Source organism: Mesocricetus auratus, unplaced genomic scaffold (assembly GCF_017639785.1).
Source record: "Mesocricetus auratus isolate SY011 unplaced genomic scaffold, BCM_Maur_2.0 Super-Scaffold_100007, whole genome shotgun sequence".
NCBI lineage: Eukaryota > Metazoa > Chordata > Mammalia > Rodentia > Cricetidae > Mesocricetus > Mesocricetus auratus.
In genome coordinates this window covers 11601241-11673329 of record NW_024429191.1, presented here as the reverse complement: position 1 = coordinate 11673329, position 72089 = coordinate 11601241, and the positions used below count along the sequence as shown (strand labels likewise).

Below are 72089 nucleotides of genomic sequence, written 5' to 3'. Positions count from 1 at the left end.
TAGACAGTGATGGTTCCTGAGCAGAGCTCAGTTTCTTGGAGACCGTTGCCTCAATAGTCTAAAAGCACAAGTGTCTATTCATAGTATCTTCATTTCTTCCAAGAAGGTTATACTTTCTCCCTGCTTCCCTGCTTATTTCTCTACTTTTCTTTCTTATTTTTATTTTTAATGTTTAAGCACAGAGAATCTGAGAAACAGACACCAGGTCATTAGGCCCTGTCATCTTTCCTGATAGCAACAAAGTACTTACTTCCTCACAACTCAGCGCTTTTGATCCCTCCAAGGCCAGAAGGGTCCCACTTGGTATATTCTCTGTCTGTCTCTCTCTCTCTCTCTCTCATATCTTCTTCCCTTTTTTTCTTTCCATCTCCCTCTTCTTACACCTCTCCACACACACACACACACACACACACACACGTTTGTTAGTGGCAAATGTATATTTGTTATAGCTACAGACCATATGTATACATACATATATATGTTTGTTTGTTAGTGGCAAATGTTTGTTTATTATAGCTACAGATAGCAGAGCCATTGTCAGCCAGCCTTGCTTACAGACAGAAGGACATATATTTCTGTTTTCCCTGGAAGCTTAGAACACAAGGGAACGAGAGGCCCCAGCCAAGTTTCACTCAGAACTGCACAACCTGGGAACGTCCTTCCCTCTCTGGGTTGTAGGGTCCTCTCCCTCTCTTCTAGACTCTGTACCAATTCAGAAGACACACAAATCCCTGGAGTGGCATGAAGTGAGTCTATTATGGCTTATTGAAGACAGTGAGAATGTGGGCTATGGAAGCAGACATCTCCCCACCCTCTGTAAACCCCTTTAGCCCTCCGAGGCAGCTGGCCGAGGTGCCTGTCCTGCAGTGTCAGTGACCATGTTACATGACTAGGCTTTGACTCTGATTTCTGTACTGATGCCCCTGGCTTCTGAAGGGGCGCAGACCACCCACTTCTATTCCTGGAGCACACCCCAGGGGCCCCACTGCTACCATCCCACTCATTTCCTAAGTGCAGAAGTTGATTCACTGTCACAAGTGGATCTGAAGCAACCCCAAATGGCCACACTATAAAGGTTTGGTCCACAGCCTGTGATCCTTCTGAAACATGGCGGCACCTTTGAGAGACAGAGCTCCTTCCTCATCTCTCTGCCTCCCATGCTGCTCCATGCCTCTAGGACTCTAGTGACAGGACTGAACACCTGCACCCAAAGAAACCTTTCTCCTATTAATTATCTCAGGGATTTGTTCTAGTTTGCTTTTTGTTGCTGTGTGCCCCAAAGCAAGTTGAGAGAAGAAAGGTTTATTCTATTTACACTTACACATCACAGTCCATCGCTGAGGGAAGCCGAGGCAGGCTCTGAAGCAGAGACCATGGAAGAAGGATGTGTATTGGCTTGCTCTCTCTGCCTTGCTCGTCTTCCTAGGGATGGCATCGCCCACAGTGGGCTGACACCGCCTGCACCAACTAATGATCAAGAAAATGCCCCACAGATATGCTCACAGGCCAATCTGATGGAGGCAGTTCCTCAATTGAGTTTTCCTCTTCCAGGGAACTCTAGTTTGTGTCAAGCTGACAAAAATAACCAGTACAGGCATTTTGTTACATGGAGAGCTGACTAACACAATGGCTGACTGGCTGACTTGGTCATGAGCAGGTTTTGGTCTCCTGAGGAATGCTGCTGGCATCCCCCAGACCTCTCTGTACAACCCTATGTGCGTGCCTAGGTGGGGCACAAATGCTGCCCCTATAGCATTGTTGCCCTTAACGTCAGTGTGCACCTCCAGCTTCCCGTGCCTCAGTCAGCTATTCTAGGTAGTGAGAATCACATCCTTGTGTTTACTGTGAGGGCCTGAGCTCTGGTGCTTTTCAGACTTCTCTAACCTGGGTACCATTCGGCTAGACACGAACACTTCTGCATTCTCCTGACGCTTCCACTTTCCCATATCCAGATAGCGAGTGCTGGCCACACTCTCGGCAGTCAAGGACGTTGTGCCCAGCGTCGGCACAATTTGCTTTATGAAACGAGGGAGATATTTTTGTTGTACAAAAATATAACTCTTACTAATATGTCAGCTCAGTTGTTCCCAACTGTATACATTCCTGTCTTGCTGCCTTTCCCATCAGCCACACCCTCTTAAGAGTGACCCACAGTCGTGAGGGTGAGAGGAGGCAGAGCTGGGTGTGACAGACGTTCACCAGGCAATGGGACCCGCCTCCTGGCAGAGATGAAGTGCACCTGCAGGTACTGTGTTCATGGCCAAGTGATGGCCGGCTTCAAGTAACATCTCTTTGGGTACCCTCACAGGGACTGCTGAGGCCCCCAAATAGTCTTTTACAGTTGCCATCTTTTTCACAGTGTTATCTTTTTTTGTTTGATAGAGTTTAAATTTTACATCAATTTTAGGCTTAGAGAAAAGCTGCAGAGAATTTCCAATCTGAGATGTTTCTTACCTTAGGATGGGGCTGTCTCAATAAACTCATCGTATTCACTATTTTTCTAATTGTGATGACAAATTACACAAAGGGAGAGAGGGTTTATTTTGGTTCACACTTCCAAGGCAAAGGCCACAGTGGCTGAGATGCTGTTCTCACTCAGTCCAGGACCCCAGCACATGAGTTGATGGTACCACTCACACCTAGAAAGGGTCTTCCCAGTCTAGAAACTCTTTTACAGACATGCCCAAGAAGTGTGTCTCCTAGGTGACTCTAGATTCTGTCAAGTTGACGATCAGTACTGACCATCGCAGCATTGTTGGCTGATGCCATGGTTCGATGATCATGGAGTGCCTGTCTTTTCCTTTCAGGATCATGGAGAATCAGACCAGATAGAGTTAGCCCGGGGAAAGAGCCAAATCCAATAATCAAAGTACAGTTTCTATGGAATATGGACCACTTCATACCATTGTGAAGTTAGGCCGGGGCATTGTGAATATCGCCTTGACTCTGTTTCCCCTTACAACCTCACACTGGTGAAACACTTACTTGACAGAGAACACACACAGATGTATTGTTGTTCATTGGAATACACAGTTTCTGTTGGGTTTACCCCTGGTGTTCTCTCTTTGAAGGGTTTGGGAAGAATGTTATTCCCAGCTCTGTCCCAGGGCACACAGAAAAGGTGCGCTGCCCTGCACCTCCCCTGAACTCAGCCCTGAGACGGCCTGTCAGGACTTGGTGTGTGGCTTTCTGAGTCTTCTGACTTTTGGAGTCACTTCTAGATCTTTTGGTCCAGTAAACGAGTAAGCAGTTAAACAGAGGCAGGCTCCTTGAAGAAACAGATTTCCCTTCCATCTGCCCCAGTTACCCTGAATTTAATCTGTCAGCAAGCCTGCTTCCAGGACAAACCTCACTGACATTTATTTTATTTTATTGCCAGAACCCTGCAACCTTGAAGCCAACCATTGACCTGGCTTATCCTGATGCCTTTGTATATCTCATCTCCTCCAAGACCTGAGGGAGAGGACCCTCCAGATCCCTTGGGGCCTCTTGGGTAGGGGCAGGATGCCAGTGGTCCCATTTGCCCAGAAGGCAGGGTAATCACGTGAACATGTCCCATTTTATTTGCTACCCGACTGTGCCAGCCCAGGTACCCTGCAACTGAAGCAGATTGGGTATCCTTGACTAGTTATGTTCTCTTGCCCATATTTTCATCTTCTCGACTTTCAAATTTGCTGCCTGCCAGCTGTCTGACCTGGATTCACTGAGAACACCTCAGGCCTTTGCTGGGTCCCTGAGGTGGTATATTTCAGGGCCAGGTAAGGAGAGGATGTGCAGCTGAAGACTAGGCCAAGCCATGCAGTATTTTCTGATGTCAAATCTCTACCTGTGACCTCCTTTTGGACCCCACCCCTGGCCCTTGAGCTTGCAGGGTGAGATCACCTGCTTTCCTGGGGTCTCCCCAGCACCAGCTGAGTAGATGGAGGGCTGCAGGATTTGCACTCAGCCAACAGCAGGGCTGCTCTTCTGAGGCAGGAAGACCGGCCTCATACCCAGACTCCTCTGCTGGTCTCCAACTCTTGGGGATACAATGAATCAGGTTTCTGGGTTAAAAATATCAGGTTAAAAACTTTATTTCTGTGAATGCTGGGAAAACCTAAGCCTTGTTGGAGAAGGAAGAGTCATGCCATCATGAATTCCCAGAAGGAACACAGGGCCTGACTGACTCGAAACCTGGGTGGTTTGTCCTGATCCCATCACCACTTCTGTTTTCCCCTAAGCTCCTGGGGCCACACAGCAGTCCTCTGCACCATCCCGAAGCTAACCCCTCCTCCAGGCACAATGCCTTAGCTACGCTGCTGTCACAACGTCCCGCAGGTTGGATTGTGCTGTGGAATGATGGGGGATGTCCTTATGTATATATGTTTCTCTTATTGGTTGATAAATAAAACACTGTCCATCCAATAGAGGCAGGAAGGTTGGCAGGACTAGGAGACAAGGAGAATTCCTGGAAAGGTAGGCAGGGGGAGACCATAGGTGATGCCAAGTAGAGACCAGATGGATAGGACACGCCAGGTGTTCTCTGGTAAGATAAGGTCATGTAGAAATGCAAAGATTAGTAGTTATGGGTTAATAATTAAGACAGCTAGCCAATAAGAAGCCCTAGCTATTGGCCAAAAGTTCTATAACTAATGTATGTCTCTGTGTGCTTATTTGGGGCTCGAGGGTGGGGGACCTGGTAGGACAAACTTCCAGCAACAGTGCAGCCTTCCAGCCTAAGCAAACTCTAAGTACCTTCCCAGTACTTACTTCTAAGTACAGCCTAGAAGGCCTTGGGGTTTTTGCATATAAATTCAGCCTTCAAACGTCAGAAATGAGCCAATCATATGCCCTCGGGCCCCCCCACCAGTCTTCCAGGAGCCTACAGGGGCTTGTTGGTTGGGTTTTAGCTTCTTAACCTGTTAGATGAGGTGATTGCCCACACAGTCCCTGGTCCCCTTAAGGATGAGATGCTGAGGTGACAATGGAGAGGTTCCAGTGGGTAGTTTTTGCCCACCTGAATCCAGAATCAGTGTCTCCTATGGGTCTAGTGGCTGAGATACAGCCATCCTTCTCCCAAGAGTTGAAGGATTTGGAGTGTGAGAACAACACTCTTACACCCTAGTTAGTATTTTTCTCTCATTTATTGATGCCTGTGCTCACAAGGTGTGGCATGTGGGCTATAGAGTCTGAGACAGCATGGGCAGAGTGGTCATGGGCCTCTGTGCTAGGCTTTCTCTCCCTGAATGCTCAGTAGCAGCATCAGGTTGAGTGGCACCAGATGGGCTTGCTTGGGACAGAAGTGTAGAGCCACCAACAGGAGAGGGGACACATCACCTGGTGCTCATCCATCCACAGGGACCCACTGTGTACTTGTGAGCATGAAGGAGTTAAAGCCACATCTACGGCCTTGGTGAGGAAGGAACCTAACACATGGTGCAGGAACAGAGGTGTGCTCTTGGAAAACTTAGAAATGAACAACTCAAGCGTGATCATATTGAGGAATACATTCACACTGGTAAACACAGCAAATCACAGGAAGGCGATAAAATGAAGTGAAGTTTGTGGTGTGGTGTGTGAATGAAGGCCCCCTTAAAGGATCCACACCATGTACTCCACCTTTTACAAGCCTGAGTAACTCATTAGAACTCCAATGGCCACGGAGAGGTTGGAATGCTGCCAGTCTAGAGACCATTAATATTTATTTGCATCTGTCTTCAACCCCCCTTGATAGCCATTCCTTGCCCACCTCTGGGTCTGACCCTTGTGACTAACAGAAACTAAAACCTTTTGGAATGCACTAAACTCCACAAAAACCCAAGCTTCCACCATCCGAGAGCCAAGTGTCCTCAGGCACCCTCTGGGGCCCACAGCTAAGATAGCCCAGCTTGGCTGTAACCCGCCCACCCGATGTTTCCACTAATATATTTGAAGAGTGTGATGACTTATGACTTTCTTTGTCATGTTCCATAAAGTGTTCATAACATTGCTGCCTCGCTGGAACATGGGATTTGGGGAAATCTGAAACCATGTTTCTCATGTTTGGCTCTGGAATAAACGGATTCCCTTTGATGTGGGAACTTGGTCTCAGGTCAGAGCTTGGTGGGTAGGATGAAGCGGGGACTGGTGGCTGCAGAGGGGATCCCCTTGGCCTCCTTGATTGGCCAGTTCTGCTTTTTCCCTGGATGTTGAGTGAAGCCAACAGCCTTATCATGTTTTGTATCATAACCCAAATCGTATGTGTTCTGTGTGAAATCTTACATAACCAAAGCTCTTAAAAAAGAACATGGGCTTGTCTTTGTTATCAGACAAGACTGTTATGCTTTTGGTTTTCTTTATATTGATTAAGACCACTGGACTTAGAGTCCAAAGCAAGCAGCTCTCACCACATTATGCCAGCCTGGGTTCTTGTAGTCGAGTCTCCCATCTCTAGCACAGCCTCCCCAAATGTCATTAGGTCCTTCATCTGCTCAGCACTATCTGCTTCCTGAAGCCCTCAGGCTGTGTTCTTTTATGCTTGGTGGTGGTTTCCTGTCCTGCCTGGCAAGAGAGGTTCCAGAGCCTGAGACCTACATCTTTTCCTTCTGCCCGACACAGCCAGTAAGTACCTCAGGAACAAATGAGTCCCTTCAACCATCTGTCTCAGAGATACAAGCCAACAAAGACAAGGCTCGAGCTCCACACCCTGTGACCTTTCCTGTCCCTGGCTGACACTTTAGAGTTCATTTTGGTGACACCTCTTCCAGGAAGCCTTCCTTGACACTCACATTTTCTTCCCACAGCCTCCCTGTTAATCTCAGTCAAAGGACCTTAGGCTCTGTAAAATGCTTGCTGAGTCTCCCTAAATGTCATGTCTCTGCTAGACACAGCTTTCCAAAGGCAGACACCAGGTCTTGGCGCACAGGTTCAAGTTCTGTGACATACAGATGGCAGTCCTCCCAAAGCAGGATTCTGTCTGTGTAATTCAAATGGCACGTGACCAGTATGAAAGGACATCCTACTACTTAGAAGCTGAGTTTGGGCAAGATGCTTTCTTCCTCTCAAACTAGGGATATTAATGGTGTTACTCTCACAGAGGCTCTCTGAAAGCTGGGGGAAGGTGCATGGGCCAGTCAAATGTCTGTCACATGGCCTCAGCTGCTTGCACATGAATCTACGCCTGACCCCAAAGGCCTCGGATAAATTCCTAGTGGGTCTTGAGGTTGTCTGCCTAAGCTCAGAGTCCCCCTCGTCCTCGTGGGTGGTCCATGGGAAAGGGTTAACTGATCTTTGCTCCTTCTCTTTGGCCAGAAGTTGGTGACCTCTGGGGGTCACCTCTGACTGCTGGGTCAGCAGAGGCATTGTGTATGGGCTGTTGGTAGCTGGACAGCTCTACCAAGGCTTCAGGGCCCAGCTGGACAGTGCAGCCAAGGTTACGGTCCCCTTTGCCTGAATGGCTCTTTCTTCAAATAGAGTCAGCCCCTTTGGTAGCCATGGGCAGCTGAGTCAGCCAGCTGTCTGAGGACTCTCAGGTCCTTTGGAGCCCTAAGATGTGAGATGGGCCAGCATGAAGAAGGGAGGATCATGCAGAGCTGGGCTTCCACGGTACCCCCCCCCACTGTGGCATTATGCCTGGGCAGCTGGCCTCACCTCTCTAAGTGCCTCTGTGAGTGTAGAAGCCACCTGGGAGCGTGCTAGGAGCAGAGACGATGTGTGTTGCTCTGCTGACAAAGCTGTACCACTCAGCAGTCACAAACTATTTTATATGGAACATAGGAGAAAAATTCTGACTTGGGGCATGGTTACTACAGTGCTTGCCCAGCATGCGTGAGGCCAGCTTCAATTCCTGTGCAGAAAAAACAAAAACCATCATAAAAGACAGAAATACAGGATTGCAGTATACAACTGTGGGGCTGATGCTGGGTGTGGCCCTTCTGTGGAACAACCCGAGGCCAAGGCCAACATGACTCCTTGCATGTGGGTGTTTGTGCATGGCAGGTCTAACTCTGTGTCCTACGTAACTTGAAATCTAGAGCATCAGGGAAGAGAAAAGACTACCACAAGACACACACACACACACACACATACATACATATATATGTATATATATATATATGAGCATGTCTGTACATGATGAAAAAGAAACATTTGGGATGCCAGGTCAGGGGTCCAATGGCTCTTGTATTGGCCAAGGTCTCCAGGGCACAATGGCCGTGCTCTGCAGCTGCTCATTGGTGCCCCATCCCCCTTCCTCCAGCTCCGCTGCTCTTGTCTGCTGGCCAGACCCTGCCCTTCACAGCAGGACCAAAACCCCCATGCTAAACTTTCCTACTGCGGCTGATTTCTCTCACGCTGCACTTGTCACAGCTGACAGACGCTTTCTGTTCATTTGCAATAATCAATTTACAAGTGTCCCTGCCAGACTGAGGGTCAGCTGCATAGAGGTCAGAGGTCCCATGTGATTTTGTTGTCCATTTTTCTCCAACATCCACTAGGCATGTGGCAATGTAGATACTTGACCAGATGTCTGATGAAAGAGTGGATGGGTGGGTGTGTGGCTAGGTGAAAGGTAGGTGGATGGAAGATGGGCAGACAGATAGATGGCTGGGTAGAAGAAAAATGGGTGGTTGAATGAGTGGAAGATGGATGGGTGGATGGTAAGTGGATGAATGGAAGGATGAGTGGGTAGATTGATAGATGGGTAGATGGATGTATGGGTAGGGGGATGGATGGATGGAAGGCAGATAGACAGAAGGTGGGAGGCAGATGGATGGAGGACAGATGGATGGATATTACTGATTTATCCTCAAGGAGCAAACTGTCCATTTGAGACACAAGATCTGTTTAGACCTAGAGACAATCAACTGTGGGGACACCAGACCTTGAGCAGAAACCCACTTCCCCTTCGGCCTGGGAGCAGGCATCTATGTAATGTTTACTGAAAACAATTCAGTGCTTTAAAGCTTGATAGGGCTCAGATAAGGGCTGGCTCACTGAAATACCATGCCTTTCACACCTCCTACGGCTAGATGCCTCTTCCTGTCCCTGCCCCCTGTGGTGTCTCCCCGATTCTGGGGCCGGAGATTAAACCACCAGCCAGGAGGGTGAGAAGTGGAAAGAATGGTATGTAAATGGATGGCAAAAGTCCTTAAAAAAGGGAAGCTCCTTTTTCTTGGAGAGACTTCTCCAGAGATTTCGCCAGAGACTTCTCCTGAGAGCTCTCCTAAGCGGACTGGGGTCTCCTCCTAAGCTGACTTGGGAAGATAAAGTTTTCTTAAAGCAACCGACCGGTCTCTGTGTCATCTATCCCGACCACCTCGCTACATTCTCGGATGCAGGCCGCACAGCAGGTGCGACAATTGGAGGATCCCACCGAGATCGTGAAAGCGAGGTAAGTGAGCGGGTTCGTCTCTTTTTCTGGCCAGGGACAGATTGGGGAAAAAAGAAAAGAAGCCATGGGGAATAGTTCTGGGAAGCTTAAATTACAGTATCAAGTTAAAAAGTTACTTGAAGGACATGGGACTACAGTAAAGTCTAAAACCTTAGAAGGCTTTCTAAAGTCGATCGAACGAGCCAGTCCATGGTTCATTACCGGAGGGAGCTTAAATATCCCAGATTGGGAGGAGGTTCGCCGTGATCTTCATCAACTTTTACGAAAAGAGGGACCTGAGTCCCTGCCCCCATCTACATTCTCCTTATGGAGATTAGTGAAGGGCGCACTTTTGACAGATAAGGCTAGCCACCGCCAGGTAGTCCAGACCACAAAAGAGGCTTTTTCAGAGTTACAAGAGATTGAGACTCAAGCCTCCCTGAGTTCTGAGGCAGAGAGTGACAGTGAATCATCTAGAGAAACCCTGACTGAAACTAGAGGCTCCATTGTTAGTGAGGATGAGGAGGAGCCTCTTAGCAACAACAAAAGAGTTAATAGAAATCTCGGGGCGCGACCCAAAAGGAGGGACTTCAGTCAGAATCGGGTATATCCTACTCTGTCAGACCTAAAAAATGAAAATAGCTCAGACCCAGACTCTGACGAGTCAGAGTCTGAGAAGGAACGGTTACTTGCTGAGGTCTCGGCCCTTAAAAAGGCACTAAAAAGGACTCGAATTAAAAAAAGACAGGACAGGGAGAGAAACCCTTCCCCATACTCTGAAAAAAGGGACTCTTCCTATGAGATAACTCAGTCCTTCTCGGACCTGGAGGGAAGACCCAGAGGAGGGGTCCAATGCTGCCCGGTGGTGGCCCCAGTAATGGAAGTTCCAGATCCGAACAATTCTGGACAGGTCATTCGGCGTCATAACCCTTTAAATTTTAAGGATATAAGACAACTTAAAGAGGCAACTTTAAATTATGGAGCACAGGCTCCCTTTACACTTTCCTTAATGGAATCTTTTGCATCTCTTAATTTGACACCTGGCGATTGGCAGCAGCTTTGCAGAGCAGCTCTGTCGGGGGAGATTATTTGATTTGGAGAGGTGAGTTTCAGGAAAGATGCAGCCAGACAGCCCAAAGAAATGCACAGGCCGGACAGCCCCAGAGAAATGTGGAGATGCTTACCGGGAGTGGTCAATATGCCACCATTCAGCAACAAATGCAATATGACATCGCAGTCTATGCCCAAGTGGCAGCAGCGGCCCAAGGGGCTTGGAAAGCATTGCCTTCCAAGGAAGGAGGGGATCATCTGTCCAAAGTCCTTCAAGGACCCTCTGAACCTTTTCAAGACTTCGTAGACCGTCTCAGTCAGGTAGCAGAAAGAATATTTGGGGGCATTGGGCCTGCGATGCCGGTCATCAAGCAGATGGCATTTGAAAATGCAAATAAGTATTGTAAGGAAGCCCTTCGCCCATATCGCAATAAAAGTCTAAATGACTATATCCGGATTTGTAGGGACATTGATGGGAACTTCATCCAGGGCCAAGTGTTAGCTGCTGCCATTCGGCCCCAAGTGGGGAAAGAAAGACCTACTCTGGGAGGGAGAAAAACATGTTTCAGCTGCAGTAGGGAGGGACACTTCCGTAGAGAGTGCCCTCAAAATAGTACTGCGGGTCTCAAGCGACCTGGTTTATGCTCCCGTTGCCAAAGGGGATATCATTGGGCCAAAGACTGCTACTCTAAAACTGACCGGGAGGGAAATTTCCTTCCTGCTAATAATAATCAGGGAAACGGGAGGAGGGCCCCGCCCCAGGGCCCCAAAACCAATGTGTACGGGGCAATGACCCCTGCTCTGGGCAGTGGCAGGATTCATTTTCTCCCCCAGAGCAACCCCTTCATATCTCAGACCTCCTTAGAGCCACCTCGGGGAGTGCAGGATTGGACCTCTGCCCGGGCAATCCTAACACCGGAAATGGGGATCCAGGCCCTTCCTACTGGGGTGCATGGGCCATTGCCCCCAGGCACGGTCGGACTACTCTTGGGACGGTCCAGTACTATTCTTCGAGGCATCCAGGTACACCCTGGTGTTATAGACCAGGATAGTGAGGGGGAGATTAAAATAATGACATCAGTGGGCAATGGGGTTGTCTCCATCCCAGCAGGAGAGCGGATTGCTCAGTTACTCCTCCTCCCTACAACTCCTTGCAAGGCTCCAAAAAATTAAAAGAAAAACTAAGAGATTTAAAAGACTGGCCAACAAGTAAGGCTATAAGTATGTATTAAAAAGGGGGTACCAAGCTAGGGGTACCAGATTAAATGTTTAGGACCTTGCCTGACAAAGGTCAGGAAAAAAAGGGAACCTAAGAGATCACCCTCAGTTGAAGGGTGGATTGGATTAAATGTATAGGCCCTCACCTATTAAAGGTCAGAAAAGAAAGGGAACCTAAGATGAAAAGTTGCCCTCAGTTGGAGGGTGGATTGGAGGGTCATCCTCAATGGAAAGATAGATTAAAGATGGGTAAATTAAATAAACTGGTAACAGTTAATAAATGAGGTATTAGTATTCAGTAAAGAAAAAGACAAAGGTATATAAAATAAAAATGTTTGGTTACATTTATATAGGGTAGGTTATTGAATTTTGTGAGTCATCTCTAAAAACTTTTGGCAAAAGCCTGGCCTTTCCACTTTGCATCTACAGAATTACAAGGAGTGGGTATGGCTGTAGCCCCTGAGTGTAGCTCAAAACTTCTCTAATGAAGAAATGACGAGGGACATACAGGACTTTTTCAACCTTTAGTTTTAATTAAAAGATTGACTGGAGTTGTTCTGTTAAAGAAGTTTCAGTTCAACAAACTAATCATAACCTAGGCAAGGAGAGATATGTATGCATGGTCTGTGTGTATGGACGTGGCCAAGTCAGTATGTATGAAGTGTGAAATGTAAATGCGTGAATGTTGACAAAAGCAACTGTTCTAATTGCCTTGGATATGATTAAAGGGATACTTAAATCCCTTCAAACAGTTAAAAACTACCTAAATCGATTTAGATATAGCCAAAAGAAACATCCAGTCAGTCGGTTAATATTTTAACAAAAAAATTCAAGTTAAGCCCTCAGAGCCAGTCAGAGAGAAAAAGAGAGAAAGAGAGGTTTTTTTCAGGGAACTGTCCTGCCGCTTTGGCAGGCCCCCACCCCCAAAGGTGTCTGTGTAGATGCAAATTAGGCCTTGTCAGTTCAGATGCAAACGAGGCCTTGTCAGCTAGTGAGAGCTACAGGTTAGAAAAAAAAAAAAGGACTATTTGGGACATAGTATAGTTTACAATCCTTAAATGATTCTCAAAGGTACTTAATGGTTATGTCCCTTTTAAAGGACATCTACTAATACTTTAAATAGTGATCCCAATTCACCTAGATAGTTGACTAAGGAGGGTAGACAAATCCTTCTACTGTTATGGTCCAAGTTCAACAGTTCAAACAAAATTTAAAAATAAGAGGGAGTAATGTCCCCAGTCTCCACATGATTCATTAAAATATCCACTCCTCATTTAAATATTTATAAAATATAAATGCCAGTGAGGAATCTGCTTCAGACAGATTCTGACATAATGAAAGTTAAATAACTATTACTCAGGCCAAATGGAAACATCCATACACTAGACAGTAGAGAAGACCCTAATTTGGGGTCGAGGGCATGTTTGTGTTTTCTTACAGGAAAAGAATAAAGCTTCAGTAGCGGTCACAACATCTGGTGAGATGCATGGAGCAGAAAAAACTGGACCTGAGACCGTGGGAGCCTGCTCAAGCCAGTTCGAGATCTCCTAAATCAGTGTTCCTGACCCTTGATGTCATCAAATCTACAGCCCGAGGAAGAAATAAAACAGTCAGTTCAGAGATTTCCAGTGTCTCATCAGGCTTGCTACATCAACCTCCTGGACCCGTGAGTTTTCATCCCAAAGCCAACAAAACTGGAAGATTAGCAGCTAGCCTTTGATATACCTTAAAACAACAGAATTCATTTTGCCAGCTTTTCCCTTTGGGGGAAAAAAGACCCATTTAAAACATTTGGACATTGGTATGGACTGTGATGAATGGCAAAAGCCTTTTTTCAGTATTTGAACAGGACATGGTCACTTGAAATATCAGACTCGGTAGTTCCCGTTTCTGGAATCACAGTGTGTTTTTCTGGAGAAATGTGGTTTGTCCTGGTGCGACAAAAAGACTTTGACTCGGGTTGCATGTTCGGCTAATACTACTGACATTAAATCGACAGACTACATCACCACAGGAACAAATTGGTACTCTGTAAATAGTGCAACAAGCCTCTTGTTCATATTTTTTATAATGCTACGTGTAACATCAATGATTGTACCTAATGTATCTGTGCAAGTGCACTCTCTAATGCTTTCCTAAGTAGATCTTAAAATGATTGTAAACTTTATCACTGTTTTGACCTTCAAATTGTAACTATAAATCACCCTTGTAGCAAAGAAAGGCTGGTGGTAGAATGCTAAGGCCCAGATCGGGGGGGATGGGCAGGTGACAGAGAGGCGCTATGTCAGTGGGGGTCCTAGGAATGGTAACAGTGGCAGTAGGCGTTCTGGCTTCATGCTGAGTTCAAAGTGCCTTAGCCCATGGCAATCCCGATAGCCATAAAGCCTTATTACAAATGATTTTAAAGTTGGGGTGCTCTTATGACGGGCAACTTGTGGGGAAGACCCACTCCCACCTAACAGGGGTTCAAGGTCCCCCAAAGACGGGCCAGGGATGGTGACCCTACTTGACCTAAGACAGGAGTGCCTCATTTAAAAATAAAAAGGGGTGAATTGTGGGGACACCAGACCTTGAGCAGAAACCCACTTCCCCTTCGGCCTGGGAGCAGGCATCTATGTAATGTTTACTGAAAACAATTCAGTGCTTTAAAGCTTGATAGGGCTCAGATAAGGGCTGGCTCACTGAAATACCATGCCTTTCACACCTCCTACGGCTAGATGCCTCTTCCTGTCCCTGCCCCCTGTGGTGTCTCCCCGATTCTGGGGCCGGAGATTAAACCACCAGCCAGGAGGGTGAGAAGTGGAAAGAATGGTATGTAAATGGATGGCAAAAGTCCTTAAAAAAGGGAAGCTCCTTTTTCTTGGAGAGACTTCTCCAGAGATTTCGCCAGAGACTTCTCCTGAGAGCTCTCCTAAGCGGACTGGGGTCTCCTCCTAAGCTGACTTGGGAAGCATAAAGTTTTCTTAAAGCAACCGACCGGTCTCTGTGTCATCTATCCCGACCACCTCGCTACATTCTCAGATGCAGGCCACACAGCAGGTGCGACAATCAATGATATAACTCAAAAGGTTTTGTGTAAGAGGGTCCTGTTCTAAGTGTTGGGAGACCTACTTCCATGATGGAAGGAAGGGGTTATAGCTGGTAGTAATGGATGGAAGCCTAGGACTGTCTCCACAGGTTATGGTTATGTGGCACCCGCCAGGAATCAGGTACTGCATTGTCTAAAGACTGGAGAACACCTCTGTCTACTGGTAGTGTCCCTACCCACGGGGAATAGCTCTGCCCACTGGTCACTCAGAGTGTGGAGGGGGAGGTAGGAGTGGACCCCACACCCAGTCTTGGGTGAGGGTGGGGTTCTTTCCCTGGTAGAGAAACGAAGTGGAAACAAAGCAGGCATCCTCATGGCTCCATAGCCCCCAGAGCTGTGATTCCTCTGACGGGGACAGATCTTGGACTTAACAGCAGATGGGGAACTCTGCCCTCTCCTCCCACCAATAACTCAGTTAGTGCTTATTGTCTCCCAGATACAAAAAGAAAGGACAACCACTCAAGCCTGTAGGAGCATCGGAGAAGGGGACAGCCAGATCAGGGGCTTAGGCTTGGGCTAGGGTAAGCATGTCTGATTCAAGGGGCAAAGAGGCAACCAATGGTAAGTGCTACAGAAAAGAGAGGACCCAGCTACAGCTGCAGGCACAGATTTCTGTTTCTAAATGCATGCAGGGAAATTTTAGAGAGAAAATATCTGCTGAGAGGATTCTGAGTGTAATGGAGCATGGTTACTCAGCTCTAGGTAACACGGAAGGAAGGACCTGCCCATGCATGTGTCCTAACTCTCTAGAGGCAGAATCAGACTGTATGCTCCCAGGACAGGGCAGGTCATACAGGCGAGGGAACGGCTCCAGTGTGTGCAAAACCACAAGGTGAACAGGCTGCAGTGCAGGGGACACAGTAAAGAGGGGTTCGAGCTGTGGCCAAGCAGAGGGCCCAGAGCCACAGGCAGAGCACAGGGCTACAGCCAGCTCCAGGTGCTACGGAGGGAAGACAGACAGTTCAGGGTGGCTGTTTTCCAATTTAAAAAAATCCGTAGAACTCAGACAGGGAATCTGATTGTGTATTGCCGTGACTAGCTCTGATTTCTTTCAAGCTGTTGCTCTGTCCACTCTGCAAATAAAGAAACATCCGGCCTGTGCCTCCCTCTGCTCCCACTAGCTATGTGGAGCTGTAGCTGCCTTTGCTATGGCCCACAGCATTCCCTCAGTCCTCTCTCCAGTGTGGGTGACTTTCACTTTGAAAAAATATAAGATATTACGGAACAGTCTTTTGCTTTGATTCTAAAATCCCACAGGGAAAGGAGGAAGAGGGAAGAGGGAAGAATGAACTTAGGATGCTGATGACTGTACCTCCCTCCACCATCACCCCGTCTGTCTGTGTATGCTACCAGCCTTGACCTTGTTTCCCTGCTGCACTGTGCTCTATTGGAGGAACAGTCTGGCTATCTTACACATTGTACTCTGTAGACATCTGGGCTATTCATGCTTATGTTTTGGAAATAGTCTGTTGTGCACACACTTGCATTTGTCTCTTGGGGCCAGATTACAGGAGCTCCTGGAGGGGATATGTTTGGGGTGCATGCATGGTTGAGGACTTAGAAAATGCCAGGGGATCACTCCACCAAGATTTCCCATTGTTGAGGGAGGCATGCACCTATCTGTACATCCCGGGGCACTTCTGTGTGCCTTTGGATTCCCATTCCTACCAGGAGTTCACTGGGACCTGCCAGGACACCCTGCTCAGACCCTCCAGGACTGGGCCCAGGCTCACTGCAGTCTTGGGCAAGGTCAGGGCGAGAAAAGTTCCCATTCTTCTGGAACAGCGCCCCAAGCTGTACAAAGTCTCCCCCGTGCCATCCTGAGTTCTGATCTTGTTGCTCTGTGGGTGCTTCCTGGTGATTCGTCTGTCCCTGGGGGGCACCTTGAAGGACACTGTGGGGTCTTCCGTGGACTGAGCCCTCAGGGTATCCAGGTCTGGGCTGGCACCTTCTCCAATTGCTGTTCTCTGCTATGCTGATTGCACCGGGGAAGTGTGCCGGCCCCATAGCAGACAATGAGACTTCTGAGCAGATCCACAAATGAGTGAGTCTCCACTGAATCGTAAAAGCGTAGCTTTGGAGCGCTGCTCAGGACTGCGTGCTTCCCTTTCTTTTAGCCTCGTTCCTTATTGAATACCCTTGCAGAAATGAACACAGTCATTTATTTTCATAGCCCAGGGGAGACAATGATTAGGTCTGCGGATGTACACACACTCGCACCATGCTCTTTATGACCCAGTAGGAACCTGACAAGGTCCTCATGTGGCAATCCTCCTGACCCAACAGGAACATAGCTCAGCCCCGCAGGCATTGTGTGGACAATTTCCCCTCATGACTCTATGGTTGATTGGACGCTTCTGCTACCAGCCTCAATGAGAGAATTCACATGGAAAATTCTGACTCAAAATTCCAAGTATGAGGCCTGATAAATGTGTGCCATTTTCACGGCATTCTAATGTCAGAGAAAGAGCTATGATGAACCACTGGGAGCCCTGCATGTATGAAGAATGATCCTCTCCTCTCCTAGTCATTCTATATTTAATTCTCATATTCATACACACTCAAAAGATAGGGCTGGAGGGTGGTTATCAAAAGTAGGATTCTTTTATTGATGTTATTTTGTATCCTTTCGTTGTTAACTTAAACGCTCCGGTGACTATACAGTGCACTTTTCTATCAGCTGCATACTATTCCACTGTGTGGGTAATTCACAATTTATTTCACTGTTTGCTAGGCATTGGTGGTCATGGAAGGCTGTTTTCCAAGCCTTTGCCACAAGGAATAGTGTTGCAATTTAGTGCATTATGTAGACTAGCTACCCCTTCAAGGGTTACTTTGTCCAAAGATACATGCACTTTGTATTTTAGTAGGTGTGGCTTGGTGGTCCCAGTAAGTCACCTGTCCTTTGTTGGTACTTTCTTTGCTCTCCTGTCCCGAGGCTGCCTTCCACCTAAGAACTGCCCCTGGCTAACTGCTTACCCCTGAGGCTCTCTTGCAGGGCAGTACTCTGTGTCTATGTGAAAACACACACGTGTGGCTGTGTGTCTGGAAGTGGGTGAGTGCAGTGACCGCTCTATTGCCCCAGCAGATGCAGCTGCAAACTGCAAATACGTTTTCCACTTGTTGCCCTTGGCCTCCACGGCTCTCAGCACCTCTTAGATGGGTACAGGGGCTGAGGTGCTCCACTGGCCTCTCTTATCTCCTCCACAGCCTACCTACCTCCACACTGCCAGCTAGCTGGCAGGGACAGAAGGCCTAGGGCCTCTGGCAGCCGGTCAGCTAGGCACAACATGTGCTAAGGCCCAGAGCCTGTTTGCTTAGTCCTCTGGGGTTAAGACACACATGCACACGTGAGATACACTCTCAGCTGCTCATACACATGTGCACACACGTGCACACAGCAGCTGTTGTCAGCATGACCTCCTTCCTTGGGTCACCTGGTGCTGTGGCTTGCTTCACCAGGTGGCCTGCCTTCAGCTCTGCAACATGCTTTATCTTTTGGAGTTAATGTATCCTAAATCCCAGGACTTGTGTTAGGTGCTCTAGGCCTCTTGACATCTTTCATACATTTTTTTCTTAAATTGAACCACTTAATATAAGTGTAAAAACAACATTTTAGCCTTCTTTAAAGCGGTCATATTTATGTAATCATAAGTTAGATATCCTGATTTAAAATTTATATTTTTTTGATTTTTGTTTTTTGAGAGAGGGTTTCTCTATATAGCTTTGGAGCCTGTCCTGGAACCAGGCTGGCCTCGGACTCACAGAGATCTGCCTGCCTCTGCCTCCCGAGTGCTGGGATTAAAGGCGTTCGCTACCACCAAAACAAGCAGGTGTGGTATCTTCCCTGTTAGTTAGTGGAGAGACGGTGCCCGAGTCCCAGATGGGAAATGTGTTTTCAGTTTCCAGTGTCAGGACAGGAGCCAGGGCTGCTTCTGTGGGAGCCTCGGGCTCCCTTCCCCTTGAGCAGCATGACCTGTGTAGGGAGCTCAAGCCCAGAACCTCTCCCTTTGTTGTAAAGAGGAAGGACTAGAAGTTTGGAGAAGAGAAGGAGAAAGGTGGGAGGGAAGGAACAGGGAGAGGAGGGAAGGGGAAGGGGCAGATGTTCAGACAGTTGGGCCTGGCCCTGGGCTTGGCATCCTAACCAATTTCTCTCACCAGTCCTCTGGCAGGTCACTAAATGAAACCAGCCTTAGCAACTGGGATGTCTCTAGGATGATGCTAATCAGTTCGGCTTAGGAGAGGCTCCTGTTTCCCCACAGAGGGAGGCAAGCTAGGCAGTAGGAAGCTGGAAGGTTCCTAGGAAACCAGGAAGCAGCCTGCCTTTGGCTGACACTGGATGAAGAAGCCCTTCCTGGCAGAGTTCATGGCTACAGGAGCTACTGACTCCTCAAGGTGGGTCCCAGAGACGAAGGTGAGTAGGGTGAAACCTTCGACTGGTCCTTTGAAGCCCTTAGGGACAGTGTGCTCCTTAGAGCCTCTGAACTTATGTCCTCATCTCTGGTGTCACACAAGGCTGTCAATGCCAGTTCACAGGGGAGGGAGAGCTACAGTGGCCCGGAAGTGTTGAGAGGAGAGAGAGAAGCAGAACCCAAGCCTGTTAAAGGTGGCCAGAAGAAACCTGTACTACTTTGGCAACCCAGAACCTTGAAGACACTCAAGTGCCCAAGACTGGCACCATTACTAACTGGAGATGGGACCTCAGGCCAGACGTCCTGGGTCTCAGGAACTCTTGGTGAAAAGGAATCTTCCTGGGCTACAGGAATACAGTCAGGTTAGGTACCCAGGAATTCCTCCCCAAGCATCAGGTATTTCTCACTGGCCAGCACCAGCTGTGGCATCGAGGTTTGCCCAATGGCAGATGGCACGTGTTGGGAAGCTCCACCCAGCCCCACTCCTCCCATTCCAGACTCAGATCCTGAGAAAGCCCACCATTGGCCGCTCCTACCCCCTGGGATGCTCCGGACCTTGCAGACAGGCTATTTGAGGCTTGGTCCCGACCTGCCTGTGGTTCTCCCTTGTGGTTTCTCCTCTTCCTCTGGGACCACCCAGGAATCCTTTGCTCAGATTAAATCCCAGACTTTAATTTGGCCTGATCTGATTTATCACATCGGTGGAGAGACTTAATATTGGGGTACAAAAACCTTTCAGCACAGGAGAGAACATGGACAAGAATTTAACTCATTAGATGAGTACTTCATGCCCAGATAAGGGGGCAGGGGAGGGGGGATAAAGGGTTTTACACTCCTGTCAGGAGACTTACTGCCCATATCCTAGAGCCAGACAACCTGTGCGGAACCCTGGTGTTCACTTGTTAACTGTGTCAGCAGATCTGTCATTTAGTCTCTCTCAACTAGAAGGAAAAATGCATGCACGGGGCAGGACGGGGGGGGGGGCAAAACCTCTACATCCTCTCAGTCTACCACCTCCCAGCACCTCTGTGGGCTTGGGCTCATTTATAGGCAAGATTGATTATACCTCCAAAGAATGGTAATTAGCTCAGTCTAGTTTCCCCAGAGGAAAGGAGGCCAGGCTAACCATTCCAACACAGTAGACATGCCTCGTTGGCCTTTCTGGTGATCGGCCTCGTTTTGAAGCTGTTAGGACAGCCCAAGCATCCAGCTTGTTCATCACCCCAAAGGCACCATTAGTAAGTAGACTGAGAGTGCTGGCCATGCCCTGGCGTTCTTAGAAGCCTCTATGCCAGAAAGCAATGGCTGCTCATATCTCACTGGCCACTCAGCGGTTGAAGAATTTGCAAGCCACCTGCCAGGAACTGGAGAGGGAGACCAAATGCATGCTTCTCTCCTACCACAGCTGCAGCCTGGTTCATGCTTGAAATGAAAAGTGCCGGGACTCACACTGTTCCCCATTCAACAGGGGGGTGGGGTCAAGTCCGACATCAACCTGCCCACACCTGGGTTGTGGTCCCTCTGTTACCTGCTTTTTGTTGAGGCTGCTGAGCAGTGGCAAGTTCAGTAGTTTGCCCAAAGTTGTTCTAAATTCAGGAGGCAGACCTCCGCATCTTCCCAGGATCTGTGATCTGCCCCGACTACTGACTCTGATAGTGCCCAAGACTGTTGGAACCCAGAGTCCCTGATGTGAACAGAAGGGAACCCTGAAGCCCATGCCATACTTGGCATTCTCTGAACAGCACTTGCTACAGCCCTAGCAGGCACAGTGCTGGGCTTTCAATGCCGCCCTTCAGGAGCCCAAAATCTAGTGTCAAGACACCACGGGGCAGAACAAACAGCAGTGAAGCCTGCTGTTCCTCAGTTTCCTCATTTGCAAAATTAGGGGTAACAGTACCCGATTTATTCATCCTATCGAGCTGCTGACAGGCTGAGGACAGCCCTTATATTTCCAGCTTCCACCTCTACAGAGTTAATCAATCACAGATTTAAAATAGAAAACATGGCCAGACTTTTCCTGGGCATCAGTTTCTAAAGCATGAGCTATAAAACCATTTATACACTGCATACACGTGTTAGGAATGAAAAGACCCACATAGAAGGATTTTGTCACCCAATGTGCAAATGCAGCCATTTTATACCCTGGGCTGTCGGCTATTTGGTGTTCCAGAAGTCAGTCCTCTGTGAGTACCAAGGGACTGACGCACATCCAAGCAGCTCCTATTAAGAATGCATCCCTGTTCGCTGGAACCTTCTGGTCCTCTCTGTCCCTGGGGTCCCGCCTAACTGTTTAGCTGACAGACTGGCTTCCTCCTCCTGCCCATCCCCTCAGCCGACCCGGTTCCCAATGGTCCTGTTTATTGCTGCTCTGCAAGTCAGACCTTCATGCTCCACCTCACTCACCCACTCAAGCCAACTGGAACCCAGCCTGGCGATGCCACACCTCAGCCCAGATCTGATTTAAACCGGTCATCTCTGGGCAGCAATCCAGCGTTCCCTGTGGATGACTCCGAGATCTCGCCTTGTGCTGTCAGAGTTTCCTCCTTCTTTGCTTTCTGTCATCTTTTTTATTATTATTGTTTCCATCAAATTCATGTATGCCCTGCTTAGTCAAGAAGTAGCAAATTAGGGGCTGTAGAGATGGCTCAGCAGTTAAGAGCACAGACCCCTCTTCCAGAGGACCTGGGTTCAATTCCCAAACCCACATTGTGGCTTACAGATGTCTGTAACTCCAGTTCCAGGGGGACCTGACACCCTCACATGAAGGCAAAACACCAATGCACACAAATTAAAATAAAATATATTTTAAAAATTTGAGGTTATAATTTAATTACATTTCTCCCTTCCCTTTCCTCCCATGCACCCTGTTCTCTTTCAAATTTGTTGCTTCTTAAAAAAAAGAAGTAGCAAGTTAAAATCTGTGGTATCCTCATCCTTGTGAGCCCTGAACACAGCTGCAGAGAGAGAGAGAGAGAGAGAGAGAGAGAGAGAGAGAGAGAGAGAGAGAGAGACTCATGATGATGGAGGTTGGGGAGTTTGGATTCTGCAGAAAGTCCCAGCAGCTGCAGACCCAGGACAGCTGACCACACAGAAGTCTATGCAATTCTTCCTGCTCAGGGACTGATCATTTGTTCTACTGGGCCTTCTGCAACTGTTAGAGTCTATGTAGCCTTTTTTGTCCTTGAACTTGCCATATAGACCAGGTTGGCAGAAACTTGCAAAAGATCTGCCTCCCAAGCGCTGGAATTAAAGGCACGCACTACCACACCTGGCACCTTCAACCGCTGCATTAGGCCTACCCACATTATGGAGGGCAAGCCGCTTTTCTCAATGTTTGTCCATTTAAATGTTAATCCCATCCTCTAAACGCCTCCCCAACTGACACATGACATCAACTATCACCCCTATTAACTGCACAGCTCACTTCCTCGTGCTAAGGAGAACACAGTGTGCATACAACTCCTGGCATTCTTAAGCACACTCTTTAGCAAGGAGCCCATCTGGATTCTGTGTCCTTCAGACGTTCATGCTCACTGTTGGCTCCATCTCACGGGTTGCACTTGCTCTATCAGAGGAAGGTGAGCCCACTGCTCCTCCCATACAATCCTCTTCCTGGAGTCCTGGGCATCCTGCTGCACTGGGGGGCGGGTAACAACAACTTCAGCTTCCCCCAGAACCCCCACCGCTCCTCCTGCTTCTACAGTCTGGGAATCCTGTCTCCCTCTCACTGAGAATAAACACCACGCTGAGCAGATTGGCATCCTCTCTGGGTAGTTATGGAATCAATACTAACCGTAAGAAGGCAGAATCTCTCTCGACCCTCACAGACCAGAACAGGATTGATGGGACAGAGAAGCAACAATAAGTCACAAAGACAGTTAGTTAATATTCCTGTACCTAATCTGATGGTCCGGTGGTTTAAGTTTACCTCTGCTTTTTTCATCCAACAAGCCAATCACTCACACACACACACACACACACACACACACACACACACACACACACACACACATCCTAATTCTTCATCCCAGCCTGACACAGTGGTTCTCAAATGGATATAGGTTTGTCTTCTGGTATCACATTTCTGGTTGTCACAGTTCAGGGAGTGCCAATGGTTCTGGTGGTCAGAAACCAAGGGTGCTGTAACTGACTGTGATATGTGGGACAGCTGGCCACCAGCAGAACTTTATCCTCTCAGCTCCTGGTTCTAGTGTCTAACCAGAGACCGATTTGTAGTTCTGATGGTGTCTGTATGTCATGGAAACAGCATCCCTGTCCTCAGGTCTTCATACTGTTTCTTTCTCTTGGGCCTGAATGTTAATTAGCATGTGCTCCCCGCCCCCATGGATGTAGGAAATGAGAAGGTCCCTCCTCTCTAGCTCTCTGCAGATCCCTGGCATAATTTCCTATTCATGCCTCTTGCTTTCCAGATGTGTGTTATCAGGGACTCTTGTTGCTATAGGAAATTCAGAGGTGAGTTGGAAGTTGATGATGCCTGGTTACCATGGCAATGCCAGCTGCTTCTGCCATCACAGCAAGGCAGAGTGGCCACTGAGAGGCTGTCAGAGACTCTCAGAACCATCCAAGCAAGACCCTCCCACTTCCTTTTAACACCAGCCTTCGTCCATTTCCCAGGGGTGCCTGTCTACAGCTGACCCCCTGACTCAGTTCATGCAGTCCCTCTGTGAGGAAATGGAGGCCTGCAGTTGCCTTGGAATGAGGTGGTAAAGTCCTACTGGGTGGCATTTATACTCATTAGTGAGTCAGCCCTTTCTCCAGCCTTTAGGACAATGCTGGCAGATAGCCTCATCCTGTGGGACAGTTGCCTTAGCTACTGTCAATGGAAATTACCCATTTTGGAAAGAGCTATTTTCAAGCCAACGTAGGAATATCTGCTTTAGCTCTTTTTCTGTTGCCAATGAAATATCCAAGACTGAGTAATCTTTGGAGAAAACAAGTCGATTTGGAGACTAGAAACTCCAGGGCTCGGGCATCGGATGAGGCTTCTTGCTGCATCTTAACAAGGGTGTGGTTCGAGCACACTAGCCCAGCTTCTTCTCTCTGATCAAGCTGCCCATGTCATCACAGGTCTCCCACCCCCTGACTTGAATCACACCCTCATGGCCTTACCTCCAAATTCATTCAACATGTGACCTTGAAAGTTAGGACTCTGATGTCTGAGATCCAGGGAGACAATGGAATCACAGCATGGCTCTCTCTGTGTGGATCATGGAGACCGATGACCCCCTGAGAAGGAGTACACAGGAGCAGCTGGAACAGCTCCCAAGCCTTTGTATCTCCTTGTGGGTCCTGAGCAGATGCCCAGTGAAGAGCTGTTAGTGACACCTGGACCTCTTCACTGGGTCTTCATCCTGGTCTTGTAACTAGGAGGCTATCACTAGCTTCCTGTCCCGGAGATGAAAACAGGCTCCTAAAGGCCAAAGAAAGTACCCAAGGTGGGGCTGCTGGCGTGGCAGAGGCAGAATTTGAATAGGAAGGTTGTGTTAATCAACTTAAAAGGTAGCAGGTGATAGATTCTGGTGGTGGAGGTTTAAGTCCCTGATCACCTTGCCCAGTGCTTTTGCAGAATATCAGGCTGGGCGCGTATGGTGAAAGGAGCTATCACTTCATGTCTGGAAGCCAAAAGAGAAAAACAGTGGAGTCTGCCCCCCCCCTCCTATGTAGCCTCTTTAAGAGCATGTCCCAATGATCTCGTTTCTTTCCATACCTCTTAAGACTCCACTAATCCTCAGGAATGGCACAGGCAGGTGAGCAATTCAGTATCTTTGTGGGGGCACTGAAAACCCAAACTGTAGCAGAGACCTCATTCTAGAACCTACAACCTCACACAGTTTGGGGGGCTGCTGCAAACAGGGCTACCATTCTCTATTAGCATGAGGAAACTGGGGCTCTCAGAGGTCAGGTCAGACACCCCAGATCATCTAAGTGGCGAATCCAGGGTTGAAAATACAGTTTGTTCCATTCCAAATCTCACTCACCTGTTTTGGACACAGCATGACTCTACCTGGTGGTGAGAAGCCACTGCACAAGCAAGAGGAGGACTCCTGCCAGGCTAGGAGACACAAACCTCTACAGGGCTCTCGCCCATGCCTCCATGTGAACACCAGGCCAGCCATGGCACCTGGAACTCATTCGAGTTCTCAGTGAGTGGAGACAATTAATGCTACCAGAGCCAGCAAGAGGGCTCCTTTACTGGCAGACACATTTATCCACATGGTAGTTCATGGAGGTTAGTCACAATTCTTTGGCACCCTTAAGTGTGTCCAAGCCAAGGTTGATGGAAAGCTTCCGATAGGGCCCCAGGCCCTGGTGAAAAGGCACAGATTTGGTGATCAAAATGGAGGAGGACATGTGGCAGGAGAGGACAGACAGAAGGAGGTGACCAGAGGCACCGCCTGGTGCAGGGGCCCCCTGGGTTGTACATTCCCCTAACAACTGAGAGAACAAGAAAAGGCAAAGAGAGAGATTCTTAAACCTCTGAGCCTTCTGATGCCACCCTGTGCTTTGACATTCAAAATGATGTCCCATCATTCTGCCACATGGACTGGGGTCCCTACTAGGTCCATATCCATGCAGCAACCTTCTCCCCACAGGTGTTTAGATTCCCCCAGGCTGAGTTTGAACTCAGGTGTTGTGAACAAAGAATCATTTGCTTCACTCCAGGAAGCCTCATTTTCTCCATGAATTGAACAGAGAACACCTTTCTCCCCAGGCTGCAGGGGTGGGGATGGGGGCGGGTGTTGCATGTGAGAGTAGGGATAAAGACCTGATTAGCCCTTGGCCTATGGCCAATACTCAGCATGGCTTTTTCCCATCTCCCCTGCCTGCCTCCAGAGTCAGTGTGCGTGTGGTCTCCAGACAGCAAGACGCTGAGCTAGTAGCCCCCACAGAGCCCTCCTGCAGGCCTCGACAGGCACAACTGCCCCTTTCTCCCATGTGGGCCCAGCCCACCCATACTTCTCATTATCAGCCGGCCTGTAATTAGATTGCTGCCTGGTCTTGGAGAGTGCCCATCAGCACCCAGCCTCTGCTCGCTGATGAGACCCCAGTCCTTCCAGTAAACTAATCAACAGTGGCTCTTCCCCACAGCCCTCTTAAGACTAAGAGGCATCACAGAGGTGGCTCCTGCCATACCAAGACTTCAGGCTTGACATGGAGGGGCAAAGGGAGATTCTAGAAAAGAATGCTGTCAGGGCTGTCCTCTCCAATGCTGCCAAGCCACCAGGGAGGAGTCGATAATACAGGTGTCAAACAATGTAGCACAGATCCAGGCTCTGCCTCTTGCTGTGTTGCCTTTGACAAATGACCTCCCTGTTCCAAGTCTCTTTCTGCAAAGTGGTAGAAGTGAACCTTACTCCAGATGCGTATGCAAATTAACTGGTAGCTGGGCATAGACACAGGAGTCACTGTCACCTGTGTGAAAGGCTTTGCTGTTTTCTTTCTCTTGGTTCTGTCCCTCACTTCCTCCAAGTCAGCCACACTCAGGTCTTGCATGATTTGCTTAGCAAAGTCCCATCAATTCTGCAAAGCTGGCTTAACCGTCACCTCTTCTGTGAAACTTCTGTCATTCCCCTAAAAATTAAGTTCTTTGTATTCTGTATTCCAACAGTAGTTTTACTGCACGATCACATTGTGCGTTACTATGGTAGCTGCTCCCCACTCCATCCTTTCTGCTCCCCATCCTCTTGCCCTCACCCCTTGGCCAGGCTTAGGAAACCAAGGGAGATTCGGCCTCTCTGTGTTCCTGGTGATTCTTGGAATAGTTTCTTCTGTAATTCTGAGCTGAATCAATGCCTGCCTGCAAGGGACAAATGAACAGGTGAACAGAAAAGTACAGAGATTAAATATTAAAGGAAGAATGCAGGTCCAAGGAAACCTTGTTCTCTGTCTATATATGCTTTCTTTGATTTGGGCTGGATTTAAGACTCCGGACTAGAAGGAAGGAAGTGTTCAGCCTACAGAGGCCACCTAGGGAACTGGAGCCGCAGGGGATTGACTGCGTAACTTCAGGTTTGTTTTCTTAATTCTCTCTGCCCTGGCTCAGGAACTGTAATAAAGCCTCAGGGCTGAGAGCAGAAGCCCAACAGAGGCACACCATGGCTGGGTACTCTTAAGAAGGAGTCCTTGACCTAGGCTCTCAGGGGCTGGTGGCCCATGCACACCCTTCCCCAGAGATGGGACAGGACATTGACTTTAACCAAAGTGATTCCAGCTGCAGACATGCCCTTGAGAGGCCCCAGGGCAAGAACAAAGGTGAGGCCGCTAAATGAACTATCACACCTGCCATTAGAGATATGGTGTGCAAATTAAGAGATGGCCACAAGCCTGTCCCCTGGAGCAGCTTGTATCCTGGTGTGCAGAGCCCCTGTACACCTCCAGCAGTGCTCCCGTCCTCCTGGGCCCTGCAGGCTGCGCACCTGATGAGCACCTGCTTGGCCACCTCTCCAACCAGCTCATCCCTCTGGCTTCTCCAGCCTCTGACCCTCCACCTGATCTTTCTGTCTTCATGGTGCACTCCCAGCCACACCAGCACATTCACGTCTGCCTCCTTCTTCACTGAGACCCTCAGCACAAGGAGGCTAGGTCAGGGTCAGGTCAGGTCTTGGCACAGAGGGCGGTGAAGAGTGTGTCACGGGGTGAGTGAAGGTTTGCTAAGAGGACAAGTAAGTAGATGAATGGATACACAGATGAGCGGCCCCGCACTGAGCTCGAACAAGAATGGGACTCCGTGTCTGATGTGCAGCCAACAGCCCAGGGGGTTCCTCGATGTTACTTGAAACAACAGCCCCTGAGCTGACATCCTGATGCCCCTGCATGGGCTCTGGAGGGTACATTCTTCACAGGTCTGGGCACAGAACGTGTGCCCACAGTGGGTACTATCATAAAGTACAGATGCTCCCTTGACTTGCCACGGAGTTATGCCTTCATACATGCATCACAAGAAGAAAATAAGCTGGAAACACACTTAATCTATTGAACCTTCCAAGCCTGGCTCAGCGACACAGCCTTCTGACGTGAGACTGACCTGGAGCTGGGTCTGCCCAGCATCTCAAAGGAGGATTGTACGCTTACCACTGGGTGGGGGGAAGATTCAGATTCCAAACACAAAAGCACCTTTCTTCTGAATGCACATGGCTTCCATGCCACCGTGGCACCTGGCAGTCACCAACCTCACTATCCTGAGACGGAGAGGGTGTCTAGTTAAAGCAGGCTTGAATCTCAGCCGTGGCACTCTCTCGCTCTGAAAGACTCAGGCTGTGTGCCTTACTCTTTCTGAGCCCTCCTCTCTGTAAGCGCACTAGAGCCAGTCGTGGTGGCTCCTCTACAGAGTATGGTAAAGACAGAGCTGGTGTGAGGTGCCCAGGAAGTACTAAGTACACACACATCATCCACAGTATATGATCTCAGCCCTGCTGAGGACTGACCCACACTGGCAGGAACAAGTTTATGTAAGAGTCAATGCCACCTCAAGCCTCCCTCCCACACTGTTTGGCCCGTGTCACCCTCAGCCAAGACTCTGAAGTCTGAGACTCCCCCCAGCCCCTTCTTTTTCTGCTACTCCACTGCCTTTCCTTGACCTCCAGTGATGGCTGTGAGATGTTGGGTGGAGAAGAGGGAGTCCCTCGGGTCAGGGCTTCCTTCAGCCAGCTCTGTCCAGTTCTAACTGGGGAAGCAGGAGATGAACAAGCTCCCTGTGTTCCCCACACAGCAGCAGATTGGCAGCCACAGAACCTGCAAGGGCCATTTCAGGTTTCTTTCCTTTGAAAACACGGGAGCAGGCCCAGCCTGGGAAGCAGAGCTGAGCACCGCTCCTGGTGGCCTGTCTTCTGTAACTGCAGTTCTAAAGCAGGGCATGGGGGGTGCTGAGTCCCCAGGCTACAACCCCAGCTTAAGAGCCTTTAGGGGGCTGGAGCCGTGCTGTAGCCCATTTTGGTCACACAAATCTACACATTTAAATTTTGGAATCAGTCCCTGGAGTCTGATAGAGTCATTTGGGTTTGATGGCACTGGGAAGTATTAAAGCTCCCCAAATAATTCTGTCATTCAGTCACATGAGTCAAACACTGACACCAGTGGATTTAAATCTGTGCGTCTAGCCATATGAACACATTGGGAGGATGGGTAATAAAGCTGGAGAAGTGACCAGGTCCCCAGGCTGAGCCCTGAGTCCTCTGATGTGCAGAACTGGACTGAGAAGTCAGGGAAGAGGGGATCCAGTCCTGGGTGTAAGGGTTGGAAGGGCCCTTGCTTCAGCTGACACTAGCTGCAGCTGCTCAGAAGGCTTTCTCAGGGTGGGGAGGGAGGACAAGCAGATGGAAGACCAGGATGGGTTCCTGAGTTGGCCCCTTCTGCACAGAGGAAGCAGAACAGCCCCCCCCCTTGATCTTTTCCCAGGGGAACCAATTGTGGGTTTCCAACCTTCCAAACTGGAAGATAATGAATCTCTGTTGCTAAGTCACCGGGCTCGTACTAATTTGTGACAGTAACAGGAAGAAATGAATACAACCCCTGTTGCCCTGTCCAGGCAGGATCCTATTCCCGACTTCCTGTGCCCCTCCCTGCTTCCCTTTAGCCTGTGTGGAAGGCGTCATCCTATTAGAGTACTGGGTGACCTCGAGTCCTCCATGTGATGTCTTTGACATGGTCCTCTCATTTGATTAAAAAAACCTTATTATACAGTAGACGTCACCTGCAACTATGAGGGTAAATGAGATGACGCCTGCAGGGTCTCTTAGCAACCATGCCTGGCATGAAATTGGTGCTTGATGCTATTTTTAGACATGGAACAGAATTCTAAAATTTTTATCCCTGCTTTGGTTCTAGAATGGGGTCCCTGCTTTACCTGAGGGGACGGCCCCTTCCTGGAGTGCAGAGCTGTCTTTCTCTTTCCCACTAGCCACAGGGCACCAAAACCTTGCCTATCATCCTAACAGCAAAGAGAAATTTAACCAGCATGCAAATCTTTTGTTGCCATTTCTTAGCTGGGTGACACTGGAGAAGTGAGCCCACCTCTCTGAGCCTCAGTTGCCTCGTTTGTGAGTCCTGGTCCAGGACGTTCACATAAGGGTAAAGTGTGCTCAGTGTGGCTGGGTGTGACAGATGTTCAGTGACCAGCTTAAGCTGCCAGTCTCCGAAAAGGAGGGAGTGTTTCCTCTCAGCCAACACTCTGAGCAGATATGGGGATCCTGAGACCCATACAGTTTGCACCCCCATTTAATAATGACAGCCCAGACTTTCACATTCACTAGGACTCAAATGGGACTATGGCAAAGAGATGTCCTGAAGCCTGAACTCTGGAGCTCTGAAGGCTGTGTCAAATGGATTCCTGAAAAGCCCCTCCCAAACAGCTTGGGTAGACCCCAAGAGCCCAAGGCTTTATGGAACTTCCAGAAGCAGTGCCCACTGAGGCCTCCCAATAGAATCCAAGTTATCATAGTGAGCAAACAAGACTCTTAATGGAGCAAAGACAGAATCTTTTTCTCCTGATGCCAGCTACTCAGACCCAAGCAAGTGTACAGCCACTGTCTGCCTGGGCATCGGCTTGTTGGATTTACCAACAAACATTAAATGTTCAATTTTAGATAAATAACAAGTATTTTAAAAGGTATATGTATTTCCCAAATATTGCATTGGACTTTTAACTGGTCCGCCTATCCATGTCTGATAACCATGTCAGCCAGAATCCTGTAACGTCAAGTTCAGGGCCTGGCAGGAGGAAGTGAACTTACTGAATTGTTTCTCAGGCAAGAAAGTGGCTACCCAAACTTGGGGCATCTCTTTCAAGTGTGTCCCAGTTCTGAAAAGCAACTGGGGACCCTTGATCTTCAGCACAAGTGTGTGCATGGAAGTGGGAGGGTAGGGGGTGTATTTGGGTAGTAATGGTTGCTGCCTCCCAAGATAGTCAGGGACTCGATTGTCAGAGGTACCCAGAGGCAGATGGCCATAGAGTTGTGGGAATCTCAATTCTTCTGTCCAGGTCCCTTTCCACAGTGACATTTATAATATCTGTGAGCGGTGTTACATAAAATGCATGTGTAGGTAGGTGCCAGTAGCAACTGTCCCTGTGTCTTTGTCCATTTTCTGTTGCTGTAACAAAGTACCTGAGTCCGGTAATCCATAAAGAGGTTCATTTGGCTCACAATCTAGAAGCTGAGTGGTCTAAGAATGTTCAGCTGGCATCTAGTGAGGGTTTTGTGTTGCCTCCTAAACGGTACAGGGCATCTCATGATAGGTCACAGAAAACAGTCTGGGCGTGAAAACAAAGTCATCAGTCCTATCTTGCTGGATCCATTTTTATCACCTCATCCAGTGACAATTGTCTACCAGAGGTCTCACCTCCAGGTGCTTACTGACATATGAATGGATGAATGGGAGGTGTGTGTGTGTGTGTGTGTGTGTGTGTGTGTGTGTGTGTGTGTGTGTGTTGGGGGTGAGCTTCTAGCAGGTCAGCTTTGAGAGGACATGTTCAAGCCTTGCACTCTATGCAAGGGTGTTGCTGTCAGTCACTTTAGAAAACTGCATTCCCACCAACTGACAGGCATGTTCTCCTGAAAGAGGCAAGTTGAGGACTTCTCTACATACATACACTGTCCTCAGCTGGGCACTCCTCTTTAGTGTTCAGCTTGCCCACAGTCACAGGGTATGTAGGACACCTGGCCTATTTACCAAGAAGCCATATTGGAACCCAGCCTCCTTCCTGTGGTGGCTTCAGAGGCCAGGGTTCTAGAGTACAACCTGCTCTCGTGCTTCTGCTGGCCCTGGGCTCAGGCGGGAGCTCCCACCTAGTCTCTGCCTCACCAGGTGGCCCCTGTGAGGTGACCCACAGACAAGATGATGAGTTACACTGTGTCCTGAGTGAGCCGGACAGCCCTCCCCCCATGAGGCAGTATCTGCACACCTGTTTCTGTGGAGGTAGAAACTGAAGCTCTGCAATGGGCAGTTTCAAGCCCCTACTGCATGCCTGCACTTTCCACAAGCATGTGATGGCTCCACGCAGGGCTCTTTCTCCTTGCTGCTGCTATGAGCCACACTCACATGAGATTAAAATAGCCTCAACCATGCTCAAGTCTGTTCATCCTTCTCGAACCTCTTGAAGTTTCTTAGTCTCTGTCAAGTGACACTTGGGGCCAAATGATTCCTTGCTGCTAGGGTTACTGCACTTGGAGTATCTTGGCCCCTAGTCATTAGATGCCAGTGACATTGCTACCATCTTTGTCAGAACCACAGAAATTACCAAATATCCCTGCAGAAACTGGTCTTGCTAAGAGCCCACACCGTAGAATCACCACTGCTAAGAGTTTCTTACAAATCTTTTCAGGCGTTTCTAAGTGTGTAAGCTTTTATTTAAAAACAAAAACAGATGGCTTTAGATATGTAGTTCTGCACTACTTTTTTTTTGTTTTTTTTCAAGTGACAATAGCTCTTGGCCCTTATTCTGTATGTGCACCATGAATTTCTCCTGGAACAACTGCATGCAGTTGTGTCTTTTGTCTTCTGTCACGATTTCTGCCATGGCTGTGACTGGCATGACAGTCCCTTGACAATAGCATTTGAGTTGCTCCTCTCCTAGGGTTTTGATGTTAGCAGCACACCCACCATAGTTCACTCAGCATCCTCTCCCATGTCCCTTTGCAGCAACCCACCATAGTCCACTCAGCATCCTTGCCCATGTCCTTTTACAGTACACCCACCCTGATATCCACTCAGCATCCTCGCCCATGTCCCTTTGCAGCACACCCACCCTGGTGTCCATCCACTCAGCATCCTCGCCCATGTCCCTTTGTAGCACACCCTCCATAGTCCACTCAGCATCCTTGCCCATGTCCTTTTACAGTACACCCACCCTGATATCCACTCAGCATCCTCGCCCATGTCCCTTTGCAGCACACCCACCCTGGTGTCCATCCACTCAGCATCCTCGCCCATGTCCCTTTGTAGCACACCCTCCATAGTCCACTCAGCATCCTCTCCCATGTCCCTTTGCAGCACACCCACCCTGGTATCCATTCAGCATCCTCGCCCATGTCCCTTTGCAGCACACCCACCTTGGTGTCCATTCAGCATCCTTGCCCATGTAGGGGTTTAGGAGTAAACTCCTTTGTGTATTGAGTGAAGGGGTGTTGTGGGGGCTGCACACACGCATGTACTTGCATGTGGAGGTGGGAAGGATGTCAGGTGACAGTTGCTTCTCCACTCTGTTGTTGAGACATGGTCTCTCACTGAATCTGGATCTCATCAATTGGCTAGCCAGTGCACAGGGTTTTCCTGCCCTGTCCCTTCCCTGACAGCTGAACCTGTTTTATTTGTTTGTTTGTTTGTTTTTTAGGGATGCTGGGATTTGATTTCAGATTCTCAAGCTTTTTCAGCTGAGTTGTACCCCTAGGCTCAGGGCTAAGCTCTTAAAAGGGGAAGCATTGGACCAGAGGTATTACGCTTTAATTCTGATCTGCCACATTAGTCTCCAAAATGGTTTTGCCAATTTGCCACAGATGTTTTTATTAAAAGCATCCCCTATTTATGAGCATCCATTGTGTTGCAAGTATTAACTTGTGTTATCTTATTCAGTTCCTACTACCATTGTGCCCGGCAGGAGTTGTCTGTATTCCCATATGGCAGCTTGTCAGTGACAGAAACTGTAACCTAACCTTAGTCTTGGGTGGGAACTTGTTTGTTTGCAAGTACACTGAGCATTCACAATCTTTCTGTGAGGTCTGCCCCACTGACCCCAGGTTCTAATGAGGTCACTGATAACTAGAGTAGTTGACCTGTTTTGTCTTCACTAGAGTGGCAGATACAGCCACAAATACAGAATCTGAGTTTTTATTTTTTGTTTTTGTTTTGTTTTTATCCTGGGAGGCTTCAGGTCCACCTCCTCTAGGAAGCTCTTTGGGATTGTTGCAGCAATTCTCGTCTGCCCTCTATGAACAGCTCTGTGAGACCCTAGGAATCTGCAGCAGGCACTTGAAGCCAACAGGGTAGGTGTGTGGATGTATAGGATGATATGGGCATAGAGTCTGGTTAGAAACCTCCTCTGTCATCTTCCCTTTCAATTGAACTCACACAAGAGGTCCCCATAGGGGCCTTGGATACTTAATGTCATGATTCCTGTTACAGTTGTTTCTCCTTCTTTCTCTGCTTTAGTTTTCTAGTGTTTAATTTATCCACAGTTAACCATGGTCCAAAAATATTATATGGGAAATTCCAGAAATAAACAATCCCTAGGTTTGCCAGCAATGGTGGCGCATGCCTTTAATCCCAGCACTTAGGAGGCAGAGGAAGGTGGATCTCTGTGAGTTCAAGGCCAGGCTGGTCTATAAAGTGAGTTCCAGAACAGCCAGGACTGTTACACAGAGAAACCCTGTCTCAAAAAGCCAAAAACAACAAAAACAAAACAAACCTAGGTTTAAAGTGTCATTTTAAGTATCAGAAGAGAACTCATCCCATCCCACTCAGGACAGGACATCTTTTCATTAGCACATCCACACTCTGCCTCCCACTAGTCACCTGATGTACCGAGGCAAGCTTGTGTACTTGTCATCCTTGTCTTACTTAGTGCTTGTACTAAAGCACAAATTAACTAATAAAAAGATGTCAGAGCTGGAGCACAGAAGGATAGGGCACAGTGCAGGGAAATGGGGCAGAAAGAAAGAAAGAAAGAAAGAAAGAAAGGAAGGAAGAAAGAAAGAAAGAAAGAAAGAAAGAAAGAAAGAAAGAAACAGGAAAGAACATGACTGCTCCTAGGTATGGTGGAGGAGAAAATTTGCTGTAGGTATGTGGGCAAGCGTAGTCTGGGGCAGGGACATCTGGGAGAATCCAGAGTAGACAAGACAAGGGTGAACTGGGCCATGTGGGGGATGGGAAGAAAAAGGGAGAGAGGGGAGCCAGGTGCAGCCCCTGGAGGCCAAAGATCCAAAAGGGAAGGGTAGCCAAAATGTCTGGATTATATAGGGAAGAGCCTCTGGGGGAAGGGCAGTCCAGTCCCTGGGCTGGAGAGTTCAGGATGGAGGGCAGGGTGTGCTATGAGCCATACCCTGCAACAGATGGGGGCTGAGGGATGCTGGGAGAACCTGGTGGCCAGGTCCAACTTTGATGTGTTAAATAGGCACTTCAGTCATTTGTCCAGAGTATGAAACTTAATGGGCTAATGGGAGTTATTACCCAATAAGAGGGAGGGCTTCTGCATTACCACCAATAGTATAATAGCAGCAGTTAGCTAAGAAGTAATAGCTCTATACCACATTTGAAAATATTTATTTATTATTTATGTGGACCTATATGTTTATGTACCACATGGGGTCAGGTGCCCTTGGAGGCCAGAAGAGGGTGTCAGATTCCATAAAACTGGTGGCCCATTGTGAGCCATCAATGTGGGTGCTAGGAATTGAACCCAGGTCCTCTGCAAGTGCAGCAGATGCTCTAACCACCGGGCCATCTCTCTAGCCCCTCTGTGCCTCATTTCATAGGATGCAATGCCTTATTTTACATCTTTACAGAAGCAGACACTCAGATGAGTATTTAGGACAAGATTGTCAGGTCCAAAGGAAATTTCAGTCTCCTAATTTCTGGGGCCCATTGCCATCCACCAAAGGAGTCATTCCTCATCACCATCAGAAGGGACAAATGGCTACCTGTGGCATCTATTGGCATACTAAAGCACACAATGGCCCCCAGGCTCACTCAGTACCTGTGGCTCCTCTTAGTGCTTCTCAGCCCACCCCCTACCTTAAACTTCTCCAGTTCATGGGCTTCCCATGCCATTTCTCTTCCTTTTGTGGCCTTCTCTCTCTTGCGTTGCCCTTGATCACCTCCTCTCTCTCTCTCTCTCTCTCTCTCTCTCTCTCTCTCTCTCTCTCTCACACACACACACACACACACACACACACCTCTTCTGTCCAGTCTGCTGGCCATGTTCACTACTTTCTCTCCCTGCTCTGAACTCTTCCAGGTGCCTCTGGCTGTCCTCTCCACCATATCTACAACAGAAACCTTCCCCTCAGCCACACTCAGGAGCTGTTATGTCCTCAGTCTGTACATCTGGTGCCTAAGCCCTCAGTTTATACAAAGTCATTCATTTCAGACATTTCTTATCCAAGCAGGAAGATGAGACAAGGAAGGAACCCAAAGCATTGAACTGCTGTATTGGCATAGCCACCTAGCGTCTGTGCCCATGAGAGCCTCTGCAACTACCATGCCAAGGGAATCGATACATCAGGGCTTCTCCTCCCTGCCTCTTGGCTAGCTGCAAGGCCTTGCTTTAGCTTCAGAGGGCAGAGGGGATGTCTATGATAACCATCAGCACAGCCTCCTTCAGACAGCTTGCAGGAGCTTCATAATGAACCAGGCCCTACTTGGGTTTACCATTGTCCTGATTAGTTTTTTGTCAATTTGACACAAGCTAGAGTCAAATGGAAAGAAGAACTTCAATTGAGAAAATGCCTCTATCAAATTGCCCATAGATGCTGGGGGATTTTTTGATGGCTAATTGATATAGGATGACTCAGTCCCCTGGGGGCAATGCCATTCCCAGGCAGAAGGTCCTGGGCTGTATAAGAAAGCAGGCTGAGCCAGGCATTGGTGGCACATGCCTTTAATCCCAGCACTCGGGAGGCAGAGGCAGGTGGATCTCTGTGAGTTCGAGGCCAGCCTGGTCTACAGAACGAGTTCCAGGACAGCCTCCAAAACAATACAGAGAAACCCTGTCTCGAAAAACCAAAAAAAAAAAAAAAAAAAAAAAAAGAAAGAAAGAAAGAAGGAAAAAAAGCAAGCAGGCTGAGTAAACTGTGAGGAACAAGCAGCATTCCGCTGTGACCTTGGCTTCAGTTCTGACTCCAGTTCCTGTGTGGAGTACTTGCTTGGTTCTCCTGGTGATGGCCTATAACCTGTAAATTGAAATAACCCCTTTTCTCCCCAACTTGTTTTGGTCACAGTGTTTAATCACAAGAGAAAGCAAGCGAGGACAATCACTGACCTTGCATCTCCTACTGGCTCTGTAATCCTAAAAATCCATTTGTTGCATTTGTAGCACTTCCTTCCCTTTACCTAAGACCAATGCAAACCTTTGCTGGCTATCTCAGGTATCTTGTTACAGTAACAAAAAGCTGACAACACAGTGGAATTGGTTCTTCCTTAAGTGTCACTGAGGGAAGTCATCTCCACTGTAAATGACACTATGGGCAGGGACTTTCAATCATTTCATATCTGGCACAGCCTTAGAAGGGAGCAGTGTCATCCCAAATGAGAAGGCTAAGACCTGGGAATGGTCACAGACGCAGAGCATGGCAGAGTTGGCCCTTGAACTCCAGTCTTTCTGGTCCAGAGTTTCCCTGACCCCACTATGTTGTTTATTTTTAAGCAAAGCAGGCTTTGGCTAAATTGCAATTCAGGCTTATGAAAATAAAATGCCATCACACAAGTGATCTTCATGATTAAGCACCAAGTTTATCTGGACCCTGATTTTCCTAAGATCAGCTCTTTCTCTCCTCTTCTTTAGGAGAGAAAAAGCCCCAGTCCATACATACTTATCTTGATTATTCCCGTACACATGCATATATGCACAATCATGCACACCACATGGGCACGCATGTGCGCGTGCACACACACACACACACACACAAAGATAGACATGTTTCTTCTGTTCTCCTTTGAACTGGAGAAAAGCCACTTTGGCTGTGATTTGAGGATGAAGTTTAAGAGCAAACCAAATATTTGGAGAGGATGCCACGATGATTTGTTTTTGACATTAAAAAGCAAGAAGCATGCTAGTTGGCACAGCTTCATGGAGCTGAGAGGAGTTTCCCACAATGCATTGCAGGAGAGCAGGATGAAAGTGGCTGCATGCATTGATTCTCTCTCTGCATGTGGGTGTGGCCCCCTGGTTCAGTGTGGTCAGGTATATGAGAAGACACTTGTACACTGGATAAAGCAATGAGAAAAGGGCAATGGGGACTCAAAGGCCTGGATTCTGCTCAGCCCTGCCACCAGCTAGTGACCTGGAAGAAATCACTAACCTGGACTATAAGCCCAAGTCTTTGAGAACTGAATGGACAGTATGTCATTTCTCTACCCATGCAGATCTGACAGACAGCCTTTTCCAACTAAACACGGAATTCTGCTGAGGGACACACACTTTAACCAGCAGGGATGGGTGTGTTTACTCCAAGTTGCCGATGCTTATAAAGCCCCTAGTAGAAAGCCATGAACTGGGCAAGCCACCATGACTCAGTCCCCTCAGTCCTCCACTGCCTTCATTATCCCACACTAACAGGGAGATTGGGGTTCAGAGGGGCTCGGTGATTTGTTCAAGTCACAGAGTAGAAATAAAAGCAAAATGAAAAGATGAGGAAGACTGGCAAATCCACGTCCCATGGAATCTGCTTCAAGAGGGGCCGGGTAAGCTGCAGACTATAGCCCGACAGACGAGAAAGCGGAGGCAGGAACTCCTCATGAGCCCATGGCTGGCAGCAGTTCAGGAGTGCAACCGAATCTGCTTGGAGAGGCCACACTAGCCATTCACTGAGCCAGAAACTCAGCTGCTCCTGAGATGAGCTGGAAGGCAGCCAGGGACCTGGGGACTTGTCCTATCTCAGCTTCACCCTCACGGGCTAAGTAGCTTTTGGCCCTCGTTGATGGCGCCATCTCAGATCAGTGCAGGGGAACCACTGGCCATAAGGGAGAGTCTGGGATTAGAGCTCAGAACCCCCTCACCAGAAAGCCTTTGGGGAGAATGCCAGGTCCCAAGCCCTCCTGTGTGTTCAATGCCATCACCGTCCTATGCTGACTTGACAGGAGCTCACTGTCCTTGCCATGAATCCTAAGGTCAGCAGTTACTGCTTCAACCTTGTTCCCTGGGAATTCTTTCTCTTCTGCTTTCCAGGCACCTCCTCACCACCTCTAACTCCAATATATCTTGGAGCAACCTGTAACTGTGACATCCATGAATGCCACTCAGGGAGGAGGAAGAGGAAGTTAAGTAAAAATGAATTCATATATCATGCATTGATAATTTCAATCTCTCTCTCTCTTTCTCTCTCTCTCTCTCTGTGTGTGTGTGTGTGTGTGTGTGTGAGAGAGAGAGAGAGAGAGAGAGAGAGAGAGAGAGAGAGAGAGAGAGAGAGAGAGAGAGAGAGAGAGAAAGAGATTGGTCTTGTTCTGCAGCCCAGTTTTCGGATAAGGAAGGGTGAAGTCATTTGCCACAAGAGGCAATTTACTAAGCCAGTTTCTACTCAGAGGATAGATGGTAATGCCCAGGTTTCTAGGTACTTGAAAGGTTACATTCTCTAAGGGAAGAGGGCTTAGGACTTACCTCACCTTCTACCTTCCTTCTCTCTTACCCATCCTTCCCTCCCATCCTTGTAGACAAGAGGACTCTATACCTGGAATGCCTCCCTCTCCTCCTTTCTATCCCCCCACTCCCTCCCTTCTTCCCTCTCTTCTTCCCTTCCTTCTCATTCCATCCTTGCAGGGGAACTAAGGGACCCCGAAGTCAGTGGTTCACAACCTGTGGGTATGCCACCTTTGGGGTCAAACAACCCTTTCACAGGGGTCACCTAAGACTATCAGAAAAGACAGATGTTTTCATTATGATTCATAACAATAGCAAAATTACAGTTATAAAGTAGCAACAAAAATAATTTTATGGGGGGGTCACCACAACACGAGGAGCTGTATTAAAGAGTCGTAGCATTAGGAAGGTTGAGAACCACTGGTCTAAGTTAATGTATATTATTGACATGGGTATGACTCGCACATCTCACACACATCTCTGGCTCTGACAGGGGACTGAACCAGGGTACCTTTGGCCCCTGCCACCCTTCACTTAGCATTTTGTGTGATCAAAACTCTGACCTCAGCCGGGCGTTGGTGGTGCACGCCTTTAATCCCAGCCCTTGGGAGGCAGAGGCAGCGGATCTAGTTCAAGGCCATCCTGGTCTACAGAGTGAGTTCCAGGACAGGCTCCAAATCAATACAGAGAAACCCTTTCTCAAAAACAAAACAAAACAAAAAAACAAAACAAACAAGCAAACATAAACCCAACCAACCAACCAACCAAACCAAAAAACCCCAAAAACTCTGACTCAGAGAAGTAGAAGCAATGGCCCAGGGCCACACAAGGAGGAAGCCACTGAGAAACCAGGCCTGTCTGACTGAAAGTCCCTTAAGACAAGGCAGTGTGTGGTGTGTTCCCAGCTCAGGCCGTGGTCAGTTCTTATCCTTCCACACTTGGACCTGAGCCCCCAACCTGTGCTCTCGAAAGGGAAAACACCCCTTCCAGTGCCTGGCTCTGGCTTACTGCACTGACTTTCTTACTCCTTTCCTGCGAGCTTGCTGGACACATCACCTTGTGTTACCTTTGTCAAAGTCCCCCTTCAAATGAAATGCTGAAGGTCAAACGGTCCACTCCAGTCTACAGCAGGGACTAGCAGACATTTCATCTGTGTGAGCCCTGGCTCTGGCAGCTTCTCCACTGGGTAAAGTATGGCCATTAGTCAGTGAGAGCTGTGAATGATGGGCACATCTGCTGCTACCAAGGCAACTGAGTAGCATGGAGCACTCTAACATCCTCCCACCGTGAATCTTCAGTGGTGGGTATGTGTGTGTGTGTGTGTGTGTGTAGGAGCATGTGCACACAGTTGCCTGTGTGTATGCGTTTTACATACTCTGGTGCATGCATGGGGGGGGTAGGGGAGGGTATCAGGTGTCCTGCTCTGTCACTTGCTGCCTTATTCTCTTGAGACAGACATCTATCACTGAACCCAGAATTAGGCTGGCAGCTGGCACCATGGTGATTTTCCTGTCTCCGTCCCCCCACAGTGCAGTATTACAGACATTCCGCCACGCCCAGTTATTTTTCTACCGGGGTGCTGGGTTCTGAACTGGAGGCCTCATGTTTGTGCAGCAAATGCTCTTCTTAGCCACTGAGCCATCTCGGTAGCCACTCAGCCTCACTTTGTAGTTGGTGATATCCTAGGCTCAGAACCAAGTCAAATCCCCTGACCCTGTGCCCATGCAGTCAGGTTTGGGACCCCAATGAGGAAGGCCTGTAACTACTGCTGCTAAGAAAGTCACGTGATTCTGTCTCATCTGTACTCAATACTTCAGGGTCCTGAGTGTCTCAGAGCCCAGAGTTAGGCTGTCCACTCTCTCACACGACTCTAGCACCCTTCTAGTCCTGACTCCAGCACACTAAGCAATCCCAAGAATAGACCTCACCCCTGCCCTCCAGCATACACAAACCTCTTCAGCTTACACAAACACACATGATACCAGACTCTGGGGTGGGACACAGGTCGGTTTCTACCTACATTTCTTCCTCTTTTTAATATTTTTTTACTCTGGGAAATGTGGGTTGGAATATTGTTTTCCAGTTCTCCATTCTCCTATATTGAATTATACTCACGCCACTCAATGTGACCTTTAGTTGTCTCTTGGTCAATGGGTTTACATCCTATGGCACTGATGTGGAGCTCACCATGGTCATCCATGCAACTTTCATCTATGAGTATTTTAATTAACATTAATTGGTTGCTGAGAGAGGGGTAGGGGGGAGAGAGCACACACTTATAGTGGTCAGAGGACAACTTGTAGGAGTCAACACTTTCCTTCCAACATGAGGGTCCCAGGGATGGAACTCAGGCCATCAGGGTTGGCAGCACACACCTTTACCCACTGAGCCACCCCACCAGCACTGTTTGGATGTTATGTGACCCCCAAAGCCCCATGTGTTGGAGACTTGGTCTCCAGCTGCTGGACTATTGAGAAGTTGTGTGACTTTTAGGAGCGAGGCCTAGAGGAAGCTAAGGCACTGTGGGCAAGCCCTTACAGGGGATATCAGGATGTGGACCCCTTCTCTCTTTCTGTTTTCTTCCCATCTGTCCTGAGGCACGCTGGCATATGCTCTCGTCACCACGACTTACTGAGTTGTCCGCCATAGGTCCCACACAACAAGACCAAGGAACCCAGGCCTATAGCTTCTAAAACCATGAGCCAAAACAAGCTTTTCTTTTTCCGGTTGTTTGCCTTGGGTGTTTTGTCATAGAGATGGAAAGCTGAGTGACACAATGAGGAAACGTGTCTCTTGGTCCAATTTGAGATGAACAGCATGTGAAAGAAACCCAAACTTGATCTCTGCCTGGAGCCCAGCCCATCTGGCAGTGTAAGCATAAGAAATACAAACGCTTGCCAGCGTAAGCCTCTGAACCCAGAACAGATGCCACCACTCTGCTCAGCCTGGCCCGCTCTCTCCGTATCGCTGGACTCTGACGTGGCTTTTCCTTGCCCCTTAAACTTGTTAGGGGCTGGTCCCAGAAGCCCCGCCACCTCTGCTGTCTCCCCCGGCTCACTCCCAGCTTCCAGGAATAGATCCTTCATTAATTTGTCTTAGACCCTACTTTATGGACCTTCTGTTTCCAGCTGAGACCCTGCCAGGTCCAAGTCACACCTTCCATTTCAATCTTTAGATCCATGTGGATAAGCTGCACCCCTAATCTCGAACTGACAAAATGGGGGTTATAGTGTTGCAAGGCTATTGTGAGAGAAATCGGTTCATGGGGCAGTGCTGGCCAGGCTTGTCAGCCCCTCTGAGCTGCATAGAGGCCTGCTTCCCGCCCATCATATTACTGCTGACATTGAATGCAGTAACAGACTACACAGACACACCCAGAAACGCCTGCAGATCGAAAGGCCCCATGATTACACTTTTTTCCTTTGACATTTTGATACAGCAGAATCCAACACCTAGTGCTATGGTGACACTCTCTATAAAAGTCTCTAGGCAGCTTTCGGCACACCTACGGATGCAGTGGGAGGCTGGCACAGATCTGGACCAATAGAAGGAAGGTGTGTTTAGCCTTGGCCTGGTTACAAAGAGCATCTTTTTTTCTTCCCTTTGAAATGGACCTTCCTGTCCCCAATTCAGCATCATCCAGTGTTGTGCTAATGTGGGTTAATTTCCTATCAGCTCCTAGAAAGAGTGTATTTCCAGTCTCTCCTGGGGCAAAAGAGAATGAGAAGCAGATAAGGCCAGCTTCTGTGCCCCACAGAAAAGACAGCATTTCTGGGAGGAGGGGGAGCTCAAAACAGGCAATCCTTCAGACACTCCAACCTGGGACTGTGTGGCTCCCAGAACCTCTATGCCCATTTGTGCTGGCCGTTTTCTTTGTGAGCCTTGCCCTGATAAAGGCTGAGCATGTTTTATTGACTGAGTAAAGGTCCTTAGATGGCACCAGCCAGTGATTCTGTCCCTTTAAGAGGGTCCTTGAGGAGGAACAGTTAGAGAATCAAGGAGCTGAGGGCCAGATGGCAATAAACAGGATGACATGAATTAGGTTGAGAAGGGGGGAAGGGGATGGGTGGGGGAGAGACAGGACTGGCCACCTGCCTTGTTGCCTTGGAGCAAAACCCTCTGGCCAAATGGCTACTGCTGGACTGTGTGACAGGAGAGGGGACCTGACCTGTAGGTCTGTCACTGCAGTGGGAAACTGACTAAATTCCTCCTGAACTGGAACTCGGAACTCCAGCCCCAAAGGAAGGAATCACAGGGCTGTGGAGCGAGGCAGCCTCACTTCATACCTTAGAGCTGGCCAGCCTGCCTCATTACCTCCCTGAAAGGCAGGGCCAGAGCAAATTTGAAAGCAGTGCTCTGGAGATTGGGACCCTCCCGTCCTTGTAGGTGCATTATATATGCTAGTTAGTGATTGACAACTTGACAATCTAGAGACGCAGGGGGAGAAGGACTGTCAGTTGAGGAACCTCCTCCATCAGATTGGCATGTGGGCATGTCTGGGTGCAGTTTCTTGATTACTGATTGATGTGGGAAGGCCCTGCCCACTGTGTCACCCCTGGACAGGTGGTCCTGGGTAGGAGAAAGCAGGCTGAACAAACCATGGAAAGCAAGCCAATAAGTAAATAGCTTTCCTCTGTGGTCTCTGCTTCAGTTCTTGCCCTGAGAGTAAGCTGTGGGATGAAATACATCTCCAAGGCAGGAGAGATGGCTCAGCCCTCACTCAGAGGACTTGGGTTCAATTTCCAGGCAGTGCTCTTAGCTGCTGAGCCATCTCTCCAGCCCCATAGGCTTACATTGTATTAAGTACCTTATGCATCAAGGGAGATTGGAAAACTACTGTGCAGATGGACACCCTGCCACTTAGGGGGTTCTGCCATTTCTGGCACAGCCAGTGTTCCATCTCTTTGGCTTTCTACAATGGGGACAGGCTCTTGAATATAAAGCAGGAGGTGCTGAGGCAGGAGAATGCTGAACCCAAGGAAGCATCTGTGTCCTCAGGCTGGTGTCGCCCAGGACTTCCTTGTGCTTCAGGGCAATCCCTTCCCTGTTCTGGCACTAAGGATATTAGCAGATTGATAGACTCCCTGTCAAAACAACTGGGAGGGACTCAAGAGCCCAACACCTTCCTGTGGGTTCATGCTCAGGTTGAGGGGAGACACTTTTTTCTGTGATATAGCCACAAACAAGGTGCCCATGTTCCTGTAACACTCACCATCATCTTTCCTATGAATAACACACACACACACACACACACACAGAGAGAGAGAGAGGGGGGGGAATGGGAATGGGGAGAGGAGAGGAGGGGGATTAGGCGGCATGGGAGAGGGCAAGAGAGGATAAAGGAGTGAAGGATGAATATGATTGAAATATACAGATTTATGAAATTGTCATAACAAAACCATGATTACGTAAAATCACTATGTACTAATAAAAACTTGTCTTAAAAGATACTTGGTGTCAGTCCTCAGGAACTGCAGCCATGGGGGTAGGGGCAGATGTGTTAGCACTGTGATCAGAGACGCTGGGCAGGATGTGGGGGCTGGAGGAGGCACTCTGTTAGACTGACCACTGAGGCTCAGTTGCTGAACCTGGAGTAAGTAAACAAGGTCCAGTGCAACAGGTAAGTGACCTGTGGATGCAGAGATATGAAAGTCTGGGCCACTCTGACTCCGGCATGTCTGTTTGAAGGAGACCCAGATTGTGTCCCCAGCATAGTTGAGGATCAAGTTGGAGAAGTGAGCAGGAATCAGGTGACCATGTGTCCTGGTGTCACACTGAGGCATTTGGATTTTATCTTTCAGAAATGTAGACCCATGGGAGGATTTTCAGGTATGAGATGATATGGTTGGCTTTAAGCTCTGGAAGGTTCTTCTTGGGTCATTGTGGAGGATGGGCTGGAGGAAGCATGACAGGGAGAAAGAACCAGCTGCTCCCTTCAGGCAAACAGGAGGGAGATGCCTGCTTGGGGTGATGGGTAGAGGACTCTCTCTCTCTCTCTCTCTCTCTCTCTCTCTCTCTCTCTCTCTCTCTCTCTCTCTCTCTCTCTCTCTCTCTCTCTCTCTCTCTCTCTCTCTCTCTCTCTCTCTCTCTCTGTGTGTGTGTGTGTGTGTGTGTGTGTGTGTGTAAAGCTGGGAGTCTGAGAAGACAAGAACAGCATGATGTATCAGTTAGCAGGAGGCCATCCCAAGAGAAGGCAGGCATAGGGGAAGACAGCTCATTCTCGAGTTCAGTCTGGAGTCAGGGGCCTGTGAATTCTGCATTTCTTGGTTTTGCAATCCTCAACCTCAGCAGAAGAGTCCACATGAGCAGCATGTGAAGGAGTAGAGGGGAATGTCACCGTCAATGACGTACTTGCCAGCACCCATGGGAAAAGCCAGATGCAGCCATGCATGTCTGTAATCCCAGCATTGGGGAGGTGGGGAATGGCTGATCCCAGGGGCTCAGTGGCAAGTTAGTGTAGCCAGCTGGTGAGCTCCAGGTTTGGTGAGGGACCTTGTCTCCTGTCCTGTCACCCTTAGCTGTGGGCTTTTGATCCTCTTCTGGCAAGTCCCACCTTGAATCTTGTATTTTCAAGTCTTCAGGACACGGGCAAACATTTCATCGACATGAACACTGTGCTTTTCAGGGTCCCCCAGTGTATCCCCACTGGCACCTGAGGTGAACTTTGGCTGTCACTTGGGTGAGACAAATGTCTGGCAGTGTTTCAAGAGGACTGCACAGGCTTCAGAGACAACAAGGAGATGTGGTCAAAGCCCTCGGGACAAATGGGTGACCGTGTGTGACCTCCTTCACTTCCTATCCCTGCAATGTCCCTTCAGCACTCCCTGAAATGGAGAGTCAGGTGTTCCCTGGCATGCCCTTTGCCAGAAGTTCTCGTCTTTATATAGTGAACACCTGTCCCTTCCCATCTCACTCCAGATAAAGGCAATTTAAGAATAGCCCCCAAAGAACAGCAAGTCCAGTCCCACGAAATGGATTGCTAAGGGTAGAATTTTGGGCCCATGCTGCAGGTAGGGTGTGGGTTTGAGGTGGCAAGGGTAGGGAAAATGGATCATTAGGCTACTCCCTCCTCCCTTATTTACTCTGTGCACACGAGGCCATGTCCAGAGTTCACACATGGGTAAGTATGAGAATAGTACAGGAGAAACGTCTCCAAAAGCCACCAGCTTCACCTCTGAGTTCAGACCATTAGGAATGGAACCTGCCACCACCAACTTGTCTTTCCTCTGCTCCAAAGACTGGTAACGCCACCAGAAGTGCATAGCCCAGCCTCCCTTCATGTCCATGAGTCACAGTTGCCTGCCCTGACCCTGCTTACCAGGTGGTCACTATATTTAGACATTTTCATTTTCCGTCGTGAGGACAGATTAGCCCTGTGTGCTCTGTGTGCCACAGGCAGAGGCAGACTCTCTACTTCTCTCATCAGCCCTCAGCAGGGAGGCACAAGGATGCCAGCATAGGCACCTTGTGGGATCTGCAAAGGGCTTCAGCAGCCGTGAGCTCTGCTCCCTGTCAGGTGCAGGTGTTATGCAAAAATGGCTCAATTGGCCTACAGTTTGGTTGAGTTTCAAAACTAGGAATGGTACTGCAACAAGAGAAAAACAGACCTGGCTGACTATGGGTGGGGCTGTATGGTTTACACAAACAGAAGGAAAGCATTGTGGGGCAGAATAGACCTCAAATGGAAAGCAGTCAGCTTGTATGTTTATATAGATAGGTATCTGCCCATATGAGTGTGTGAGCAAGTTCATGCATATAGATAGATATCTGCCACATGTATGTTAGCATGTACACACACATGCATATATATATATATCTGCCACAGATAGACTGATTGACTATAGAAGATATTTCAATATATAATATGTGTAATCTCTCAAAAAAGATAACATGTTACATAGTCACAGATGTTGACTTAATAGCATATAACACGTATGTGATTTATCATATGTGTAAGTTTTATCAGCTGAGAGGGAGTAGACTGGGGGGCTCGTGGATTGTAACCTTCAGCCCCGGTGGAGTGCCAGGATGAGATGTGACCCGGTGCTGAAGACCACATGTCAATCCCTCTGAAGAAGGAAGTCCTTTCCACCTGCAGAGACAGTCATCTTAGAACTCCTTCATTAAGTTACACCACTTCAGAAAGTGTTTATTTGGTGGAATGATTTAACGTTTTTCTGTTGCTGTGACAGACACCATGACCAAAAGCAACTTGAGAAAGAAAGGGTGTATTTAGCTTACATGGTACAGTCTATCATCAAGGGAAGCCAGAAGAGGAGCTCAAGGCAGGAGCCTGGAGGCAGGAACTGAAGCAGAGGCTATTGGAGGCACACGGTTTACTGCTTGCTCCCAGCTCAGCTACTTTTCTTATAAAGCCCTGGCTCACCTGCCTAGGGATGGTACTGCCCACAGTGGACCTGGCTATCCCATATTAATTGGAGGTCAAAAAATGCCCACAGACATACTCACAGACCAATTTGATGGAGGCAATACCTCAGCTGAGATTCTTTCTAGGTATTTCTAGGTTTGTGTCAAGTTGGCAAAAACTGACTAGCACATGGAGTTATTCATGGAGCCTCTGGTGGTCATGGCTTGGGTATGAATTCATCAACCAGAGACCTAGGTTTGACTGGTTCAGGAAGCTGGTAGACTCAGCCAATTCTTTGACTCCTTTGGATGCCATATTCCATCTCCAAGCACATGTTCTGTTCACGGTAGGGAAAGGACGGACTGAGGTACCAGATACATTAACATCGAGTCCAAACTTGGTTGTGGTTAGATTTTCATGTGTTCCTTTTCTGAGTAAAGTTTGTATGGGGTTACTTTATTCTGCCCTGTGCAGCATGCTGATGATATACTCTGATTCATTCATGTCATACATATTTGCTGGCCACCTACTATGTGCTGCTAGACATTGTGTCATGCTCCTAACTAGCCAACAGAGACAGATATTCAAAAACTAAAGAGAAGTAGCATAGACAATTCCTTGCCCCCAAGACCTCTAGTCCACAGGGCTCATCACAAAATTACCAGCTCAGTCTAGAGATATGATTCCTAATGATATACAGCTATACTCATGGATCGGTGCCAAAGCCAATATCATCAGAGAGCCATCATCCAGCAACTGATGGAGAAGATGCAGACACCCACAGTCAAACACTAAGAAGAGCCAGGGGAACCCTAAAGACAAGGGGGAGGAAAGACTGTAGGAGCCAGAGGGTTGAAGGACGCCTGAGAACACAGAACCAACTAAGCAGGGCTCAGAGGGGCTCACAAAGACTAAAGTGACAAACATGGATCCCATATGGGTCTGAGCTATGTCCTCTGCATATACATTATGGTTGTGTAGCGTGCTGTTCTTGTAGGACTCTTAGCAGTGGAAGTGGGGATGTCTCTGACTCTTTGGCCTGCTCTTGGGAACTTTTTCCTCATACTGGGTTGCCACATCCACCTGTGATATGAGAGTTTGTGTCAAGTCCTTGGTGGATATGCCTGGGAGGACTGCTTTTTGGGGGATGGGGGGAAGAGAAGAGGGATTGCTCTGGGGAAGAAAGGAGGTGCGTGAGGGACGGGGAGGAGTGGAGGGAGGGGGGACTGCAATTGAGATGTAATGCATAAGAGAGGAAGAAAAGTTAAAAACAACAAACAAACAAAAACCAAAACGAGGCAAAACAAAAAAAAAATCAACTCAATTCAGAGGCTCAGAACAGTTGAGAGACCTGCCCAGGTCCCATAGCTGGTGCATAGCTGGAGTACAGGTCAGCTTGACTCCAGTCTTCATCCTTCCTAGCCCCACACCTTTGCCAAGACTGTTCCCACCACCTGCTGGGCAGGGTCAAGAAGACCCAGGGTGCCTGGAAGAAATCATGTATTTCCTGAGTCTCCAGTTTGGGAAGGACATGATTCTCGTGTACATAGGAGGGGTTAAGGGAAGACTTGGCACCCACTGGCAGCAGGGGGCACTGGGTGTGCCAGCTTCTTGCTGAGGATGTGTGTGTGTGTGTGTGTGTGTGTGTGTGTGTGTGTGTGTATGTGTGTGTGTCCTGGTATGTCTGCACATCATGGGGATGCAGCTGGGCGTCTGTATGCATTTCTCTGGATACTTGTACGTCTATACTCTGTGTCTGTCTGTCTTTCTGTCTTTGTATGCCTGAGGATCTGCATGTGTAACTATGCATACATGTTCTCTGTAGGTCTGTTTGTGTCTGTGTGTCTGAACCTGTGTCTTGGGGTATAGGAGACATTTGAGTCTGTGTGCGCATGTTTTCTGTGTTTTGATTTTCTGTGTGTGTCTTTCCGTGCCTGTGTGTCAGCAAGTGTCCTTGTGTGTGCATCTGTGTGACTGCATTGTGTCACCTGTCCCCCTTCCTGTGAAGCTGATCTGACATGTCCTTCCATGTCAGGGACCTCAGTGGCTCTAGCTTATCTCCCAGCCTGCCATCCTGTTGAAGGAAATTAAATTTTGACTTGGCACAGCCTGTTCCTTATGATGTCACTGGCTGTGACTGGCACACTCTGATCACCAAGGTATTTGTCTTTTGATTACCTGACCAATACCTGCCAATTCAGAGATGGAGATAACATGCGTTGGTTTTTGAAGGACCCTAGATGCAACATTAGTGCTGTTTGTGATTTTCTTGGACTTAAGACAAAGGAGAAAGAGTTTTGGCTTTGCAATCTAAGACCTTGGTTCAAAGCTCCTGCCCCTTCAAAAGCTGTATGAACTTGGAGACACTTCAGTTCTCAGAGCTAACTTTGTAAGAAAGTACAAATAAAATAGTGGAACAGTGTTCTCAGAAATCTATGAAGTCCCTTAGTTATATGATATAATGGCTGGGGGACGTGCAGAGGGAAAAGACCCTGGGGAAATCTTTAACAGACAACATTTAGTTACTTTCTTTCCTTGAGGCATGGTCCTGAGTCAGTGCCTGAATCCTTCAGAGCTTCATATTCCCCTAGGATAAGCAACACAGGATACACAAGGCATTAAGCTGATCGTTGGCAAGTGTGAGGTTCTAGCATGGAAACTGGTTATGCTTGTGTTATACAACAGGTGTGACGCTGCATCTTCAAAACTTCCTACAAGTACAAGAACACTGAAGTTCTGCCTGTGCAAGCAGGCAAGCAGACAGGTAGGCAGGATGGATGGATGTAGTTCAAGCGGGATGGATAGTGTAGCTCAGAACAAGATGAATGGATACAATGCAGCAAGGACAGATGATACACACTTGGAGTGGCCCAGGCTGCCTGGCTGGTGGCATATCTCCCCAGTGTCTTTCCTGACACCACCAGCTGTATCCCTCTAAGTTATATTTTACCGTCTAGTCCCTAGTGACTTTGAAGATGCTGGTCCCTTTGTATGAAAACTCCCCCTGCTCACCACTCTGCCCCCTAGATTACCTTAGTTTCCTCCACCCAGGTATCCCTGTTTTCTCCACTCCTGGTGGGGCCTGGACTCCCTTCCCCACGCATGACTTTCAGGGTGTGATGGTTACTCTCTAGAAGTTCCCTGGAAACACACCTCTGGGTGTGTCTGTGAGGATGTTTCCAGAAAGCTTTAACTGAACAGAGGAGATTGACCTTGAAGTGGGCAATATCATCCCACAGGCTGGGCTCCTGGACCGAATACGAAGAAGAAATCACTCTGAATATCAATCTACCTCTTTGGTTTCAGCCACAGACACCATGTGGAGGCCAACTGCTCACTCCTGTGGCCGCTTCCTCTCCCTCACACAGTCTGTACTCAGACTGTAAATCAGGATAAACCCTTCCTTCCTTCCTTCCCATGCTTCTGTCCTGTATTTTGTCACAGCAATGAGAAAATTAACTGGTGCACAGGGCATTTGAATTCCTGGGTCTCTCGCCATGTGACACTCTGCAGGGCACGGTGAGGGACAAGGCTCCCAGAGTCCTTGTTTGACCTGGGCAGAGTAAACGCTGGAGAACAGGAGTTGCCTCACCTTTTTTGTCCTGCCCTCTGATGGTCATGGATGAGCATATTCGCTTTGACGTGAGTCGGACACCTACGTGTGTAGCGGAATTTCTGAGCGCACCCTCCTTTGTGCTGCTAAATTTGCTCACAAGTGGATGGGCGTGTCTCCGCTGCACTTGTGTTCCATTACAGTGTCGTGACCAGGCATCAATGCCAACCCCATGAACCCCAACCTGGGTTTTAGGGGCAACATGAGCTTGCTTTGGTGACCACAGCCTCCACATGAGCCCTGTCATCAGCCTTGGAATGTGGTTTGGGGCCCACTTTTTGACGCTGGGCTGCTTGAGTTCCAAACCGTGGTTCTGCGGCTCCCTAGGCAGATGGCCATGGGTAAGGCAGTGAAGAGCTAAGGCTCTTTGTGCAGTGAGGAGACAACCATCTTCCCTCACTGGGTTTCTGTATAGCTAAGTGAGATCGCTTCCCTGGTATTAACCCTCGTGTGGCATTTATAACCAACGGTGGTGTCAGACAAGAGCATTCCAGCTGTAACAGAGACCCAGCATCTGCATGGGATGTGTTCAGTCCATTTTCATGCCTGTAATGAAATACTTGAGAGTAGGCATTTATAGAGCAAGGAGGTTCATTGAACTTACAATGCCATTACTATAGCCCAATGCCTGCTGGATGTCCCCACAGGGGAACCACACAAAGTCACCCCTCTGAGTGGATAAAGCTCTATGCTGCACACAGGTGGGTACAAGGCAACCCTCACCCTACTGTTACATGAATCGTTGGAGCCCACTACACCTGCTGACTGCATCTATTGATTATGCTGTCTCCTTGACTCCAGCTTCCCCTGGCCAAAAAACCCTCTCCTGCAAAAACACCTTTGTCTCCCTCACATGCTCAGCCACCTCACTTCCAAGCCCTGACATACAGTTGGAGGGTCACTAGAGCAAGTCATCCATGCTAAGTCATCTTTGGGGGAGGGCTGACTTTCCTCCTTATTGAACCGTTCTGCTCTTCCTATCCATCAATCAGAGTCCTCATCACCCTTCAAGTCCCTACACAAGCCTCTCCCCCATGAAATACTGTGTAATTTCCATACAGACAATGGTCATTCCCTTTTGCAGTGCACAAAAGTGACCTGGAGCCAATCAGAATCTTGGCTATACCTGGGAAGAAGAACTCGGCAGGAAGACATGGGAGTGCCATGTTCCTTACCAGATGTGGTGCGGCTCTTCAGACAGGCACAGGGCTGGAAGCCTGGCTCTCTTCCTGCGAGGCAGCCATGCCAGCACAGTGATCTGATCTCTCTATGCCTCAGTTTCCCCAAAGCTTGTCATGGGAACAAATGACAACTACAGCTTGGGCATCGCTAATCCAGACATCTAAACTTGGAGATGTTGCAAACCAAAGACCTTCAGGGGAGAATCCCACCTCCTGGAACTTGGTTCCATGCACAGAGTTGTTTTAAACATTGTGTAAAATAACCTACAGGCGCCAGGTGTTGGTAGCGCACACCTTTAATCCCAGCACTCGGGAGGCAGAGGCAGGCAGATCTCTGTGAGTTTGAGGCCAGGCTGGTCTACTGAGTGAGTTCCAGGACAGCCTCCAAAGCCACAGAGAAACCCTGTCTCGAAAAAACCAAAAAAAAAAAAAATAACCTACAGGCTACAGGTCTATAGTGTACAAGAAACAAATGTGGTGTTAGACTTCAGACCCGTTTTTGGTTATTTATGCATGCATGTATGTATTTATGTATGTTTTCTATCCATCAACCCAGTAATCCAAAATCAGAAACACTTGTTTCTCAGCATTTCAGAAAAGTGTCACTAAGATGAGCTCATGCTGATACATACATATATATTTAGTGTCACATGAGTGTTCATATACATGTGTGTGGTACGTATCTTAGAATGCTGTCTCAGGAATTCCTTTTTCCTTCCTTCCTTCCTTCCTTCCTTCTTTCTTTTCTTTTTTTCCCCATCTTAAGGGAGGAGCTACTTAGAGTGCAAGGTGATACAGTCTGTAAGGGTAAACCATGGCAGCAGGAAGCTGAAGCTGCTGGCTGAACTGCTTCAGAATTGAGCTTCTTAAACTATGGCTCAACCCCACATGGGATCATGTAATTGAATGGAGGTGGGGTGTCACAGCAAAGATTTCGGGATACACAATGACCAACATTTAGTGTGCAGACTAAACAGGTAATACAGCCAGGGTGTTCGTGACAGCTCTTACTGTGTGGCATGTCACACAGCCGCACAGCTCTGCTGCTCTGCAGCCTTGGCTCTGACCTCACAGCCTGGGCACTGGGCATGACCATGCCTCACACCACCACCGAGGCCAGCAAGCACAGCCCAAAACACCTGCGCACGGTTTGTCCAACGTTGTGAGTAGTTACAGTATTTTGTTTTGTGGGAAGGTTATGTGCTCTGATAAAAACACAATAGTGTAACTACGGAGAACAAAGACTGAGTATTTTCCTGCATCATTCCTCAACATGTGAGTAGCACGTTAGCACAACTTTGGACTGGATTGTGCTAGTGTTCGATTTTTACAAAATTTTTCCTATTTGAGTTACTGGCTAGAATTTTGTAAAAGCCTGTTCAATATATTTTGGCTTGGGGTGAGGACAAAATTCCCCAAATTTTTGCACATGGCCTTAAGCATATTTTTGCCATTTTGTGCTTCTTATTTGTGCAAAGTGCCATTCTCAACACCAAGAATTATGAAACCAAAATATCAATTAACTCTTCATCCTGCAGCATCTTTTCATCCAAGATTCATTCTTTACGTAACAATAAACAAGTGCATCTATCTCATCAGTATGCAAATTTAATTTTGTCTTTAATAAGTACTAAAATAATATATAGAGAAGAATATTTTTAAATAAATTCTTTTTTGACTTGTTATCAGGAAATATTCGATTGGTGTATCCTCACTGCTTACCCATGTACTCACATTGTGTGAAAATTTCTTGGGCATGAAAGGGTTGACAGTAGAGCAGGCAGCCGTCTCAGGAGATACTTAGGAGTGTGTTACGAGAGATGTCAGAGAGTGTGCATGCATGCATACACTCGTGTGTGTGTGTGTGCCACTGCAGTTCATGATAAACACTTTCTGAAAGCCTATAGTCTGGCTGGACTCTATTCTGATTTTTATTAAGTAGTCCTTTGAATATAATGTGATTTTTTTGGTTTCAAGCCTTAGTTTTCTCTTTCCTTTACTAGACAGGGAACCCCTGGAGGGCAGCATGTGTGTCCTATTTATTCCAGCATGCCCAGCACCCGCAGCATGCTTTGTGGACAGTGTAGGAGGCAAGGAATGAGTCCAGAGTTCTAAATGCAGGCTCCTCCAGTCTCCTCTTCCTTGCCTACTTAAGAGCTGATGTGCTTTGATATCTAATCTCCACCATGCGGTTCTGTGACTCCATCTTGATGTCAGGGAGGAGGAGGTGGCATGAGGGACCCTCAAGTGGGAAATGGAATGTCCAAACCAACTCTGGAGGATGAAAGCTCCAGCTGACCTGCAAGAGTTCTGTAATGAGCAAAAACCAATTTAAATGCAAATTGCCTGTGGTGTGGTTGGGGAAAGGCTTCTTGCTGCAGAGAAAGGCTGGGAAAACATACTCGGGGCCACCTCACTGTTGGACAGGAAGGTTGCTTTAACCACTTAGGATTAAAGTCCAAACTAGTGACAAAGAGTCACACGTATTACTGGCAGCATTCCATGGTGTCACATGGTGCTGACTAAGACGTAAGTGTCCCTAAGGATACCAGTCTCTAGCCACTAGCCAGTGCCATTTACCGAGTCCCTAGCAAGAATCAGGTGCCATGCCAAGAACAAAGGACAAATCCATGTACAGGAGCAATCCTTGGCAGTTCAATTTCTGGGAACGGGTTGGTGTTTAAGTCAATTCTGGCCACCAAACTAAGATTTCATTGACCATTTATGCCCAGGATGAGAAACTATACAAATGTGTGTGTGTCTGGATATATGTGTGTTGGGAAGCAGAGCCTGCTATTTCTCAGGTTTTGTAGTGCAGGAAAGTTAGGTTTGGTGAGAGTGAGAGACAGTTGCGTGTGGTTTCTGGCCAGTGCATTAGACAGAGTGTCCCATTCCGGGCCCGTAGCTCACATGCAGGCTGGTGCAGGGAAACACCTGGGAGTTCTCTGCCTAACCCTGAGTTCCTTTTGGATACTGGTATTCTTGCAGGTATGTTCTGAAGACTGGAGGTACCTGTAGCTAGGATGTCATGGGACAGGTTTGCCATTGGCCTTGAACTGGATCAGTGAGGAAATAACACTATTCAAAGAATCAGGGTCTTGTATTGCTCCAGAGAAAATGCTTGTGCAAACTTGGGGGTCACTTTCTCTTTACATATGAGATGGAGACATCCCATCCTTTAAAGCTGTAAAACAATATTACTCCAGCTCTTCAGCTACTGTCAAGAGCAGCCAGTTGAAATGGCACCCTCTTCCTCTCTGCCCAGCCCCTGCTCTTCCCCCTCACAACCCATATCTGTTGCAATGGAGCACTTCAGTTTCCTCCCCTGGTTTTTGTAATCAAAGGACAGCACCATCTGACTCTCAAGCCACACTCTCTGATGGGGTAGGGAAAGGCTTTGTTCCATTCGCATCACAGCTGGAGCAAGGGCTGACCAAACCAACTGCAGACAGCTTTGGTCTTGCAAACTGTATTAATCCCTAATCTCCAGGTAGTAGTAGCCCAGAGTGCATTCTATCACCCCCATTGCCTGTCCTGGACGACCCTGACAATGACGCTGAGGACACGTGGCATTCACTGAGGCTCATCAGAGTCAGGCATTTTTTTTTCTCGAACTTATGGATTGTTTGCTCTGCACTGCAGCTCATGATGAAAGGACCAATATTTACAGCTTCACTGTAGAGGTAGGGAAACTGAAGCTCAGGAGGCTTATGACATTTGCCAGCCAGCCACAGAGGCTGAGTCTGGTTCATACAAGCATGGCCAGACCAAGGAGGCCAGGTTTCTGCTGGCTGGCTGACTCCTGACCTCTGAGGAGCTCAGCCACTTGCTGGTCACTGCGCCACACCCTGTGTGCCAGGGAAGCTGACCGTGACTGAGGCCCATGTTATAGGTCTTACTTCTAGTTCAGGCACGGGTTCCAAGCAGCAACCAGACAATTGCTGTCATTTTGGGTGACAAGAAAGTACCCAAAGGAAAAGGTGGTCAGGGGTGTGAGAGAAAGATATGAGTGGCTGATTGAGGAAGGCCTCCGGGGGAGGGGGGCTCCGAGCTGAGCCTGGGGGTTCTCAGTTCAGTACTGAGGACATTTAGGTGGGGTCTGATCATGGGCTGCCCTGTGCATGACTGATGTTGAGCAGTATCACACCTGTCACCAGCAGTGATCCATGCTCCATTGCAACCACCACACATAACCTCCAGCCGCTTGCCACTAGGAGAGCAGGCCCCACACACGGAAGAGACAGCTTGGTGGTTAAGAGGCTGCTCGAGCCGGGCGGTGGTGGCACAGGCCTTTAATCCCAGCACTCGGGAGGCAGAGGCAGGCAGATCTCTGTGAGTTCGAGGCCGGGCTGGACCCATAGCCTCCAAAACAATACAGAGAAACCCTGTCTCGTAAAACCAAAAAAAAAAAAAAAAAAAAAAAAAAAAAAAGAGGCTGCTTGAGTGTAATAAAGCATGGAGGGCTCTGGCCTGGATGGATACAACACGTAGGCCTAGGAAGGCAGCTAGCTGGGTGGGGCTATCTGTGATAATAGAGTGTTCCAGACAGACTCAAGGCTAGTGGAGAGGCCTTCTGACAGCAGGGCCCCTGAGGCAGATGTGGAGAAGGTCCAGGACTATTTTGAGAGGAGGAGGTAGCTGAGGGCCTCATCTCCAGCACCTCTCCCTCCATTGCTCGAGCTAATCACCCCACCCAGCTGCATGGCCTTGGGGTTTTTTCTACCCTCCTCCTCTCATTAGTTATCTGAGAATCCCATATAGTATATTTTGATCACATTTACCCCACTCCTCTCTCTTAACTCCTCCCTATCCCTAAACTCTGTGTCCCCCCCCCCTTTTTTAAATTAACCTATCAATTCCAATTTGTACTGTGCGTCTACTCCTGAGTGGGAGGCCATCACTGGAGCACAGTCAACCTACCAGGAGCCATCCCCTTAAGGAAAACTGTCTCTCTCTCCTCCAGCAGCTATTAGCTATTCAGAGCTCCTCAGAGGTGGGGCTCATGAGGCCCCTCCCACTCCCTGATAGATTGTTGAGTGGCTTGGTCCTGTTCAGATCTTCTGCAGGAGACCGAAGTTACCTTGAATTCACTGATGCAGTGGTCCAGTCATATGCAGAAGATACGGTTTCACTGTGGTCCTCTCTGACCTCTGGCTCTTAAAGTGCTTCCATCCCATTTCTGACATGGTCCCTTGATGTTTTTCTGTTTGTTGGCTTAGCTGTAGCACATGAATCTACTGATATTTTAATTATTGTCTGCAGCCCTGCAGCCCTAAAGTCAGTGCCCTGCCAGCCACTCAGACCTTGGCTTGGTAGGGCTTCCAGTACTGCACCCCCAACTCTGCTGTAGCCACTATATGTAGATTTAAATTCTCTATCTTTCTATTTAATCAATAAGACTCAGGAGTCAAAGGCTGGAGTGAAAACCTGCTAGCTCAGAGAGACTGAGTAGCAACAAGCTGCCCTTGCTTTTTGGCCAGAGACTCTGCGTCTCTTTCATCTTCCCGGAACCAAAAAGGAAGTTCAAACTCTAGTCCCTGCCCTTTCCTTCCCCTGTGTCTTCTCTATCCAAATCACTGACTTCTCTATGACCAATTCTGGTCAGCTTATCACTGACTCTGCCCCCTGATTCAAGGTTTAACTTGAATCACGTGTCAGAGAGTGATCAAAATGTCCCACAGCAATCCCCAAGCCTTGGGGAGACTGTGACATAGATATCCCATTTTCAGCTGAGCACCCTTTGGTGGCTTACTCTCCTCACTTTGATCTCTTGTGTGTTTCTGTGTTAGCCACTGTCCAATAAACAAAAATCCTTCCCTCATAAGGTCTGAGATCTGCACTAATCTACAAGCAGTCTTAGGATTTCTGATGATAGTGTCACTCTAGCTTTATTAAGGGACTGGCATGAGATCCAAACTTGTGCACCAAGCTCCCTCTTCCTGTAATAAAAATACTAGGCAGGAGCTCAGTGTTGTAGCACACACCTATAACCCCAGCATTTTGGAGGCAGGCTATATGAGACCCTGTTTCTAAAATCTTCAACCAAACCCACAGAGAAAATTGGGAAGAGAAAGTTTTGTAATGGAAACAGAAGGAAGTAAACTCATTGGTTCTGGCATCAATCACAACCATCTTCAGCTCCCTAAGAAACAAATATTTCTCTCTCTGTCAAGACTTGGCCTTTCAGCTTTTCCTTCCAATGCCCTTTTAGTAGACCTTTATTTAATCCATCAGAGATAGCTTCTGGTGCTTGAAATGCCAATTAAAATACGAAGAGTGCCATGTGATTGGGGACAGGAGACTGTAGGCCTCTGCATTACTCTGTGGTTCACTGTACTCATCATTTTGTGTTGGATTAGCGGTGTCCTTCTAGATCAAGGCAATTCTCCCGGGGTTGGCTTCTTTTCTGAGCTCACTATAGTTAGAGTAATTGTATTAGCTATTTTCCTCACCGCTGAGACAAAATGCCTGCCAGAATGCATGTGAGAGGAAAGGCTCAGTGTGGCTCATGACGTAGAGGACACAGTCTATCGTGGTGCGGAAGGCATGGTGGTACTGGGAGCATCACTGACATAGGGAGAGAGAGATGCTGGTTCTCAGATGTCTTTCTCCTCTTTCCTTTGCATTGAGTCCAGCATAACAGCCCAATGGAATGGTTATGCCCTCTTCCCTCCTCCAGGATACTCCAAGCCCTTATGTAGATGTAACAGCATTTCCATGTAATCATTGCACATCCCCCACATATGATGGAGAAAACGGTTACACTATCTGTGGTTTTAGGGAGCAATGTCAGGAAAGAAAGAGTCTGCATCTTTAGTACATATGCAATTTCTGTTGAACATTTTCAGTCAGATGTTGGTTAAGTCAATAGATGCAGAGCCCACTAATCCAGAGGGCAGGCTGCTCATTTTGTTGTGGAATCATTTGTTAATGCCATCCTCTTCCATGATGTGAAGGACCCAGAAGATGAACATATGGAATCTACCAGTAAGCTACCCAGAGATGCCAATTTGCTGACACTGAAGCTGAACAAAATCACAGACAAATTGGGACAATGACCACTTTGTTAATGTGCAGCCCAAAGGAAAGATTCAAGCACCATTCATTTGGCTACTCTAGAAATGTGTGTATGTCTGATGTATGTGGCCACTCTAGAAATGTATGTATGATGTATGTACATATGATGTATGTGTGTATGTATGATGTGTGTATGATGTATGTGTGAATACAGCAAACTGGAAGCATGTCTTTATATATACTATGTGCCAAGTAGTCCAGTGGGCAGAAACAGAGAATTCAAGGGAAGAAATCCCACAGCCCGGGTGCCAAACAGATTGCAGGGACTCAGGGAAGGCAGCTGAGAAATCCAGGTGCAGTGTGGAGGTGAGACAGATCCCTATCTATTTAGGAGAAGGGAGTGGGGGTAAGTGCTCCTTGAAGACTCTGATGACAGAAGCATCTGCAGGAGAAATGGCTGCAGAAGAGGGGACAGAGCCCAGCCTGGTGAATTAGTCAATTGTTTCTTCCTCAATTCTCTGCCAGAGGACAGGGTTAGCAATTTCCTTTCCCATCTCAAGTGAGGCCATCTGCTCTGTTCAGCAAGCAGAGAATCCACTTCCAGAAAAATGCGCATTTCTCTGTGGCTACGGATGAAGCCCACAGTTTCACTCCTTGTGAGGATCAGTGACCCAGTGCATCCCCTGGGGCTTTCTTTTGGGGGGATTTTAGCTCTGCCTCCACCAGTGTGTGGTGGCACACACATGTATCTCGGGAAGTAGAAGCAGGTTAAGGCCAGCCTGGACTTCAGAGTAAGTTCAAGGCCAATCTCACACAGTTAGATCAAGACTAGCCTCATAGTGCTCAGAAAAAAAAAGCCAAGGATATAGCTCCACGGTAGTGTCTACCCAGCACTTGCAAGGCTCTGGGTTCCATCCATAGCACTAGGAAAATAAGAAGCAACTCCACTACATAAGCAGATAGGAGTGCGTTTATGCACAATGTTTATGTCCCCGCAAATAACTGCACTGAAGCCCAACTCCTAAGGTGATGCTATTAGGAGTGGGAAGGGGACTGATTGGTTCATTATATGGAACCTCAGGAATGGGATTGACGTTTTATGAAAGACACCCAGGGTGCTTCCTAAAGACTTGACCCTTGTGAGGACCTTGCCAAGAAGAGGCATCTATGAAGCCAGGTGTGGTGGTACACATTTTTTTTTTGAGACACATGGTTTCTCTGTATTGTTTTGGAGGCTGTCCTGGAACTTGCTCTGTGGACTGGCCTGGAACTCACAGAGATCCGCCTGCCTCTGCCTCCCGAGTGTTGGGATTAAAGGCATGTGCCACCAACACCCAGCTTGGTGGTACACATTTTTAATCCCAGCACTTTGGAGACAGAAGTGAGCAGATCTCTGTGACTTCAAGGTCAGCCTGGTCTACATGGAGAGTTAAAGGCAGCTAAGGCCACACAGTGAGATTCAAAAAATTTTAAAGGGAGAGACAGAAAAATTTACCAATGAACATCAAAAGTGAGTCCTCTTGACACCAAGCCTACCCACACATTGGTCTTCAGCTCCTGAACTTGAAGAAGTCAGCTCCTGTTACTGAAGCATGCATTCACCCACTCTCGGGTGCTCTGCAACAGAAGAGGCCTAGGCAGTGGTGAACACATCTTTGGATGAAACCTCGCAGACTTTCAGAGCCTGGAACTTCTCAGGGAAGAATGTTTCTTAACTGAGCTCTCCCACTTTAAAGCAGGGAGCCGGTCTTCCTGAAACGATGTAAGAAGTGGGAAGCAGGAGTTGGTGATCTTCTACTTATTTCTTCTCAATAAAGAACTAGATTGTACGAAGAGAAGTTTCTAGAAAGTAAGAAGACAGGGAACTAAAAAAAGCAATGAATTTTGTGGTTTGACAGCCTTTTGTTTATATTTTCTTTCAATTCTCATTTATCTTTCTTTGGTTCTGACATGTTTTTAACATTTTTGAAAAACACGGCACCTCTCCAAATTTCCCTCTTAAATGGAAATCAAACAAGCCCAGGCCTTAAGCCCAGAGTCTTTGATGGGCAGTCCTATTTCTCCAGAATTTAATAGCATTGTTTTAATTTCATGACATTTCTTTTTATGGGCAGCTTTTATCTACAGTAGGTGGTACCAGTTTTCTATTCATGGTGGTGAGTAACTTTCCCTTTTGGAGAAATGTATTTTAAGTTTTTCGATGTGAGGCAAGCCAAAGAAAAATAATAAAACATAGACCATATGGTCTACAGCTATGGCAAAATCATCTATGGCTTTAAACAACTCAACTTTGAAAATAGGATTGAAGTCAGAGGGACAGCAGCCCAAGCGCCACTCACCAGAGCAGATGTCAAGGCTGAAACGGAAAAGATGGCCTAGCAGATGAGTCAAAGACAGACTCTGGAAAAGGTTAGGGGCCTCTTCACATGACCTTGAGCAGACAGAAACCTCCTGACATGATAGAGAACAGATCTAGTGTTGAACTTGGCAAAGGGCCCTGCTCCTGGGTCCAGATGTCTTTTTCTAAATAAAATGCCGGCCAGTGCATCTGTGTCTGTTTTCTGTGAGTGATTACTATGGTAGTGGTGGTGGTGAGAGGCTGGCTTGTGGTGGTCGCTGTTGTTCATTGAGGCTCTGGGCTGAGTTCCTCATATACTTCTGTGCACCTCCCTCTGAACCTTTGCAACAGCCTACTCAGTCTCAATAACCCTTACCCACACCAGTGTCTCAGGTTTGGTATTTTCATATATTGATGAGATATCTTGAGGATGGAACCCAGTGTCCAAAGATGAAATTCATTCCTATACATTTTTATGTACACAACCTGTGTGGTTAGCATTAATCACTAACTTCATAGACCCTAGAATTACCTGGGAGACAGCCTCCAGAGTATGCCTGGGAAATTCTCTGGCTGCATTGATTGAAGAGAGAAGACCTGCCTACTATAGGCGACACTATTCCCTGGGGTCCTGGACTACATAAGTGGAGGAAGAGAGCTGAGCAGCTGCATGTGTTCACTGCTTTCTGTTTCCTGACTGTGGATATCATGTAACCAGCAGCTCAAGCTCCTGCTGCCTTGACCTCCCCAACGTGATAGACTGCACCTTAAACTGTGAGCCAAAGCAAACTTTTCTCCCTTAAGTTGCCTTTTGTTGGAATATTTTATCAAAACACCAGGAAAAGAAGACATAGCTTTATCAGGATAATTCTACACAAGTCTTTAAAAACTTCACTATCAGAGGTCAGGTATGGGATTTTCCATTTGCAGCCTCATGATAATGCTAAATAACCTTTAGATTTTGGAGTATATTGAATTTCAGATTTCAACCTGAAAAGCCAATGGAAATAACACCCAACTTGCTCCAAGACTTTTACAAGCAACTTATTCATCCCTTTATTCTTGACAACTATCCCAGGAGGCAAACATTATTATCACTCCATTTTACAGGTTAGAAAACTGGGGTAGGAGAAGAATGTGTAGGTGTGATGGATATTCTTGGTTGCCATGGAACTACATCTGAAATTAACTAACCACCAAGTAGCTGGGTACACCTGTGAAGGATTTCTCTCAGTGGAAATATTTGAAGTGGGAATATGAATCTTTTGAGGTAGGAGGACCCATTCTGAGTTGAGAGCACACCTTTGGGTGGCAGCCTATATAAAGAACATGGAAGAAGGAAGCTCTTGCTGGCAAGCTTGTTCCTTCATTTGTATTAGAGGCTACTTCTTTGGAATTCTGACATGTGCTGAAGAGAAGCTGAGACACCCAGCATCGTGAATTGAAGAACTACAGAATTTTTGGACTTCCATCCAGGAGATATGTAGACAGAAGTTTCTGTTCTACTAGGTTTCCCAGGCTTTTAGTCCCAAATAAACAGAGGCTTATATTAATTATAGATTGTTTGACCGGTGGCTCAGGCTTCTTATTGGCTAGCTCTCTCTTAATTATTAACCCATTTCTATTAATCTGTACATCTTCACATAGTCTTGCCTTACCAGTGATGCCTAGATTTCTTGCTTCCTCAGCAGCTACATGGCATCTCTTTGACTCTGCCTACTACCTTTCTCTCTCCCTGTTTGGATTTCCTGCCTGGCGAAATCCTGCCTTTCCATTGACTGAAACAGCTTTATACATCAACCAATATGAGAAGCATATAGAAAGACATCCCCCATCAGAGACAGCCATTGTTGGAACCTGGAAGCCACTCTAATAAATCCAATATATATATATACATATATATATATATTGTGTGTGTGTGTGTGTGTGTGTGTGTGTGTGTGTATTATAGATTCAATCCATCCATCAGTTCTGTTTCTCTAGAGAACCCTGACCGATACAGTAGGCTTCAGCTGTAACTGATAGGGTGGATCCCAGTGCTTCCATTCTGACCTCAAACCCCACACTCAATCATCACACTGCATGGAATGATGGAGCACAGACCTTACCTGTCTTACCAAGAACTCAAAACTACTAAACTGTCAGATCAGTGGAACCACCTCCCAAGTGGCATTTCCCAAAGGCAAATGACTGTCACTAGAGCAGATACGTACTGTGTATCTACCATGTGAGCACAGCATCCTTCCTTCAGTCCCTCGTGACTGGGAGCTACAGGTCCTTCCCACCCTCCCAGAAGTAAGGGTGCTCACTCCACACCTTTAAGGGCCTTGGTTGAGCTGTAAGCTCGGCCTGGGTCTACAGAACCTCCAGACTATCTCTCTTTCTGCTTAAACCTCAGCATTTGCCAAATTCAGTTTCTTCAGCTATTCAGTTGACTCCTCCAGATTGTGTGGCTGAGCTTATGGGGGTTCTAGTGAAGTTCTGAGGAGATGGTGTGGTGAGAAGCTGAACTGAATTAACTGAAGCCCCTTAGAAATGGAACTTTTTGTTTGCTTTGCTTTACTTTTCTTTGGACACTGCTGTCTAATGAATTTAGTTTCAAAGCTGAGATCTAAATTTCAATTTAAATGGACATAACATTGTTACATATTTTATGGATACAGCATGATAATTCTCTATGTATATACAATGTGTGGTGAAACTAAAAAGTTTGACCCCATCAAAGCAGGGGATAGAATGGGGCTTTGGTGGTGGCCTCTGCCACCATGAGTGTCTGAGAAGACAATGGAAGAGAGCAAGCTGGTGGGGTAGGGTTAAGGAGGATTTATGTTATTTAAAGTCTTGGTTCCCCATAGTGGGAAAACACAGCATAACAAAGTAGTTTACATCATGAAGCCAGTAAGGTGACCTGCCTCTTCCAGCTAGACTCTGTCTCATAAGTTCCCTTTAACCTGGATAGCATCACCACCAGGGGCCAACCCTTCAGTAACATACCAGCCCTTTCCAGGGAGCAATTCATACCCAAACCAGAATCGTGATCACCAGTCTGGGATGGGCAGAAGGATGGGGAATAGAAAGAGGGTGGGTAGGGTCCCCAAACCCAGTTATGAAAGAGGGGGAAGCCCCAGAGTTCAGTAGCACCATTAAGTGACTGTGACTCCCAACCACGGACTCACTTCACAGTCACCGGGAGAGAAGAACCTGTGGGCTCTGACACACAGGAAGAGGAAACACTTGAGGAACTGGAGATGCTCTTTGGTGAGTTCTTTGAAAGTAAAAACTATTAGTTTCTAAGGACAACAGTTGGAGAGTCATGCAACAGAACACAGAAACAAATAAAAATGGCTCACTCTCCCACTACTCACAGGTCATTTACTGACCCACTGGAGCATTTCCTTCTGGATACAGGTACATAATAACTGCTGTGCTGAAAATCCAGGGCACTTTGAACAAAGTACAAAATTTCCCCCCCACCCCCAACAGGATGTCACTATGTTGTTTTGGCTGTCCTGGAACTCACTGTGCAGGCCACGTTGGCTCTGAATGCATAAAGATCCTCCTACCTCTCTTTCCTGATGCTGGGATTAAAGTTGTACTCTACCATGCTTGACCTACTTTTATTATTTTTTATAGTGTGTGTGTCTGTCTGTCTGTCTGTCTGCACGCATACATGTGCATGGATGAGTACAGGTGCCTGTGAAAGTCAGAGGTAGTATATGTCCCAGGGATGGAGTCCCAAGCAAGTTATGAAGCCTCCCAACATGGGTGCTGGGAACTGAACTCAGGTACTTTGCAAGAACTGTGTGTGTTCTTAGCCACTGGCCCATCTCTCCAGGCCTATAACATGGAAAACTCTTATGAACCCCTAACATGACTGTCAGCCTCTGTAACCTGGCTCCCGCATGCATCTCCTTTTCTGTCACTTTCCTCTTCACCTAGCACTCCAAATACACAGCATCTCAAGACAAGACTTTCATCTCTAACCAAAACGAAATGCTTTTGTAGACCTTCACGGATAACTTTCCTCCAGAGTATGGATCTCAATCAAAATGTCACCTCCTAGGATTAGTCTCTCTTGGAAATCACCTTGTTTCATTCTAAGTTTCTGTGTTCATCATCTATTTCCCCAGTAGTAAACTTCCTTCCCAGCACAGCATCCTTTCTTCAGTCTGCTTCCTTCCTTCCTTCCTCTCTCCGTCCCTCCGTCCCTCCCTTCATTCCTTCATTCCTTCCCAGCATAGCATCCTCCCTCCCTCCCCCACCTTCCTTCCTTCCTCCCTTCCTTCCTCCCTCCGTCCCTCCATCCCTCCCTTCCTTTCTTCCTCCCTCCCTCCCTCCCCTACCTTCCTTCCTCCCTCCGTCCCTCCCTCCCTCCTTCCTTCCTTCCTGCCCTCCTTCCTTTCTTCTCCAGTTCCCAGAATAGCCCTTAGCACATGAGTATATTCAATAATTGCTTAGTGAGTTCATGAATTATAGTACTGTATTTACAAGCCCAGATCCAGCTATATTTGATATTCTGAAACTGAATTTTCTAACTCATTAAGATGTGGTCACATCATCTTTTAGTGGCAGCCTGATGACAGGAGTGCCTCTCTAAAACCCACAGTGAAAGGACAGAACTGACTACTGAAAGTTGTCCCTTGACCTCCATGCATATGCTATGGCACATATGCACAATAATAAAAATTTTTAAAAATGATGACTTTGCCTCCCAAGAGCCATAGACTAACCAAAATAAATAAATAAATAAATAAATAAATAAATAAATAAATAAATGCCAGGCATAAGAAAGCCCTCTTTTGAATTGATGATAAGGGATGTCCAGGAGATTCCCAAACCATTATAGGCGATTGCTGTTGACCTTGGTTGCCTCTCAGAGGTGGAGAGTAAGCTCTTGTTGCTGGAGACACTATGCACTTTGGACACAGAACCCAGAGGACCCAAGCTGGGCCTAACCTGAAAGCTTCTTCACTGAAGACTACTGTTTATGATACCAGCTTACCTGGGAATCAAGCCCACCATTCATGGGCTACCTCCTGTGTGTCAGATCTGGGAAGCAGAAGGGCTTTCTGTGAGACTTCATTTAATCCCTCATGCCATCTTAATATTTTAAAGATTTTTCTTTGAAATTATATGTATGGGGGGGCATGCTCACGAGTGCAGTTTCTGGTCAGAAGTGTCAGAGCCACTGGAGGTGCAGGTCACAGGTGGTTGTATCTGCCTGTGCTAGGTGCTGGGAATCGAATTCAGATCCTCTCTGGTCCCGCACCATGCTATCTGCTGTGACAAGGATTGAAGAAAAACACAGTTGGGAAGTTCAGGAAACAGCCAGAGGATAGAGGTACAAGCGGAGAATGAAGAAGGGGCAGGGTCTGAACAGGATCTGCTGGCAGAGCCAATAATAGTTTCATGAAAGGAGGCAGCTCTGCCTCCAACCGATCAGCCTTCTTATGCATTCAGCCGGAGCCTTTAAGGGTTGCACAGAGGCCTTGTGGTCACTAGATCGAAGATTATTATAGACTTCAACCTCCCAATGTTGTGGCAGAGGAGTGGTTTCTATTTCTGGTGCCGTTGCCATCTCCAGGGAAATGCCTCTCTGCTGCTCAGGAGTCACAATGTTCTTGTTTCCCTCCTGTGACTCAGCACACAGCTCCAGATGGCTTCCTGCCCTTCTAGCCCTGTTGGCTGGGTGCTGAGAGTGAGCGTCGTCCTGGCCCAGCTCTCCACTGCAAAGCCTTGCTGCACACTGTTTGCACAGGTTGCTTTCTCCCTCTTTCTGGCCTTCCCCGGAGTGTGTATCCTCCATGCTTTGAAGGTGAGATCCAGAAAGCACACCCTCCTATGGACCAGTGACGGGGGGGGGCATTTGTGGAGCCTCACTGACCCAGAGGGAACACTGATCACATACCTCTTAGGTTTGCAGAGTTAGGGCTACCGGATAGAACAAACGGGATACTCTGTTAAATCTGAATTTCAGGTGAATTTTTATTTTTCATTATAAGTATGTCACAAATACTGCATTAAAATTTAATTGGGTATCCCGTAACTTTATTTGTGAAATCTGGCAAATAACCATTCCAGCATGATGAACATGGAGCAAAGAAACCAATGTGCTTTCTCCTCCACCAAGAGCCTACACTTAGTAGCATCTTTGCCATGAGATGCTCATAGTACCTGTGACAAACACACAGTCTTGAGTTGTGACAGGGGTATGGACCACCTCAGCCAGTGAGTAGGATACTTGGGTCTTTTGTCTGTTGCTTCATTTTTAGGATGAATGGTCTAGCGTTTGCACGCTGTTGGCTGCCTGGCACACATCTAGACCAAGACCCCTTATGTGAGAAGCCTAACTTGTTGGTGGGCTTAAGCCACTGTGATGTGCTCCTTGAAACCTGCCCAGCATGAGAAAAGCACAGGGGACAGCTGACCTGCTCAATAGCAGTCACTTTCCCTCTTTGGCTGTGAAGCAACTCTGACAATCAAAATATGACATCCGTAAGAAGAGGGATTTGGGTCTGTTTTGTTCTCCAGCACTCAGAGGAGTGCCTGGCCCTCAGGAAGGTGGAGCATTGGATGAACTGAGCCCAGCCTAATTAACAACATAAACAAATAAAAAGCCCATGCCAGGCACAGAGGATCAAATCTGTGACCCCAGCACCCAGAAACTGGAGGCGGGGAAAGTTGTGATCATCAGATTCATGCACACAGCGACTGTGAGCTAGTCCATCTCATGAGACCTTGTCTCAAAAAACAAGCAAACAAAAAAATCATAAAAAGTAAATGCATTCACAGTCTCTTAGAGGGGAGCCTTTCTGGAGCTAATGACATCCCTTCCTTGCTGAGACACAGTCAGAGCCCTACTTTGTTTATAGTAATTTCTAACAAACCCAAACAGGATTTCCATTAGCCACTGACAAGTCACACGTACGTGGCCCAAGGCTTGCATGGCTTTGCCTGGCCTCCCCCAAGCTGTCCACAGATCAGAGGCTGTGTTCCTTATCTTGAATAGATTTGTCAGTGGCTCTTGTGCTAGTTAGGGTTCTGTTGCCATGATAAATATCTGAGGCTGGGGAACTTACAAATAAAAAAAGGATGTTCATAGAGCCAGTGCTTTGAGAGGCCAAAGCACTGTGACATGGTGTCACAGTGGCAGGAACACATACAAGGAAGAACAAGACAAGAAGCCAGGGAGGGCCTTGTGGGAATCAACTTGCTCACACAAAAGCTTCTTCAAACCCCTCCACAGTATCCTGTCCCTAGGGACCTCCCACAGGGTCCTACCATTCAGCTTATGAACCAAGCTTCCGAGACATGAAGTCCCGGAGGACAAACCACATCAAGCCCCAGTGGGTCCCAAGGCACGGATGACTGCCCAAGACTCGGTGAGTATGTGGGGTCTGTGGTGAAGGCATCGCCAGCAGACTCGCAGGCAGGCTGCTGAAATGTTTTAGCACTCAGAAACCATGCTGGGCTTACCTGGTGGCAGTCCTGGAGGGTCTGACATACCAGCCCTGGCAGCTGTGTTCAGGGCCCGCATCCCAGCCAGCCCTTGTTCAGTTCCCCGCTGACATCTCAAGATTTCATCACTCTCCTTCTCCAGCTGCCCCCCCTCCACCTCCATCACGGCTCTACAGAGAGCTTTCCATCTTCCTATTCTGCTTTCTGCTGCTGTGATCAAACACTGACCATAACTAACCTGGGGCAGGGACTTACATGACTCTTAGTTGACAGTCTACCACCAAGGCAGGGGCTCAAGGCAGGAACCCAGAGGCAGAAACAGAAGCAGACGCTATGGAGGAATGATGCTTACTGGCTTGCTCCCATGTTCATTTTTTAGCGACTTTTCTTATACAGCCCAAGACAGCCTGCCTAGGGGTGGCACCACCCACAGTGTGCAGAGCCCTCCTGTGTCAATGGCTCTACAGATGTGTCCACAAGCCTATCTGAGGGAGGTAACTCCTCACTTGAAGTTTTATCTTCCCAGGTGCGTTAATAACAGCGGTGGCTTGAGTGAGGAACCCCCCCATAGGCTCATATATTTGAATATTTAATTCCCAGGTGGTGGAACTGTTTGAGAAGGACTAGGAGGTGTGGTCTTGTTGGAAGAGGTATGTCACTGGGGTTGGGGCTTGAGATTTCAAAAGCTCACTCCACTTCCAGTTAGTTCTCTCTGCCTCTTATTTTATCGAGATGTGATCTCTCAGCTACTACTCCAACACTATGCCTGCCTGCCTGCCGCCATGCTCCCCGCCATGATGATTATGAACTCTAACCCTCTGAAACTGTGAGCCCCCGATAAACTCTTTCTTCTGTAAGTTGCCTTGATGATGGCGCCTTATCACAGCAGTGGAAAAGTAGGACAGCAGGAGCTCCCCCGACACTGTCTCTCTCAGGATCCTGTTGCTGGCTTTTCCCAACTTTCCCCACCCTCGCCCCTACCCCCTCCCCCGCGCCACAAATCTACTTTCACTGTTGTCCCAGGGTGACCATTACCCAAAGGGTGTCTTCAGTCTCGTCCCAAATCTCTCATGAAATGACATTTAGGAAGCCCAATGCTCACCCTAAAACTGGTCCAACGTTCTGCATCGGCCAAGTCTAGCTTTGAGTACCCATTTCTACTGTACTCCCCATTTTGTGTGAGCATGCACAGCACATGCTTGCCAACTGCTTACCATACCACTTGAGGTGTGGCTTTAGCTCATTCTACTTCTATGGCAGAATAGCACAAACTTACAAAGTGTAGAGGTTAGGGCAGAGAGATGGCTCAGTGGCTAAGAGTTATTGAAGAGCTGGGCTCGGTTATGTGTCCACCTGTGACCCCCCCCAGTGGAAAAGTGGTGAGCTCTAGGTTCAGTTAGAGACCTTGTCTCAAGGGGAGAAGATAAAGAGTGATGGAGCAGGACACCCAGTGTCTTCTTGTGGCCTCTGCATATGCCTACTATGACCTCCCCCACCCCACACACACACACTCACCTCCACCCCCACAAGCGTACAGATGTTATTCAATTTTGAGTCTGATAGTGTGGTGATAGCATCTACTTGGCTTCTGGTGAGGCCCCCCAAGCTGATTCACAATGTGGTGGAAGGCAGGGTAGAAAGCAAACTCATGAATAAGGGGGGAAAAAACAAAAACAAACATGTGAGGGTCAGGTGCAATTTCTAGAACGCCACTCCATGGAGAACACAGCCAGTCCACAGTCAGAGACAGTGATACATCCCTGTAATCCCAGCATTTGCCAGGCAGAGACAGGAGGATTGCCACACCTTCAAGGCTTTCCTGAGCTACAAAACAAGATGCCATCTCAAAAACAAAACAAACAATCAATCAAACAAAACGAGAAAAAGAGACACAAAGGAAAGCAAGCAAACTGACCCAAGAACTTGGGTTCTGTAGGAACAGCACTGTGACCTACATCACTCCCATTAGGCTCCACCCCCTACAACGAATGGCACAGTGGGAACGGAGGCTCCAAACTGTGAACTTTTGGAAGATACAGTCAAAGCATAGCAATTATTCTCCCCATTTCCCACCCAGGAAAAGCATATGCACAAACACCATGTTTGTGAGTGATTAGGAGACTAAACTTTTCTGGATGGAGAAATTTGGGTGCTAGGAAGACATCTCAGGGTTTCTCATTGGCATCACTCCACTTGTTTATGAGGCATTGTGTGGCGTTCCTATATACATTATAAGCAGTACATCACCATCTAATTTAATACTTAGCATATTTGTCACCTTAAACATTTCTCATTTTTGATGGGAGCATTCAAAACCCTCTCCCTGTCCCAGCTATTTTGAAATACACAGTATGTCACTGCTAACTATAGACACACACTTAAAGCACTATGAGTTGTGTGGTTCTCTTCTTCATTAAAATGACAAGAGGAGGAACAAGAAAATGGAAGACCCTAGTTTTCTGACATTGCTAAGGGTCAATGCCCAGCGCTGGAAGCTGCTGACACTTCTCGGACACCTGGGAGAGACTAGTGGGCCAGCTGCTGTGAGTCGGCACTGTGCTCCTGGCGCCCATGCCGCTTCGTCCACGCCGCTTCGTACGCCGCTTCTCCGCTGCTCCCACCTTTGCTGGGCTTGCCCTCCTCCCACCAAGCCTCTTACCTGCCTTTGCTTTTGAAAAGCTGTCTAAGGCTTCCTCGCTAGCTGAAAAGACAGTCT

General features: G+C 47.8%; 1 long non-coding RNA gene across 1 annotated transcript; it reads right to left on the bottom strand.

Moving 5' to 3' along the window:
* Positions 1-15281: 15281 nt before the first annotated feature.
* LOC110343000 lies at positions 15282-24496 on the bottom strand. The gene is made up of 2 exons (XR_002385193.2): positions 24227-24496; positions 15282-16822 (listed from the first exon to the last, which is right to left on the bottom strand). It is a non-coding gene; the product is annotated as an uncharacterized LOC110343000 (long non-coding RNA).
* Positions 24497-72089: the final 47593 nt, after the last annotated feature.